This window comes from Stegodyphus dumicola, chromosome 11, assembly GCF_044657685.1.
Source record: "Stegodyphus dumicola isolate Sdum_Otavi_A_Nest chromosome 11, ASM4465768v1".
In the NCBI taxonomy this organism is placed as follows: domain Eukaryota; kingdom Metazoa; phylum Arthropoda; class Arachnida; order Araneae; family Eresidae; genus Stegodyphus; species Stegodyphus dumicola.
In genome coordinates this window covers 57124122-57196210 of record NC_140778.1, presented here as the reverse complement: position 1 = coordinate 57196210, position 72089 = coordinate 57124122, and the positions used below count along the sequence as shown (strand labels likewise).

The following is a 72089-nucleotide window of genomic DNA, read 5'->3' as shown; positions in this document are numbered from 1 at the left end:
CCTCTGCAAATTTTTATATTAGTTCAAAGACTTTCCTGTTCATCATGCTTTAGAATTTGTGAGAAATACTGCTTAAGATAATTCTAACTTTATAAGGTAATAAGCAAATGGTTATTTATAATTTATTCAGTGATTAATTTAGCAGTTTTAAAAAAACACATGAAGCGGTGTAGCAATAATTAAAATACTACATTTCCAAAGAAGACATACAAATATTACTTTCAAATCACTGCATAGTAGGTGCCACTTAATGTGATCATGTTTTTTCATATCTATTTTCATAATATTAGCAGAATAATAACATTAATTTTAAAAAAGCACTTCAGAATGAAAATGGAATTTAACTAATTTAATTAAAAAATATCAAGAACACAAATATTTTCACAGCATTTTAATTAGAAAATGCAAAAATGTGTTTGTGAACTGCTCATAATGTTCCTGGATATTATTTTACTGCTTCTGTACACGTAATCTTAAAATTAAAAATGCATCTTTTGTTTGAAGACTGCCAGTGTAAAATTAAGCAAAAATGCAACCATTATTTGCCATCAGTGTTTTCAGGATTTTTTTTGCGGGGGGGAGTGGCTTCTGAAAAAGAAAGGACTTATGTGTGATTGTTCTTAAAATCAATAGAGTTCCTCATAGGATACGTCAAACTAAAGTTGTTGTTTTTTTTAACCTGATTTTAAATAAATGACTAAAGTTGAAATCAAGGTGTTTGGAAACCTAATCTCGCACTTCGCAACATTTCCGTGTCACCTGACAATTTTTTAAAATCTATTTTAATCTAATTTGGCAATGTTAAATTTTAAAAATCCATTCTGTATGAATCTGGACATATTAACTAAATTGTTGATCACAATAAACAATATTAACTGAATCGTTGATCACGATAAACAAAGTATTTTCCAAGTTTTCATATACAAATGAGTGAGACTTCACCACATCGATGACAATATCCAATTAATAACATTAACCATGACCACAATAAGCAGCGTCTACTGTATTCTTTTAAGTTACATAATGCACATTTTTATCTCTCTATGCTTTGTATATAGCTATAAATTACATGTCTAAATACGTTGAAAAAAAAAACTTGAGAAGAAAATACAGAGCAGGATGCAATGTTAGCAAATACAGCATTCAGAATTTTTTTCACATGTAAATTTAAAAAAAAATAATAATAAACATTGTTATTGTCAAAATTTATTAGCATAACACAGCTCAATGCATAGTGGAACCTCAGGTTACAAATATGTTTCACGATGAACAAATTTCCTAACCAAAAAAAAGAACTGTCTCGAAAGACAAACATACAAGCTATCAATAAATGAATTTCCTACATGTTTTGAGGTCACTTCTAACAAAAATGAGCAGTTTTAATATTCTCTATTATTCAATTTTCATGGACAAAGCCTTGTAATACATAACTAATGAAACAATGAATTCAATCTAGAAGAAATTATTACCAGAGATTTTGAAGAAGTTGACAGTTAAGGATTTTTCTGTTTCTATATAATGCCTAAATCCTTTGATGCGCGGTGGTCGTGCCCTGAAACCACCAATTTTGGAATTTTTTTTTTCTTCTTTCCGAAATTTTTGAATGAAAATTGATTTATTACTGATCTTTTACCAGAGAGTTTTCTCTGACCTCAACACACTTGCTCCCCAAGCTAGTATTGTGATTTTATAAATTATTTCCTGTGGTTTAAATTTAATGTAAATATACTTTGCTATAATAAAAATTGAAATCGCTTAAAGTTTTATTTAAATTAAAAATATTTTCTGAATATTTTGGGATGAAATATGAATAAAATAAGTATAAATGGGAAACGAATGATCCGTACCAAAGCCAAAAAGACCAAGCCCTCCCCATTAACATAAAAAACCACAAACGTCATCTGATGAAAAGAAACTAAATAACACTGGACATATACCAGTGAAATTTAGATCCAGGCAGTGTATACTTTGTAGCACAAGGAAGAAACCTCATAGAAGATACATGTGTGAAACATGGAATGTGAGTCTATGCATGTACCAAAAAGACAAAACATGCTTTGAACAGTGTCACAAATTTTTTTTTTCTTTGAAATTTAACAACAAAAACACTGATTATTTTTTTAATTCTTATTTTACTGAGTTTTTTTACTCATTTAGCCAAATGTCCTTATTATGTAGGTACTTATATTTTCACTGCTACAGAAAAATTACATAAATGTTTATTTTTTAAATTTTTCTGACGATTTACCTTGTAAAATAATGTTAAAAAATTATATATAATGCAATTCTTACATATATTTTTTTTTAAATTCGTAATTTTCTATTAATTCAGGATATTTGTTAAGTTTGCGGGAGTATAATGGAAAAGTAACCCTTTTTTCTATCAGCAAGATTTATTTCTATTTCATTTTAAAGATTAATAACAATATTTCTTCCCTTTTCATTTCTCATTATCTTGTAATTATATCACCAACTCTTTTTAATACATGTATATTTCTCTACTACTGAACTAGTTTCTTTCTAGTTTAGATTTAATGATTTGCACTGGTTTTTCAATTGTAAACTGGTGCAAATGTTACCAATGCAAAAGTTTAAAATCTGCAATCATCTGAGGCGAAGGAATGAATCAATAATATATTTTACAGAAGTTCCTAAAGGAGAATTAGGTTTGGTTTACAAAGATTTCAGATGACCTCTAGGAACAAACTATATTCGTTAACTGAGGTTTCACTGTACTTACAGACAATTTGGATACTGAAGTTACATTTGAAGATACACACATAAATCCAAATTTCATATATATACATAAATAGAAATTTCATATATATACAGAGAGAGAGAGAATTAAATTACATGAACTTTTGTAAAATTCAACAAATTACATTACATTACAAAAACATTAAAATCCAACAAATAGTAATATAGCAAAAATACAAAATCAAAAACTTCTCACACATACTCCTTACATTAATATATTTTTCTTACAAATAATACATATAATATATACAAATAAGACTTTTTAGTGTAATTTAATAATTTCTTTCTTTCCTCTACATCTGTTTTTCAAGCTGTTATTTATACTTTTCAGCTTATAATATATCATAAGCTGAACATATGAACTGACAATATATTCCCACATTTTTACTGCATGATAATGGCATGTAAGCCATTCATGATCAATTAGTTTCAGTTGGGATATAATTTTGGATTTCACATCTTTTTGGCTACATATTTTATCAAACAAAGTTACAAATTTTTCACCCATCTCACAAACAGTAAATGTAAACTGTTGTGAGGGGTAACACAATCCATTTTTCACTACATCAAATTCTTTAAAATACAAAAAGTAAGTGTGTTCACCCAAAGATTTATCAACAAGAAGAATATTCTTACATAAAGTGCAAGGAAATTGCTTCAATGCCCTTCCAGCAATATATCCAGTAACATAAGCTGCTGAATTTTGTGAAAATACATCATATGATGTACTTGCAATACAAGCACTAGTATCAGAATTTTCATTTGCTACCAATAAGGGATCATCAAAGTCAATTTCCATATCATTTACATCACTGCCATTTCCAGGCTCAGTGTTATCGATAACTGTCAGCAACTCTGTAGGCATCAAAACTGTATCGTTATCAGGTTCACAGTTTGATAGCTTACTTGTGCTTATGATATTCTGTGCCATTAGTATTCTCATCCTCTGTTGAAAATCATATGCAGTTGGATGGTCATTATTTCCACCTCTGCGTCTAACAACAGAGAAAAAATTTTCCAAGGCATCTTGGGTGAAATGACACATTAATACAAATGGTACATCTTCCAACAGAACTGGAATTAACTGCTGAACTGCTGATAGTGTTAATTTCCAGCCAAATATACTTGGGAAAGATATTTTTTTTTCTGTTTGAAATTCAATGCCTTTGATGAAATCCATCTTTTCCTTCCAGGTTTTTAAGTGAATCGATAACTTGGTAACTCCTGCAAGAAAAGGATTAGAGTGCTTAAGTGTTCTACTGTTCAAACTGTCAAATAAAATATTTATGTTTGAACAGAAATCTGCTGTAAGACTAGCCGATGCAGGTAAGCCATTTAGTGCACTAAGGTAACACAGGCCTGAAGCCACAGAATGACTGAAGACCTGAGCTGCTAATTTTACACTCATAGCACTAAGGCAATCCACATTTACATGGCGGTCTGTTAATTTCGGAACACATCTGTGAGGCATTTTACGATCAAATTCCCACAAAGATACAATGTGGTTCCAACTAGCAATTTTGCCACCCTGAAATTTAACATCATACTTTCTAAAATTATTTCACAAGCACTTCAAAAGGTGAGGCACATCAAAAAGTGTGAATACCTTTTTGTCTTGACATATAATATATGGTCTTTCTTCTGTGACTTTCATAAATTTTTTGTAACAAACTACATTGTTTGCACCATCATCACAAACAACAGCCACAGGTATCAAACCACAATCAAATAATTTTGATAGGGCTTCCATGACCAAAGTACACAACATAAAACCTGGAGTAGTGCGAGAAGAAAAAAAATAGCCAATGACCTGTTTCCACTTTTTACACAGCCCACGGACCATAAAAACAAGACCATGAGTTGCATATTCGGGAAACGTTTTTAGTTCAGTGTAGGAACCATAGTTTTCAAATCCAACAATGTAATCACTTTTCTTATCATAAGATAAGCTTTGCTTTAAAGTGATTTCATCGAAGGATAAGATGCAATACCTGTCATGGATTTTCAGTTTGCTAGCAACTAATTTTATGGCATTGAGCACAGCAACTGAAAATCCAGGTTCCATTTTTATACCAGATACAGCTTTCAATAATGTAGGCTTGCTGGGCAAATGCAAAAAAGCCTTCAGTGTATTATATGATTTTGGACTACTAAGATAGATCTGAAGGCACAAATTTTTATCCATCAGTGACCATCTTCGTCCGTATTTTGACAAGCACACAATGTGATTTGTGATTTTATAAAAGTGAAAACTACAGAACTAACTAATGAGCTAATCAGCTGGAATGCCTTTTCGACTCCAGCTTTGTTTGCTTTCCTTTTTGCTGAATGTTTTCGTTTTAAATATGCCAGCTTATGACTTAACTGCCTTATTTTTAAAGATTTTGGTGTTAAATTTTTGTTGCATTTTAATCTTTTTGGCATCTCGGTGATATTATTTAGTTCTATGGAGTGCTGGTGTGAACCAAGTTCTAGAGAGCCAGAATCTGTTTCTGCCAAAAGACTTGAATTATCATCGATATTGATTGCATGCTGCTGCAATTTCGAGCACAACTTCATAGACAGCTAATGAACATTTACAACTCTGTCGTTTCTGGACAGCTCATCAGCTAGGAAGGAAAAAGAAAATTTATATATATATAACAAGACTAATGCATAATAATTCATAATATAATCATTATCAATTAATTATTTTATGAATATTTCATCTCTAAGCAAATAAATATTTAACTAACCTTTAACACGGTTTGACATTTAGTTTTAAGAAAAGAAGTTTTGGTTAATCTTCGGATTATGGTAACTTGGCGATTTTTTGGCGACCAACCCTGCTAAATGTGTTTTTTTTTTTTTTTTTTTTTTTGGACGCCATTTTGTTTTGACAAAGTAAAGGCTTTTTTTTTTTTTTTTTTTTTACTACTCAACATTTTTTTCCAACAATTTGCTAGCCGAATTACGCTTATGCTAGAACTTTTATGGAACAAAAGTGCTTAATCATCATCACGAAGATTAGGTGCGAAATTGGGAGAAAGTGCAGAATCGCCCACTGCTTGCAGCGTTAAGAATTGCACATACACGGTATCATCCATGTATACGTCGATCTATTTTGACTTAAAAAAACATCCCAGAATTGCACAAAAATGGCATTGCGTACACTCTTGACTTTATCCATTTACACTGCTAAAGTCCTAGCTAGTAAACTTTATCGCCTTACCAAAATGTCGCCAAACTACCAGTTACCATATTCCAAAGATTAGCCGAAGTTTTAATTTTATTTTTAATTATCGTTAATTTAATTTATCCTGAGTTTGTAAATCTGATTCAAAGCCTAAAATTATACTTTGCGTAAATATATTCTGCTATATCATATTCTAAGAACATTCTGCTATATCCATAAAGGATTTACTAAGGAAAATTTAATGGATTTTAAAAAAGGGTTACTTTACATTCTCTCATACCAAAATTGACTATGTAAGAAACAGCAGAAGAGTCCTTTCATAATAAATAAGTTATATTATTTATGTAAACAAATGAAATTCCTGTGGGAGATTAAACTAAATTATCCTTCAGAAAAAGATTTATCACTCTTTTTAAAGACAGCAGACTACTCTCTTTCTAAGATAACGTAGTAAGTTGTTGATCAGTACAATATATAAGAGGTTAAATTTTTAAAAATTTTTGAAATATATAAACTTGAAATTAATGCATACCTGTTTCACCAAATTTTGTTGGTTTAGCACTCGAATGCAAAAAATGCTTCTTAGTTGTGGAATATGCATTGTCTTCAAAATGTGTGGAACAAAGACGACTTCGATATAAAAGAGAAGGTGGCTTCTTTAATATTTCCTTGTCACGTCCAATCAAGTAAATTCTACATGCTTCAAGCCATTGTGCTGATCTATAAAAGTTAAAACAACATGAAATTTACACCTACTTTACACAGGGAACACTAGTTTTAAGCATTCATTTAAAATGTAACTTATTACTGTGCAAAACAAATACATATTTTAGTTTTTCCAGAAATTTGACATGTAGATAACATTTAAGTACTAATTTATGTACAAAAAAATTAATATTTATGCATTTTACTCAAACTAATGTTAAATTTTTAAGCATTCTGCTTATGAAAAAATTCATTTTAGCTGATGCATATATTCAACTAATGCTTCTACGATTTTGTAATATTTACATAAATATTTTATTACTATTGTATATATAATTAGGCTAAACAGATAAGGCAACATTGAATATCACACAAAGTATGTTAATGAATATAACGTTTTCATTTGAAAAGGAATAATTTTTTTAAATAACAGAAAGTTAAAAAAGTTTCTTCATCTGTCATACTGTACTTATTTTCATGCATTTTAAATACTTATAACTTAAAATAAAAATAAAATTTTTACCTCTCTGGATTTTTAGGAAACCGAAAGAATTTTCATTCAGGAAAATACCAAGAATTGGCATTACACACTACACAACGCACATAAGCCTTTGGTGAAGAATCATTTAACCTAAATGAATTATTATTATAACGATTTAAATCACATCAGTACAGAATATATAAAAATTGAATATAAAAATAAAATATGGATATTTAATAATTAATTTACAAAACACATTTAAGTTGCAAGGTTGAAATAAAATAAAAAAGAGCCAATGAATATCATGACACCAGAATTATGCAGCTAATTTACTTTAATAATTTTATTTTTAAAACTGGAAAAATTATTAAAAAATTAATTTAAAAAATAATTAAAAATTGGGATAATATTTCAGTTCTTAGTAGCAAAAAAATGATATCTGTGAATAGTTTATTATAAAGATTCTTTGATTATAAATAATGCTCAATGTATAGAATTAGAAAATATCATGAACTAAAAAATTGATACCTGGTTAAACGAAAATAGAAGAAGTTGCAATATACATTACATATAACTGCAGGAAAGATCGGATATGAAGAACTGAAATAATTTTCATTAGCAATCATAGTAAATCATCCATGACTGCTTGATTTTATCCTCGCAATTATATACAAATATACTAATTTTGCGTAAGAAGCTTTGATAGAGATTTTTCGAAATACTTCTGATTTCTTTAACAGTAGGAATTATAATTTTTCAATAAAATGTTCCAATGAAACTTTTAACTTTTTTAATGCCAACTTAATTAATAATCGTTCATTACATGATATTTGATTATCATCCTATGTTATGGAATGGATTTGAACATAACTCTGGTAATTAAAAAATAATTCTACTATGAAAAGGTATAAGAATTAAATATTTTTACGTACCTTTCACACACAGGATCACTAGAGCGTGTTTCATTATTTTTTTCCATTTCCAAATGTTCAAAATTGCTGAAATCCTCGTGCTTAGCGTTCAATATGGCGCGCTATGACGACTTCTACGATATTGTTGACAACCTCTCTGGCTCTAGCGCGCATGCGTGAATGAATTTCAGGGAACCTGAATTTACGCCTGTAAAGTTGTCAAAAAAGACACATTTTAGACTCAGTTTTTCTCCGTGGCGTTGCTGTGCAGTCGAAGCTTGACTTCTTACTATAGATTCTTTGTGTACACTGCTAGGACAACGGCTTGAATTTGGCCAATGACAGTCCAGATGAGGGTTTCATTAACTCCGCCCACATGAGTGACGTCATATTTATGACGTTTGTTTACATTCTACTGTTCAGAGTTACGAAGTGCGTTTTTTGAATGTACATTTAGTTTTTCGGAATAAAAGTGTATATATATGCGTATATATTTGTATTAAACCGATTTAATGTTTGTTTCGGAATATTAAGGATTATTCTACTGTTCCAATACAAAATTAGGTCTAGTCAGATAGAAGTTATTAATGGCTGGAAGATGCATGTAAAGTGTGGTTTACAAATTATTCTGCATATTGATAATCAGAAACTTTTAAGTGATAATGACTTAAATCATCTACTATATAAAATGTACCTGCGGGAATTAAACCAAGTGAAGTTAATGTTAAGTTAGTGAATCCAAGTGCTATTTTGTATCAGTAATTAATGCAGTAAATATTTTGAATCAAAATGCCACCAGTAACTATTGCAATGAATTGACATAGTGTGTGTCAAGAAATCCTTAAAATACATTTCACATATATCTATCTGAATATTTACAACATTCATTGTGCTTTGATTAAGAAATCAATATGCTTTACAGGATTCAATATGCTTTCTTAGAAATAAACTGCATTTCATTATTAGAATGTTGAGAGTATAAAAGATGAAAAATTGTGTCCACTCTAATGAACATATTGGAATGTAATTTAGCTGTGAAACTACTGAAGTTAAATGATGAACATGTTATTTAATAAGAACTGAATATATTTAAGATATGCTACCAGCTCTGATATTTCAAGACTGTTGGATATGCTTATCTATGAAGATTAAATCACTATTAACTGACAAATTATGGTTCTGGTAAAGCATATATCATATTTGGAATCATAGAAAGGAAGTTCATTGTTTTTCTGAAATGTAAAGAAAATAATACTGAATAACTGTAAGTGCTTAGTGTAATAGACCTACTGAAATCTAATTTAGCTATAAAACTGCAAATGCTAAATGATGCTGAACAAAATTTAGTAAGGTATACTACCATGGATTAGTAAGATATACTACCATGGAATAGTCTTAAATGATATTTCAAGACTATCGAAAATGCCTAACAATGAGGTATTATTATCTGTTCTAAAGTGTAACGCTGAATTGAATAAGTATACTTTTATTTCCAGGAAACATACCTTCAAGTGAATTGCTTGAATTAATCAAATTCAATTTAAAAAAATCACTATTAATTAACATTATAGTTCTGATAAAGCATATATAATATTTGGAATTTTCATTGTTCAGTATGCATTCTTAGAAAGGAAGTTCATTGTTTTGTTGAAATGTTAAGAAAATAATAGTGAATAACTGTAAGTGCTTAGTGTAATAGACCTACTGAAATCTAATTTAGTTATAAAACTGCAAATGCTAAATAATGCTGAACATAATTTAACAAGAACTGAATTTAGAAAGATATGTTATGCTATTTCAAGAGTATCGAAAATGCCTAACAATGAGGTATCATTACATGTTCTAAGGTGTAATGTTGAATTGATTTCAATAAGTATACTTTTATTTCCTGGAAACATACCTTCAAGTGAATTGTGTGAATGTGTGTTTACAGTTCTTTACATCTAGTTAAGTCAAAACTGAATGGATTAAAAAAAATAACTTAAAGTTGTATTTCAAATTTTACATTTTGTCATATTAAAGACTGATTACCTGGGTTTCCACTGATGGTTGGACTTGATAAAATATGTCTTGAACAGGCAAAAATTTTATTTTCTTTTGAGAAAAAGCATTTAATATTGATTTTCTTACATTAGTATGTATTTTTAACTGTGAAATTTGTGCATTTAAAAATTGTAATCACATGCAAATTATTATATTTTCATTTATTTCCAATTTCATTAAAAGTATTTTTTTACAATTTATTGCCTTATTTTATACATTACATGTATGAGTAATAAATAATTATTGTAAATATGCTATGTAACTTATATTGTGATCTTGATATTGAAACAACTTATATATTATATATGTACGAGTCATGCATTAACTCATGGCAATTGAAATTGAATTGTTAGTAAGAAATTAATGATAATAAGATGCATTGATGTATCTAATAAGATGTATTATTGATGACAGTACATAAAATTAATTAAAACTGTAAGATATATGGTTAAAAGGTACTATTTTATTTTCGGAACCAGATTTTGTATGGATGGATGGATGGATGTATTCATGTTACGTGTGTGTATGCACACACACTTATACACACGTGCATAGGCTCACCAGTGGCAGAGTGGTAAAATCTTTGAACGCTGAATTCGAATCCAGGCAAATTCTTTGGCTTCATGCGCGTTTTCATGGTTTTCTCCATTTGTAAAGTGTATACCAGCCAGTTTCCTTTAGAAAGTCCTCCACAAAGGCATCCCTTCCCACAGGCAGATAGACCTAGTGTACTTTGCCATACTAAACTAAAATGAAACCCAAACCACTCATGGATACATACATTACATGTCTGAATCCTGTCCCGATAACAGAAAAGTACCAGTTAAAATTGGGCTTTTAAAGATTTCGAAAAGAGTTTTGAATTAAAATCCAGACTATAATTTCATTATCTTGTAATAAATTTGGACTTAAGATTGCACTGTAACTATTTAATATGAGTTCCACTAAGCTGTCAATAATGCTTTACATTAAGTACTGAAATCAAGATCAGAATGTTATGAATTAGTATTATTGTTCGCATAAGTGCTTCACATTTATAAGTCCATTCTATTATCAATAATTTAATATCCATTCTTAATAAATAAGAACAATATGATACTAATTATTACATTTATTCATTTACAAGTTCTATGAATTGCAATAATTTCCTTTTCCAATATCTTCTTTTATAAAATACTTTCAGTCTATAATTCCTTTTTTAAATGTTAATTTCTCTTCATCATAAGTAAAATATATGCACACATTATTGATGTGATTATTGAAAAATTATTTAATTAAAATGTTCAAAGTATATGTTACAAAAAACAAACATATTGACATCTATAACATATTTATTAAAACTTATTTATTTACTACACAGAAATCGTGTAACATTTATTTTACATAAGAATGACTGTATATGTGTTACGGTGAAACACCAAAATCTGGAGAATGTCGACATTCACCAGTGAATGTCAACATAGTCGCTTGGTGTATGTCCGAAATATTTTGCAAATACTCTTATTCCTGACTTACACCGGTAAATGTCGACATTCACCATGTGCCAATGGTGAATGTTGAACATATAAGAATATTATATTTTCTTCCGTAATTCAGTCTCGAAAAAACGCACTTGAGACTTAAAATAAGAACTTAAAACACACAGTACGTTCAAAATGAGAAAGGAAAATAATAGAAGTTAAAAACTTTATAAATTATGTGATTCCAATCTTATTTATTGCAACAACATAAACTATTATTACCCTTTGAATTGCACAAGAGGTCCTTGCTTTTACAACTGCATTTATTTATGGAACACTTTCTTTTGCAATGACAGCATGTACATATACTCCTCTCTTTTTGACCTACACCAGAGCATATCTGTGATTGTCGACATATACCGGTGAGGGTCTGAAAGTACAAGAATGTAGTGCAATATTCGATCTTTCACCAACGCATTTGGTGAATGTTGACATTCTCCAATTTCGGTCTTTCAGGGTAACATATACATAATGATAACAAGTTATCTTTTATTCAGACATTTCATGCTAACCTGTTTTTATTGCATTTGAGTTTTAAAACTAAGTATTTTTAATGATTTTTCTACTACTGTTTCAAAATTCTGATTTTTATGCCAGTCAGAAATGATTTTCTTCGAGTATACAGAATTAAATTATTTATTTCTGGATTAGTCATCGAGTAATTTAAAATATAATACTTAGTACTATTACAAAATTTAAGAACTCCAACTTTTAACATGCTGCTTTTTATCACATAAAAAAATTAACCAAAATGTCAACTTGTAATATTGAAAAATTTCTCTCTTAAGTAAAATTATTGCCACTACATAATTTCAGCACAAACTAAATATTACAGTATATAAAAGAATACAGTGTATTGCCTGTAAAATTAATGATACTTACAGATTAACACAACCACCTTAGCTCAATTTGGATTTAACACATGAAAATGTAAAAATTATTCATTGGGTGCAAGTTGATGGTTTTCACAACTTTTCTTAAATAGATACCCAAATTATTGATATCTATCATAAGTTGGCTAAGATTATCAAATTATGAAAAGAAAACATACTTTAGAATTTGAAATATAAATTTTAATTATTAAATTAGGAAATAAAGCATGTTCATCTCCAAATCTTTCTGTAATTGGTTTGCCCTATTCTTTTCCCCAAGCGGTTTGTTTTTGCTTGGAAAAAAAATTAAATAATTTCTGAGACTCAGCATTACACAAACTTCAGCAGCATTGGCTATCTACCAAATGCATTTCCTTTTTCTTTCTTTTAGAAATTTTGTATTCCTGTAGAGTTTCCACTGTAGTTTTTTCCATTGTTGATAAATTCCAAAGAGCATATTTTAAAATTAAGGCAAAAAATATCACAATTTGTTCATAAAAAATGTTGAAACTTGAAATACAACACAAAGAATGTATACAAAAATGGCAACATTGTTCTATTAAAGGATTGTTATGAGCATGGTTGCTAGAGTTTGGCACATTTTAAAAATTTGACGAGTTCTACTGAGGTGGTTGCAAGTAATAAATTAATTGCATTGTAATATGTGCATTTTTACTGTTAAGAATATAAAATTTTTGCTTATAATAAATATCTGAATATGCTAATTATTTATTTGCCCTCTTATGTAATTTTGATAAATTAGACACTATTCATTTTACATCAGTAATCTTCAGACTAATTTTAAATTTAGTTTCAGTGTGAATTTCTTTTCTTCTCTGCTTTCTTATGTTTAAATTGACGTCATGTAAAGCAACATAAAAAATAAAACTATTAAAAAATATATGAAAAGCAAACAAATGAACAGATATGAAAATTTATCAGTTCAGTTTCATAGATATTCCATACAATAAATACCTAAGTTAATTAATAGGTGAAACTAATGAAATGTACAACTTCACATACAGGATCTGTCAGAAAAATACAAAGAAACTTTAATAGATGATATCTATATATTGGTTTCTAAGTTGAATTATCTTTATAATATGTAGTATGATATTTCCTTAACATGTTCATACTCTCGCATATATGTAATACATGACAGTGAATCAAAATGGATTTGCAGGACTCTGAGGGATGTTGTGTAGTACAAGAAATCAGTTAGGCTAGAGGTCCTTCATCAAAAAATTATGGCAGAATGTGCAGCAGTCGCCTCAGACACATCGACTAAACATTGTTCAAATAGCTGCTCAGTATTGTGCTATAACTCTAGCTGTTAATGGCTACCGCTGTGACTGAGCAATCTAAGTAACTGTACAGGTACATATTCATAAATATTTTTATTAAACCTAGCATAGCCTCTGATATGTATGATTTAATTATAATTAAGTTCAATACTAAAGCACAAAAATTTTTGGCTAATCTTTGGAATATGGTAACAGGTAGTTTGGCGACATTTTGGTAAGGTGATAAATGTTACTAGCTAGGACTTTAGCAGTGTACATGGATAAAGTCAATGCCATTTTTGTGTAATTCTGGGATGTTTTTTTAAGCGAAAATAGGTCGACGTGTACATGGATACCGTGTATGTGCAATTCTTAAAAACGCGGCAAGCGATTCTGCACTTTTTCCCAATTTCGCACCTAATCTTCGTCATGATTAAGCACTTTTGTTCCATAAAAGTTCTAGCATAAGCGTAATTCGGCTAGCAGATTGTTGGAAAAAAATGTTGAGTTAAAAAAAAAAAAAAAAAAAAAAGCATTTACTTTGTGAAAACGAAATGGCGTCCCCCCCCCAAAAAAAACTAGCAAGTTGCTGTAGCAGAGTTGGTCGCCAAATTTTCACCAAGTTACCATAATCCGAAGATTAACCGAATTTTCTTTTATTATTAAAGTGTGTGCATTTTTTTGATAAGCCGTTTATAAATATAGATGAATTTTAGTTTAATAGAACCGAGGCCAGACCACCAGCACCTGAGTGGTAAAGTCACTGAATACTAGATATTTAGCCCAGGGTTCCAATTTTGCCGAATGCATGGGTGCTTTCATGGTTTTCCTCAAGTGTAATGTGTTTAAGAGCCAGTTTCCCTTTGAAAGTCTTCCATACAAGCATCCCTCCTGTTAAAAGCAGATAACACTCGAATGCTTTGCATAATTAAATAAACCAAACCAAACCGAGGGCAAAAAAATCACTAAATCATGCTACTTGGCCGGTCAAAGGGATAATGTAAGAACCTAAAACAGTATTAAAATTAATACACTGCAATTTTGTGGATGCCAATTGCCTCATATTTAGCACACATTTCTAATTAGCATCTATGTTCCCCAAAGCCTTTTATCATTTGAGCAAAGGATCTTTTGTCAAACTTGTGACTATCATACATTTTTCTGTAAACTTTAATTTAAAACTGTGTAACTTCATGTTCCCTTAAGTCAAGGATGAATATTCCATAACATGTGAAGAAAACATATATTTATTTTCTCATATGTCGAACCTTTTTCAGTATTATACTCAAATATAAGACTTCATACTATATTTAAAGTTTATATATATATATCAATAAACCAGAGCCTGATCTTTACATTAAAAAAAAACCACATCACAGGAAACGAAATTTGAAATTAACACTACATGATATTCAAATTTATATAATTTTAATTTATTCAACATTATTCATTTCCTAGATTAAATCTTAACATGGACTATTTAGATATGTTATGTCCTACACTTCCTTCCCTACAAAAAAAGGGGCCCACCAGCGTCAAGCGGTTAAGTCGCTGAACACTGGTAGTTCGGTCTGAGGTTCGAATCCCGCGAACAGGCTAGCTGCATGCATGTTTTCATGGTTTTCCCCATGTATACAAGCCAGTTTCCCTTAGAAAGTCCTTCATGAAGGCATCCCTCTGCTTAGGCAGATAGCCCTCAAGCTATAAATTGCTATAAATCACACAAACCAAATCAAACCCTGAAAAAGGTTAGGAACAGATTATCATTTTAACACAATAAACTTTTTCTTTGTGATCACTTCTGAAACACTACTTCTCCTCAATATACAAATTCTGGTACTGAACATCTTCTTTTTGAAATGACAAGATTTACACAAAATTAAAATCATGTAGAACTGCTGGTGGTCATCGTAGAGAGGGTTCACTGTATTTATTAAAGGTCAGAAATGTATTCAACTATTTCTAAAAATGCAAATTAATCAACAAAATCTGGTATTAAGTACTTTGTAAGCATAATTAATAACAACTTCCGAGTTTAATTTAGTATGTATGATTACAGTTTATTACATTAACGAATGTCATTTGCTTGACAGATATGAAGAATTTCTTTTGAGGAGCTGTTTTTCTTGGAGGGTTGGTTTAGTTTGTTTGATTATGGAAAGCATACAAGGTCTATGTGGGAGGGATGTCTTTGTGGAGGATTTTCTAAGGAAATCTCTCATATCCATGTTACGCATAGGAAAACCAGGTAAGTGCTCATGTAGCCAGCCTGTCCAACTGAAATCAAACTATCAGCATTTCAGTCACTTTACCACTCAGCCGCTGTTGGGCTGTGTGGGGAGCGCCATGAAGGGTTAGGTTATTTAATTACGGGAAAGCCTCGAAGGCTAACTGCCAAAGGGGAGGGATGCCTTCGTGGAGGACTTTCTAAGGGAAACTGGCTCGTATACATGTTACACATGGGGAAAACCACAAAAACGCCCATGCTGCCAGCCCACTCACGGGATTCAAACCTTGGACCGAATTACCAATTTTCAGCGACTTTACCGCTCGTGCTGTTGGGCTCGAGGGCCATGAAGGAAAATAATTACATGCACTGAAAACTGAATTTTAAACTAAATGTATAAAGAAAGCAATGGAAATTCACTTATCAACAGTAGTTCTTATTAAATTAAAATACTGCTTAAAATAAATTTATAAAGCTATTGAATGAAAATTTTCTGTTAACATATATCAGACATGTGTAAGGAGTAACAGATTAATTATTTCTAATATTATTAAGTAATTTTCTTATAAAGGAATTAAAAAATAAAAACAAACAAACAAAAGCTTCTTTAGAGAAATTATTCTACTATTAAAAATCATATACTACTGGAATTAACATTTCACTTTATCGAAAATTAAATAAATTCATTTTTAATTGATAAATCAAGTTGTGCAGAAATATTAAATATGAATACATTAATCTTAATTATTTAAAAAACTGAATGTGAAGATGGGAAAAATTAAGAGAAAAGAGCTTTGTAGACTATTTGCTAGGAAATCTGACATTCTGAAAAATGAATACACGCATACACACACACTCACTCATATTTATATGCATAAAACACAAACATATTGATAGATATAATTCAGCATATGATTAATTATATATTGAAAATATATGTATGTAAGCATGCGTGTGTATACACACTCACGCATATAGTGAGAAATTTTGTAATGTTTGAGACATAAATTTATATTCTTTCTGGAACAGTAAGGAAATAATACTTTAAAGAAAATTTTAAAAATAGTGTCACTAGAACAAATTTACGTTGCAAAGTAAAAATGTTTTTCATTCAAACAACGCACTTCGTAACGCCGAACAACAGAATGCAAACGTAAGAAATGTGACATCACTCATGTGGACGGAGTTAATGGTGACCCTTATCTGGATTGTCATTGGCCAAACTTAAGCTGTTGTCCTAGCAGTGTACATTTTGCTTATATGCCTCCCGCTAATATTAACACGTGAACCAAATTCGCGCCAATTCTTCAGCTTGTGGAAAAACTTACGGAAAAAAAAATAACGCCAAATGCTCGCCAAGCTTTGTTGCCAACAGAGATATCAAAGGTACATATCCGGTAATGACGTAGAACACACTTCCGGGTCAATTATTTTCTGTATTTTCGGAAGTTACGGTTATAATTCATGCATTCAATATTTTCAATCGTTTGCTAATGATCATTTCCAATCGTTTGGTATCTTAATAATACATTTCTGAGAGATAATCCGTTGCGTTAAATGCTAACAATACCACAAAACACACAAAAGTAGATTTTAAACCTACCATTTCAACTCAGTTAAAATATAATTTAAGTTTTCTTTAAATACGAAGCTATAGCATACTTATAACTTCTTTTGAAGAAGAGGCGTAACCAATATTACGTCATAAAAAGGCGTGTCCAAGCATAAGACAAGTAAACACAGCATCGACTGATGCAGCCTATTCTGCGATTTAGCCGTGAACCATCTTAAAACTACTTTTACCGAAATTTCTATTAAGCATTCCGTTTTACATTACTTCAGAGGTTGAAATTCATCACAAGATATGTAGCAAGATATATTAAGAATGTCAGTTACAGTTATCAATATTCTGCAGAAATTGCATGTTCTAGGAGGAGGATGTTCTATGTTCATCTTCTGAAAGTACATGTTCTAGGAAGAGGATGTTCTAGATTCATGGTTTCCTACAATCTAACAAATCATTTTCAAGAGGTAATATTTAAAACACCACATGCGTATTCATACTGAACACAAACCTCATACGTATGAAATTTGTATGATGTCATTTAGTGGAAAACGTACTTTAAAGATGCATATGCTAATTCACATTGGAGAGAAAGCTCCTATATGTGAGGTATGTTCACATTTATTTAAAAGATTAATTCAGACACTCATCTGCTTATATCCACAGGAGAAAAACCTCGTTTGTGTGAAGTATTTAATGAATCATTAAGTCAGACGTTCAGTGTAAACATGCATGGGCCTACTCATGCAGGAAAGAAAACTTATATATGTGAAATATGTAAGAAGACATTTTGCCAGAAGAGTAATTTAAACATTCATATGCTTATTCACATACGAGAAAAACCTTATATGTGTGAAGTATGTGAGAAGTCATTTAGTAAGAAGTATGCTTTATACAACCATATGCTTATTCACACAGGAGAGAAACCTCATGTGTGTGAAGTATGTAAGAAGTTATTTAAACACAAGAGTAGTTTAAACAAGCATGTGCTTATTCATACAGGAGAGAAACCTCATGTGTGTGAAGTATGTAACAAGTCATTTAATTGGAAGAGAGCTTTAAAAAGCCATATGCTTATTCACACAGGAGAGAAACCTCATGTGTGTGAAGTCTGTAAGAAGGCATTTAGTTGGAAGTCTAATTTAAACAGACATATGCTTCTTCACACAGGAGAGAAACCTTATACGTGTGAAGTATGTAAGAAGGCATTTCCCGAAAAGAGTAAATTAAACATCCATATGCAAGTTCATGCTGCAAAAAAACGCTATATGTGTGAAGTATGTAAGAAGACATTTTGTTTGAAGTCAAATTTAAGCAGCCATATGCTTATTCACACAGGAAAGAAACCTCATGTGTGTGAAATATGTAAGAAGTCATTTAAATGCAAGAGTAATTTAAACAGCCATATGCTTATTCACACAGGAGAGAAACCTCATGTATGTGAAGTATGTAAGAAGACATTTTGTTTGAAGTCATATTTAAGCAGCCATATGCTTATTCACACAGGAAAGAAACCTCATGTGTGTGAAGTATGTAAGAAGTCATTTAAATACAAGAGAAATTTAAACAGCCATATGCTTATTCACACAGGAGAGAAACCTCATATATGTGAAGTATGTGAGAAGTCATTTACACAGAAGAATTACTTAAACATTCATCTCATGTATGTGAAATATGTAAGAAGGCATTTAGTCAGAAGTCTCATTTAAGTAGCCATATGCTTATTCACACAGGAAAGAAACCTCATGTGTGTGAAATATGTAAGAAGTCATTTAAACGCAAGAGTAATTTAAACAGCCATATGCTTATTCACACAGGAGAGAAACCTCATGTATGTGAAGTATGTAAGAAGACATTTTGTTTGAAGTCATATTTAAGCAGCCATATGCTTATTCACACAGGAAAGAAACCTCATGTGTGTGAAATATGTAAGAAGTCATTGAAACACAAGAGTAATTTAAACAGCCATATTCTTATTCACACAGGAGAGAAACCTCATGTATGTGAAGTATGTGAGAAGTCATTTACACAGAAGAATCAGTTAAACATTCATATGCTTATTCACACGGGAGAGAAATCTCATGTATGTGAAGTATGTAAAAAGGCATTTAGTCAGAAGTCTCATTTAAGCAGCCATATGCTTACTCACACAGGAAAGAAATCTCATGTGTGTGAAGTATGTAAGAAGTCATTTAAACACAAGAGTAATTTAAACAGCCATATGCTTATTCACACAGGAGAGAAATCTCATGTATGTGAAGTATGTAAAAAGGCATTTAGTCAGAAGTCTCATTTAAGCAGCCATATGCTTTCTCACACAGGAAAGAAACCTCATGCGTGTGAAAAATGTAAGAAGTCATTTAAACACAAGAGTAATTTAAACAGCCATATTCTTATTCACACAGGAGAGAAACCTCATGCATGTGAAGTATGTGAGAAGTCATTTATACAGAAGAATCATTTAAACAATCATATGCTTCTTCACACGGGAGAGAAACCTTATGTGTGTGTAGTATGTAAGAAGTCCTTTAGTCAGAAGATTTTAAACAGAAATACACTTATTCACAGAGAGAAACCTTATGTATGTGAAGTATGTAAAAACTGATTTAAACAAAAGAGTGATTTACGTAAACATATGCTTATTCACACAGAAGAGAAGTCATGTGTCTGAGGTATGTAAGAAGTCGTTTAGACACAAGAGTGCTTTAAACAGGCATATGCTTATTCACACAGGAGTGAAGCCTCATGTGTTGAAGTATGTAAGAAGTCATTTAAACAAAAGGTGCATTTAAACAAGCACATGCTTAGTCACACAGAGGATAAACTTTATGTGTGTGAATTATGTAAACAGTCATTTAAACAAAAGTGTGATTTAAGCAAGCATATGCGTAATCACAAGCGAGAGAAACTTCATGTGTATGAAATATTTAAGAAGTAATTTAGTGTGAAGGGTAATTTAAACACTCATGCATGTATTCACGCAAGAGAGAAACCTCATGTGTGTGTAAGAAGTAATTTAGTGTGAAGAATAATTTAAACACTCGTACACATATTCGCACAGGAGGGAACACTTGTGTGTAAAGTATTTTAAATTTAATGAAGATTTATTAAGATATGTATATCGAAGGAATAGAGAAGTATGTTGCGTATGTAAGAATTTGTTTGGACATTAGAATGTGAGTAAACATATGTAGATCTAAGCATGAAACAGAACTTCTGTCTTTTGAGGAGTTGTTAAATTAGTATCAACATTTATTTATCAGTGTAGCATTTTCATATGGATTTTTTAGATTTGTGAACGCAGCAAAGAAAACTCATTTTTTGCAGTCAAGCGAGTTTGAATCATAACAGTTGCCAGTATTAAGTGGTGGGAAAATTCTTGGTAAATAAGAGAAACACTCAGTGGTAGAATTTTAGATTTAAATGTATTATACTGGGTGCTATAAAACATACTGCTCATGCTGTGGTGAGGTTAACATTTGATATAAATAAATCTTAATCCAATTATTTCTTTCTAAAAAGCAAGGAACTACATTTATGCTTGTTGTATCTCACTTCATTTTTAACTAAATCTGCCTTGAAGCTATATTTGCTTATCTATCCTATCTAAAGAGTCTAAAGCTGCTTCACCTTGATTGAAAAGGCTTGCATTATTGCTCTTATTCAGAGTCTGTCATGATGTATTTTGTGTTTCTTCTGCCTTTTCCAAAATTTGAATTTTTGACACTGGATATAATTTTTCACGGATTTTTGTATAACTTTTATTCAGTGTTACATCTGTTACCTACCAAAATGCACTGTGATGATCATATGCTTGTTATCACTTTCACATATTTCTGAGATGCAGTTCTGGAGCAGTGCTAAATGTTTCATCCCATATGTGTACTGTACCTTGTATGTTCTTTGTGATTAACAATCTGTGTTTTGCTTACAAACGTTTCTATGTGCTATTGAATTAATGATAAAGATGTGTTTCTTTTACCTGTAATGAAATAATATATTATGTGATTTGTTTAATATGATAAAATACTAAAGATGTGTTTCTTGTACCTGTAATGAAATAATATATTAGGTGATTTGTTTATTGTGGTAAAATACTAAAGATCTGCAGAAAAATTACATAGTTCCATTTTTTTGTGTACTTTTTATCTAATTAAATCTATTATTAGCTTGTATTCCCAGTATGACTATAACTATCTACCTGCAATATCAAATATTTCCACAGTATAGCATTCAAAAAACCAGTATACGCTTATCACATATTATACTGATAAAGGGAAACAAGATGGTCTAAGTTAAATTCTTTCAAATCCTGAACATACCAAGTAGAGCAGCACCATCTGTGTAAAGTACATAAGAAGACATTTGAAAAAATGAATCAGTATGGCAGTATTATTTCTATGCAAGTAAGGAACTCAAATATAGTACATATGGTTAAAGTTTAGAATTGGGTGCCCCTTGTTTTTTTTTTTTTTTTTTTGTTTTGTTTTGTTTTGGCGATTCCTTTTTGATGCTAAGATCGGTGCCAGGAAGGCACAATTTCAAGATGGCTGCAGCAGAAAACCAAAATAAGAAGTCAAAGAATTGCACAAACTTGGTATCCATGATCACATTGATTTATTTTCACTTAAAAGAATATTGGAGAATTGTACAGACTAGGTACTGTGCACTGTTTTAACTTTGTCCATGCACACACCTGTTTTGACTTACAAAATATCAGGAAGTTAAAATATCATTTTAACCAGAAATGAGGTTTCATCCCCAAAACTGAACAAAATTTGTCGCTAATCCAAGGGCCACCCAATTCTACACTACATCCAAAAACAGTTCTATGTTTTTTATCCAGTGTTGAAAGAAACTTAATTTTTAATTTGCAAGGATGCATACTTTATAAGCATGAGCATCCATGTACCAAACAAAATCGGTACTTTTTCTGTTTTGCTGGCCAGGGGATGAAATTGCCAATAATGGTACTACTAATGACAAATGGAATTTCCTCGCTGGTAACCTTTGCAATGTTTCCAGATATTAGATTATCAGCCTAAATCTAATAGGAGGATATGTAGGAATTATAAAATTAAAAATATAAAATAGTGATTTATCAAATAATAAAGCATTTATGATCTAAAGTAGGTGTCTTCAACCTTTCACGCCTAGAGCCACATCAATAAATTCACGAAGATCCGTGTGCCACGTGTCTAAAAAAAATAGAGTAGTCAGAAAATTTATATAAAAAAGGGGAGGTTTGATTTTCAAGACTACAATTGATTGTAGGCGAATAGATAGTCTTACAGATTTGTATATGTATAAATCGGTTTCAAAAAGTCAGATGGAAATCGAATTAAAATGTTTTGCAACTTTTTTTAACTATGAAAAAAAAAGTATAATGATGACTGTACAGAATGAAGTTGCAAAGTGCATTTACAATAAAAAAAAATTTTAAAAAGTTGTATTACTGGCGGGAGATGGTAGTTACTTTAGTTTCAATGTGAAATTTGACATTGTTTTTGCTTGATTAAAGCTTCAATATCCGGTTTAATCTGTGTTGTTGCAGTTCATAAAATTTTCCTCCAAATATCTGTCTGTCAGCCATGTTCTTGTTTTTTATTTTAGGATTTTCATTTTACTAAAACGCTGTTCCCATATGTAGGCACGGCCAAAGATAGAAGACATGAAGAGTGCATGTTTACGAATTCCTGGATACTTGTCTTCTGTCACATATTCGAATAAAAATCAATTAATGTAGCACTATTTTCAAGAAACTTGCATATTACAGCAGTCCCACTGTAAATCTATAAATTCTAATTGAAGTTCAGATGGAACACATATTACATAAGATAAAGTGAAATTTTTGAAAAATTCGTCATTTTCTGAAAATTTTATCCCCGATAATAAAAGGCATGTCAGTAAAATGTTTTAAATATCAATAATAAGAGAAAAAAAATTATGACAAAAAGTTGATAAGGCAATTTTTCTTAAAATCAGAATTTCTTAAAAATTGTACAATTTTTCTTCAAATTCAAATGTGAGACCACTAAACCCTAATCTAAAGGGTATAAATATTTACAAAATAAAGCTTAATATTTATTTGTTTACTTCATCATATCTTTCAATGTAAGTGCTTTGTTTTTGAGCTAATGGGAAAAATATATTTCAGGGCCCAACTTGACAAAAGTATCGATTTTTGTTTATGTGCAGTGCTCTTTCAAGTAAAATGGCATCCAAAACATAATTAAAATAAGAAATTATAATCTAAATAAGCTGCATTTTAAATCAAAATAAAACATGGAAATACACATTATCTAATCTGGGCAGTACGAAAAGGAAATATCAACTTACTTTATTTAGATATTATGTCTTCGGAGTGTTTTGTGCAGAATTCCTTAACAGCATCTAAAAACTGTTTAAAATTATCTAAACTAGAATCTGTATTCTGCTGTCGCCACTTAAATTTACAAAAGTAAGAACAAAAATATCCTCCATAGTGCCGGACTGTCGGTGGCATTTCTTGTAAAAATCTCTTTTTATTGCAACCCCATACCTTCAATGGTGTTGATATGAGCTCTGCTTTCCGAATCCTTAAATGTGGCTTATTAATTTACTGAGAGGTTAATGAAGCCATTTATCAGAAAGACAATTGCAACACTTCCAGCAGTTGGATATGATCCCTGTTCCTGGCAAGATATTCCATTAAATTATAATTAAACTTTCATTTGCACACCAGTCAACCAATACTTTCTTTCCATTCGCTCTAAATCGAACAGAAATTTCAGGTTAATCTTACCACTTGCAGGTATCTAATGGTGTAAAGAACAAAATAAGCGAGGTATTTCCTAACCGATATCCAACACAGAAATAAGCCCTTAGAAATAGTCTTAATCTCAATTCTACAATTAAAATCAGCATGATATCATCAAGTCATACCTTAAATACAACTCATCAAGTCATACCTTAAATTATTCAGGTTATCATGAATGAAACAACAACTTGGCGATAATCCAAGGCATATCCCAAAATATATACATTTGCTAATACAGTCAAATACTGAAAATCTGCTGACCTGAAATCCACATTGCCTCTCAAAATGTAAACATTCAATCTATAGGTTCCGGAAACCGCAACATTGAGTATGAAATATAGAAGAAAAAATACTTACCGAATGAGTCATAATGGAAATGCCAAATTATTGACATCATGATAAAAGTTTTTTTCCCTCTATCTGCATTGAGGTAAGAAAGCAGACGATTCACTCTTCTTTCAAGAGTCACGTTGTATTTTCTGAGCTTTGTTATTTCAAGAGATTATTTAGTGCTGCCTTTTTTTAATCCGGATATTTTGTGGATAAGTTAAGAATATCTTAAATTTCAGCTCTTTTTAACACAATTACAGATAAAAAAACACTCATGATTTTACTGCTTGCAACGTTGAAAAACGTAAACACGTTGCATTGACGGTAATACAAAAAGTGCAAATTCTGCACAAGATGGAGACAGGTGCATTTTATAGCAGAATCGTATGGAATTGCGATACGATTGTGTATGATATAGGAAGAAATAAAGGGAAAATGTTGAAATTTTATAGCAACAGTGATTCTAACACTGGAATCCTTGAATGAGAAAATCTTTGCATGAGGCAAAATTGGCAAACCTCGATGCTGTGTATATATAATACAATGAATAATATAATCAATTTATATATGTAATAATAATTTAATGCATATAATAAGTTATTATTATAATGTATATAATAATTTAATTAAATGTATCTAATAGGCCTTATTTATTTTGCACTTTTAGTCTGAATATTATGATTTATCTTTTCTGTCCTGAAATCCGCAAAGTCCTAAAATTCACACTACCGTTGGTCCCAAGCTTTGCGGATTTCTGGACTTCTACTGTACTTTCTCTTTTATCTACACAGACATAATTTCTTATTGAATCAAACACAGTTTTCGCTGTCGATTAATGTATCGATGATTGAAGCATTGCCATTGCAATCAGAAACTTCTTTTATGATCATTTTTCCAATTTTTTTACAAATCCATAAATTGGGAAATTTCACCCTTCGTTTGCGATATCCATAAACCTTAAAATTTTCAAAATCATCTTCACTAGGAAATATTGTGGCTGGCTATAAATTATGCCAAGTATTTTTAAATGTTTCTGAATACACATCCTCTCACGACCTTGCGATGCTCCATCCAGTAGATTTTTTGCTGAAATATTTCGCATATTCTTGAATAGTCTTGCCATTATTGAAGAAATTTACCATGGGTTTAAAAATGCTTCTTTATACTTGCATTTCAGCTCACACACTATATCCATGTCCTTAAGCTGAATAATGGACATACAATTTGGTGGATAGATTAATACTAAAACTTTAAGTGGAACATGAGCTGAGTAGTTGTCTACAACCAGGACAATTTTTGCGTCATCAGGTAAACCAACTAAATTCAAATGTTGCTAAGCTACGGGTATGAAATGATTTTCAAACCAATCATTCATTAATGTGGATAAGGTTTGGAGAACAGCCTTGGTTGTGCTAACTTTTCTTCTTGAAAGATATGCGCGACATTTCATTATGCCAACGGAAGTAAATATCATGTGAGGAATAGGTGCTAGGGAGAAAAGGAAAATATATAGGGAAAAAAGGGATTAAGATGTGTTAATATTTGTATGGTATCTGATTGCTAATTTGGCTTTTATATTGATAGCTAAATTAGCATTAAAAGTCGACTAATGTGCGTTTATTGCAAAAGAGCAGGGTAATTACTTTGATCTGATTTCATATATTTAATATATCACATTCCTGCTCATATGATCTACATGTGTATCAGATAGCTAGCTACTTCTGACACTTATTTCTGGATGTGTATTATTTTACAACTTTATCTGCTTTGAAAACCCAAATATTGAAACATTATGTGTATGCTTGCGAAATATTATTTCAGATATTGTTGTATAACTAACTATACTATAATCTCATATTATTCAGTTCTCATATAACTAGAATAGAAATATGCTTTTTTTATTTAATTTAAAAATGCAGTATTTGATAGCCTTCCGTATAGTAGCCATTCTAGAATTAGTTCTGTAATGTTATATAATGTTTATTAAATTGTCTTATGCATTATTTTGTCTAAATATTCATTTTCTTAAAGAGTATGTAATCAATGTAGAGAATGCGAGTTCAATATATTTTAAAGACAGAGATAATAAACAAAAAATAAAAGGAAGACTACACATGCAACCAGATAAAAGTAACCATATTCTAAAGAAAGTTAATAAACTCAAAATGATGTGAAAGCATAGCCCAGCCACAAAATTTGCTCAAGTATAAATAAAATCTGTTATTAGTGGCTGATGAAAAAGTAAGAAAACAATTTTTATGGATAGAAATTTATGTAGCTGAGTATTGAAAGTCTGATACTTCACCGACACTGAAATAGCAATTTATATATTTTACGAAAGTAAATAAAACATGTTATTTTTAAAAAATTTCAAAAATCTGAATAATTTTCAGAATGTATTCTTAAAACAAATTAAGAATATACTGTTTCTTAGAAGTTATTTTTTTATAATTATATGCCATATTACCTTATGTACAGATCAAGCATGGCCAAACTGAGACTCGGAATTCATAATTTATTTACATTGTGTTCATAATTTAATCACATAATAAACAACTCAAGTTTTTTTTTGCTTTTGAAACATAATTGTCATTTGAAACAGAATTTGTGTGATGTCTTTTTAATAATTATTAATTTAATTTTTTGAAATCGCATTGTGTTAATAATAATAATTTCAAACTATGCTTTATTTACTTATCTCTGATAAGTAAAAACAAATCAAATAGTGCTATATCTGTACTTAACATGTTGATATTACACTTCAAATGTGTAGTGGTCATCATCGTAGCAGAAAAGATAAATGTTTTATATCCTGGTAACACCTGCATTCATAATGTATGTCAAATCGTACTGAATGTCCTATAGATATCTGTACTGTGATTTGCATTAGGAAAAACAAAACATATCTAATGATCCAAATTTCCTACGAATTAGTTCTTGTGTGATGCAGTAGTGAGGTTTGATTCCTATACTGCCCCTGAAGTGGCCTGAAGACCCACGTAACAAAAAAAACTAGCTATACTTTTCCATAACCCCAATAGTTTGACAGCTTACGGTGTCATTCCTCCCTTTTTCCATGCTTTTTACCATTACCATGAGGAGATTGTATTTATTAAGCATAGAGCAAAAATCCATAGTTCTATGTTTTCAAATTACTACTTTATTTTTACATTATTGTAAATAGCAGTACGTTGCTTGTTTTATTTTCAGTTTACTGCTATTTAAATCTGCTTTTAACTATAACCAAAAAAGAAAAATTGAAAATCTGAAGGAGAAGCTTTATTTCTTAGTTTTAAAATGTAAAATATAGAAAGGTTTACAATGTGTATATCCAAGGAATATGCTGCCTTGGTTACTGAGCAAAAGCAGTTGCAGTTATTTTGGTACTGTTCTGTTATCAGGACTGGATTCAGAAATGTATGAATGTGTGTTGGTGTGTATGTGCTCATATGTGTATTTGTATGCACACATATATTTGTATTAATGAATACAATGAACACATATGTGCATACATAAACACATGCATACATTTCTGAACCCAATCCCGATAACAGAACAGTACCACCATTTCTTTATTCTTATAGGTAAGCATTATTGTTGAAATAAGATTGCATGCAGTTCATGTTTGAAATAACATGCAGTTCTTACTGACATGATGTCTAATGACTTTGAAACAGAATTAGCTAATACAGGAATCTAATTGCCTAAACAAATATTCTTAAATCTTTGTGAAATTTGTCCAGTCTTTATGAACCAGCATGTGTAAAATAAACACTAAACTAAAACACTAAAAGGTGGTTTCTGGAGTTGGTTGCATAGTACGATTTTTACTGTTTCCAACTCTTCTTAATTTTTAGTATCTACTCAACATTCTGTGAACTTATAAGTTCTGCGCAATAAAACATTTGTGAATTTATTTTGCTTTTTAGTCAAACTAAAGTCGTGACTTAGAAAATGATAATACAGTGCACAGGTTTTAAGAACATAAATGTTACAGTAGCATGACTAATCTGAGAATGCAAAGGAAGGACAGTACTTTATGGACTTTCTTTTTCTTTCCCTTCCACAAAAAAACACAACAATTCTTCCTACGTACACATTTTAGATGAATATTTATAATGGTAATGTGTTTTTGAATGGAGATTAAAAGGATATTACTTTGATTCATCAATTATAAAAGTATTTCAAAGGCATGGCTTTAGTTATAATAAATGCTATAACATAGATGTATTAAAAATAGTAAAACAACCTATTCTGCCCCATGCATCTCTTTTGACATTGCTAGAAAATCCTTCCCCCTTCTCCAGCTCTTGAAAAATGCATATACATTTATTTAGATTCAGACTATGTTTCAAATTGTTATATAAATTAAACAACAGATGTGTAGAAAATGTTGGTAAGTGCCAAAACTTGAACCAAGGTAGATTTTGATATTCATGAACTAAAACTAAATACTTAACATATAAATAAAAGGCTGACCATGGTCTTTTCCCTGAAGACCCCTTGGTTGAAAATCCCTGTTGTAGAAGATATATCAAGAAAGGAGAGGAAAGAAAATTTTTTAAAAAGTAAAATATTTTTAAAATCAAGTGGAATGTTTACCTCACAAAAGCATTCTAGGAATGGCTGCTATGAAATATATAAATGGCTAAAGGGTTTTTTCTAAGGATTATTAATATGTATATATGTTAATTTTTTTTTGCCACTGGGAAGTGAATGTTTTATCAAGTGAAGTATATTTTGAAAAATATTTTAGCTAATGGAGATCAGTTTCATAAAATATTTAGAAAGTGTCTCAATTAAGCATTAGCAGTTGTTACCTGTTATATACAATGATGAAATTATATTACTGGATGTTCAGTAATGATTATTAACTTGTTTAATTATGAGTACACATTCATTGTATGTGACACCATAAATACTGGATCAAAGTATCTCTAATAACAATCATGGTAATACAGTGAATTTTAACTTCCATTGAAATTAGTAATCTATATTTGTAACATGTAATACACTGTAGCATTTAATGGTGTTAAAATTAACCAGCTCTATTTTCTAAGTATAATGATGTTGGTACCATTATAAAGGACTCGATTTAAAATATTGAAGGCCATCTGATGTTTTGAATGTGGCAGATGTCACTAATGTATGTTAATGATATTATTCATGTAAATAATGTACAGTACATTCGCATATAAAGTATTTTGTGAAATAGTCCTACAGTATTAAACAATTTTAATTTGTTGTTATTTAAAGAAAAAAATGTCATATTTTTGAATGTTTTGTTTTTATGGTTTCAGTTTATTATCTACTGTATTAAATATAAACTTACACATTTTTAACGCCGTTTTTTTTTTTTTTTTTATCTGAAAGAAACAGAAAATGTGAAGTACTTTAAAATACATACTGAATTTGTGCTAAACTTCTATCAAGTTACAGATATGTGACAGTTTAATGTAATTAAATTGTTTATCAATTCAACAATAAAGTCTGAATAAAATATAAAATTAAAAAAACTTTTTTTCTTCCAACTGGGAAAGAAATAATTTGGTCTAATGAATCTTCCTTTGGTATTTATATATTAAAACCATCTTAAAAATTAATTTTGAATTGTTTAAGAAATCTTGTTTTTTTGCTCTTCATAATTTATTATATAAAAGTTTAAATAAAGAAAATGGCAGTTTTTTATGTTTTATATCTCTATAATTAAATAATCATCAATTAAAATTTAAAAAATGCCTCAGTAAATAGGATATTTTAACAAAAATGGTCAGTTGAAAAAGGGACATTGATATAGTTTTGATTATAGTCTTTATTCAAAAATATCACTGCCCTGCAAGAGTACGAGAAAATATAGAAATGCTGATAAAAAGCTGAAATACAAATTTTGACATTTTGTACCTACTTCTTGTAGTTTTTCTAAGCAACCCACCAGCGACCAAGTGAATAAAAAAGCTGAATATTGTTAGTTTGAAACACTCATGCAGTCAGCCAATGAGCAGGCTGATTGCATGAGTGTTTGGATAGACTTTCCATATCAAACATAAATACAAACCAGATTCCTCTAGACAATCCTCCACGAAGATATATTTCTCCTTGAGCAGATAGTCTCATGTGTTTTGCTTTAATAAATTAATCTGACCTAACCCTGATTATCAGTATACCCCTATAGAGACTGAAATCTCAAGCATACCTGAATTCTGTGGATGTTTGTGTCTTCCATACTATAAACAAACATCCACCAGTGGTGAAATCCCTAAATATGGGTGCTTCAAATCCTTGTAAATGGGCTGGCTGCATAAGAGTTTTTGTGGTTTTGAACATGTTTAACATAATACAAGCCAGCTCTCCTTAAGAAAGTTCTACACGAACAGTGGCGTAGCAAGGGGGTGTATGATGCCCCGGGCGCCGCTCGCAGAGGGGCGCCAAATGGTCTTCAAACAAGGTTTTCATCATATCACTGTTTTTTTTTCCGGGGAAGGGGGCGCCAGTTATGCTCGCTACTCCATTGTATACAAAAGTACCCCCCCTTCTGCAGATAACCCTCATGTGCTGTGCAATTTAAATAATCTAACCTAATTTAGTAAAAAAATATCTATTATAACAACAGTTTTGCCAAATAACTGTGGCTCAAGTCTATGGTACTAATAAGAAATTATCACCTATTTTTCTTTTAGAATTAAAACTATTCTGCCTCTTTTAACTATTGCCTGTATGTGTGCGTGTGTCATGCCTTCAGACATATAACATGAACATTTTGATTTTGTATCCTATCACATGCAGAAAAACAAAGTTCTTTAATATTATCAAAATACATTGAAAATCTTGTGTCATTACCAAACTAAATTTAGTGACAGTTTTCACACAAATTGAAAAATTTTTGTTATTACCAGATAGATTCTTTAAACAATCTCTGAAAACAATACATTGTCACTTGTGAAATGTGGTGTTACGTAGTTTACTGTCATATGATTTTTTTTTTTTTCTTTAATCTTGAATTTTGTATAATCTTTGCTTTATTTTCTCATATAACAGCATTAGTGCTATGTATTAAACAATTTTTATTGCTTGCATTTTGAAATTTTGCTTTCATGTTTGAAATCATACACATTGGAAAGGAATGGAACATAGGAAACACACTGAGATGGCATAAAATCCATAAATGGGATTAACAAATGTATCTGTAATATATACAGCCTACCATGGAATCTGGTGGTTAAGACTGCTGATTATTGATAGTTAGACAAATTCCAGATTCTCATGAACAAATTCGCTCCGTGGATGCTTCCGTGGTTTTGACTATATATAACATGAACAGAGGCAGTTCTTCTTAGAAAGTTATACATGAAGGCATCTTTTTTTCCTTCACAGCCCAGCAGGTAAGACAGCTGAGCACTGATAGTTCAGACCAAGTTCAAATCCCAGCGAAAAGAATGGCTGCATGCACGTTTTCATACATTCCTCCCTTGCATAACATGAGTACAAGACAGTTTCCGTCAGAAAGCTCTCCTTAACACTATTATTCCATCAAGGAATATTTACTAGCATACTTTTCCATAACTTATAAATCCAAATCTTTTTAGGCAGACAGTTCGTGTCTGAAATCTGAACTATAGATATTACTTTCTCCACATATATATTTAAAAAATACCTCAGAAAATAGAATATTAATTTTTTAATGTTCCTTTTATATTGTTAAGCATATATCTAGAGATTCATAGATAAAAGCTATGCAAATCAAAATTCTAATTTAAATTTGTTTTGCCCTTAACTCATTATTTTCATTTAGGTATTTTCAGTTTCTGTACTAAAAATAGTAACTGCTTATAATAAACCTCTCTGGACTGCATCATTCCTCTATTAATCCATGTCAAGTGACTTCCTACATACATATTTCTAGTAATGTCTGTCTGCATAATGCTGATGATGTTTATGTATATCTCACTAGGTTTCCGTTAATAATCATTTTTATTATTATGCGAGGACTATTATGTTTATAAACACTCTTTAATTTTATGGAAATAAATCTTTTCACATAATCTATCATATAGAAGTTTCATTCATAACATTCCAACTGGAAAAGGCAGTTGTAGGTTAAGTTAATTGGTAAGCACCCGTCCATTCCCGAAAGTACAAAGTGTATTGCTGAGTATTGTTAACTAGTAAGCTACGCCTCAGTTTTTAATGGAAGGTGGCCCTGCGGGTGTTTCGAGAGTCTCCCAACTTTTATTCCTCTACTATCAGCTTCTGGAGAGAATTTCGGCTGGCCTTGTATTTTGCGTTTTCTCTTGCTTCAAGTGAAAGCATGGATGATTGTAAATTTATAATAGCTTCATATTATAAGCTGACAAACATCCATGCACGTGGTGGATTATAATATGAAGATATTATAAATTTACCAATAGGTACACCTTCTCCGGGATTCGAACCCAGACACTTCACTACGGCATTGAGCGTCATTAACCATTCATTATACCGTCTCTACAGCCCTATACATATCAACAGCATAGATACACCAAATTTATACATAATCAAGTGTTTGAATTTAATATACACTATAGGTCGAACTAGGGATATGGTGGCCTTTTTTCATGCATGCACTGTGCAAACAGAACTGGACCTGAATATGAGATAGATTCTCATATAAATATGTAAATATCGACTGTTTAAAAAATTAGATTGTAGTACAGATTCATAGGAAGATAACAAAATACGTTGCTGTTCACTAAAATTTCTATACCAGGAAGCAAAGCAAATAACAGAATCATATTTATCGTATGTATTGTCTTTATTAATATAATGAGAGGAAGATATGATTAAATTAACAACTCGTTTGGGGTTCATAACATGTGGAATTCAATACACAAAGCGGGCACATCTGGCAGCAGTAACATCTGTAATCCGGCTGAACATCTAATTGAATTAAGCTGATACAGGTACTTCATTTTACGCAGCTTTAGTTCGATTTTCTGGCGAGTGATGGCATGGAAATCTCCCGGCAACCCATGATAAGATGTTCTCAATAAGTGAGAGTCCTGGAGAATGTGCTGATCAGGGCAACACCCGAAAACATTCTCTCTTAAGGAACCTCAGGGCAGCATAAGTTCGTGCATCATCTTGTTGAAAGATGGTGTCAAGCAGGCCTTGAAGACAGGGCACGGGCATTAACACATCACAAATGTAAGGACATTTGCCCACATTACGGGTAGAGCTACTAGAGATACAAGCTGACTCGTCAGCCATTTTGAATCTAAGCTTTAGGGTTGCAATTTAGGTGTGGAGCGGCAACTTTGGCTCTTTAGCGCTGTCTGCTAAAATTTAACATTCTAGAGAATCCGAATTTCAGCTTTTTTCTGCAATCCTATAAAGATGTGTGGCTTTCTCCCCTTCTTTTGTCTGCAGTACAGATTCTTTCTCATATTTTTTTTTTTTTTTTTTTTAAATTGCCAAATTTCTCGTATGATTCAAGTTATTTTAAAAGTTTCTAAAACAATTTCACATATTATATTTCAAATTTGTATTTTTAGTTAAAAATGCTTTCTTTTTGAATTCCTTTATTGAATTTTCAATTTTTTCTTTTAAATACACGCATAATGTTATTTATCTCAAAATGTATTTTTTGACAAGAGCTTTCCCTCAACCACATTCTTAATATGGTTGAGGGAAATCCCTCAACCTCCATTAATTTAGGATAAGGTTTAATCTTTAATTTTTGTTTTTTATTTTTAATATGTTATTTGAATTTTGCTCACATGGAATCAAATGTCTATTACTGTAGCAAATTTGTTAAAAATGTTATTTTGTGTGTGTTTCCAGAAAAAGCTGCTAAACACTTTATGATTTTAAATACTGATTCAAGATATACACCTTTAAATTATAATGCTTTTAGAATGAAGTGCAGAATGCTATAAAAATTACTTCAATGCTCAGATGACCGTGGGATTCATAGATTTAATAGAGTAAAAAATTCCATTAAATTTTTTTTTTTTGTTCTTTATTTAGCTATAAACAATATTAAAATAATACACACACAAATAAATAAAAATAATACCTTTACATACAGAATTTACAGATACTATTTACTTATAAGTTTATTTGTTGTTGATGGTTACTTTTTATTATACTTGGAAAAATTATACTTACATACATATGCTCTTAATATTACACGTATCTGAATATTTAAATGATAATTCCATAACATAATAAGATTCAATCTATATCACAGCAAAGACAATACTTAAATCACAGTTCTTTTTATTAATTAATTTGCATAAGTAAAAACATAAAAATATTATTTAGCTTCAAATCTATAAAATAAGTCCTCTAGTAACAAACATATGACAAACACATATAGTGAAAATAAAGATAAATAAATAAAAATGTTTTGCTTTTTGGTCTAATGTAGTGCAATTAGTCTATTATATTCAAATTTTATTAAAACATACTGCAGTAATTGAATTTTTTCCATTATACATCAAACAGCTTTATATAGAATGATATTATATTAGTTTTACTTTTAAAATTAATATAATATAATTAATTCTCATTTATACGCGGAAATGTTTGAATAAATGCAAAAAACCATCTGAATAAATTTTAGCCAACACTATTCACATAGTATTCTTGTTTTCAAGGTATATCATTTTTATTTTGTTCTTTTTCCATTAAAGAAGCTAACCTAAGACCACAAAGGTTCGATAATATTCAGGTCTGGTGGCTGTGGTGGCCAGGGGAGATGGGACAACTCATCCTCGTGCTCAGAAAACCAGTCCTGGACAATGTGAGCTGTGTGAACAGGGGCTTTGTTGTCTTGGAAGACACCATCACCATCGGGGAACAAAGTTTGTACCATGGGATGAACTTGATCGGCCAAAATGTTCACATAAGTCTTGGCAGTCATGTGTCCTGACACAGTTCATTTGGGGCTAGCAGAGAACCACAATATGGCTGCCCAAACCAGAACAGAACCCCCGCCATGTTTCACTCTTGGCAACAAACAGTCTGTATTATAGGCTTGAGATGGCGTTCTCCAGACGTAAACTCGGCAAGAAGTGGGAAACAATGTGAAAGAAGACTCGTCAGACCATATTACTCGCTTCCACTGCTCTATAGTCCAGGCTTTATGACTTAAACACCACCTTTTCCTGTTACGGGCATTAGTGTCACTGATGAGTGGCTTCTCAATTGCAGCACGGCCAGCAATTCCCTGTTTATGAAGCTCCCTTCTCATTGTTTTGGTACTCACAGGGTTCGGTAACACAACATTCATTTCAGCAGTAACTTTTGCAGCTGTGGTCTTCTTATTTTTCGTCACAATTGCCCTTAATGATCGTCTGTCACGATCACTCAGGACACACTTTCGTCCACCCTGTGATTTAGCAGATGATGTTTTTCCGCTTTTCAAATATGCGGAATAAATCTTCGATACAGTACCTCTTGAAACACTAAACACCTCGGCTACCTTGCTTACGGAAGCACCTACCATATGTGCTCCAACAATTTGCCCACGTTCGAAGTCTGTTAACTCTGACATAATGCAATGACAACCTCACATAACAGTACTCCGACAACATGAACTGTTTAGCACATTTACGAAGTTGTATAGGTGGCATCAGTAGTCAAAAACGCCAGCACCACGTACATTTCATTAAAATCAATCTTTCTTTTCAAACATGCATTTCACAAGGTGTTTCCATATTTTTGTCCATCCACTGTATCTCATTGATATATTATAAATATAGCTTAAACATGTTTTATGTGCATACCCAAAGGGGGTGGGAAGTAAGCCTTGATTCAAAATCTGTTTTAAAGCAATAAGTAAATAAATAAAATATACTGGTTCTATTAGAATGTCAAAAAATACTGTTATGTATTCTATAAACAAATCCAAATTATCACATCATACTATATAACCCTGGTACAAAAGAAGAAATGTCTGATTAGGAACATACTCTATTCATTTGGTAAAAAAGAAGAGTAAAACATATGCAACATCCCATTATGAAAAATCCTGCAAGCCATTACAATACTATAAGACATTGATTAGTAAGGTAAACATCAGTTGATCATTCTTTCACAACAGCAATAAATGTTTCATTTAAAATTCCTAATAACATGCCAAAACAGATTCACAATTGATGCCTCATTTAAGGTCACACAAAAGTAAATCCGATTTAGCTGATTATGAGATCTTCTATTGTAGAGGACTTTCTAAGGAGAACTGGCTTGTATTCACATTACACATGGGGAAAAACCACAAAAAAACCAACCATGCAGCCAGCCTGTTCGGAAATAGAACAGAAGATGGAACTCCCAGCATTCAGTAACTTTAACCATTCAGCTGTTGGTGGGCCTAATTATTATTCGAAGAGACAAACAGCAATTTTTCAGTGACAACTACTCTACTTTTTTACAGACAGAACTGAACAGCAAAAACTTCTTAAACTCTTGATTAGATTCTAGTTTACTTTCTTCCTTTTAAAAGCAGGAGATGCAAAACTTTGCCGCTGCTGCCTTTTATTTTGAAGAAGCTTCTTGAGACCAATTCCACGGGCAGTCAAATAATATTTTATTATCTTTGTTTTGATATTGCAACAGGAGGGAATATTTACCTCGCCTGCTTTCTTACAAATCATATTAACAAATTCCACATCCATAGTTACATTTCCATGTATTATTTCGTCTCGAAAATTTTGAATTATTTTTTCACACAGAAGGCACAATTTAAAAATTTCTGGAGAAGGACATTTAAGCCCACCTAAATTTGCAAAATTAATTATGTACTGCTTATTTTCATCAATGGAAGGAGTATTTTGCTCACAAACTAAGAGAAACTGTGAGCATGAATTACAAGCATTTTTCAAAACAGAATTTATTGCAGCTCCTGCAATATAACAGACGTTATTTTCCTCACTAAGGGTGAGATTCTGTAGAGATACATCAGAAACTTCTGGTATGGTAACAGGCTCTAAAGCTTTTTTCTCCTTTAGAAATTCAAATTCATCTTTCGCATAGTTTAATAAGTAAATATCTGAATCAGCAGCATAACTGGAGTTCTTAATGTCAAATATAAACTGAGATAAACAGATAAGCTTTAATGCTTTCACATCTTGCAAAGCACTTGGCTTCAAACCAGCTTTTCTGCGTATCTGAGAAAATACATTTTCTAGAGCATCTTGTGTCAATCTGCTCGTGAAAATAAACTGAAAATCATTCAGAAAACATGCCTCTGCTAACTGTATGGCTGATAAAGCAGAAAGAATCAAACCAGTATGTAATGGTTTCCACCCTTTACCAATTTATATAAGCTGTATAACATTAATAAATTCAAAAAGTAACTCAATTTTTTTGCTTTTATTTGTCACAGAAATTGAGTTCTTTCTACATCTAGAGGATAGCATTTGAAACCACTGACATATAAATCTTATCCACCATGCTGTTGTAAGAGCATTAGGGCTTATCTCTTTTAAAGCTACTGCCTTCTCCAATCCCACAGCTGTTTTAATTGGAAAAAACCTCACAGCAGAAGCAACATTCATTTTACCAAAATGTGAGGGGAAGAGGTCTTCTTTGCTGAGATGATGCATAGTTCTCAAACCACAATTTTGGTTTGTTTCAGTAATCCAGATATCTTTTATAAATCCTGCAGATACATGCAAAGTAACCAAATTTTCTTTATTGCAAACATAACTGGGCAGTTTTATACTATGATTAAGAGTTGCAGACCAGAGATTTTTTAAAAGATGTGGCAAATACATAAATCTGCAAATACATAAGTAATTTTGCCCTTAATTTCAGTAGTGAAATTATTTCTTTGGTTTCAAGAAACAGATATTCCCAAAGAATTCCACAGGCTTCTATTTACTGCTGCCATATCGCTAACAATACCAACAACATTAAATCCAACAGAATTGACAGCTTCGATAACACTGACAACAAGTTGTTTGAGCTGGCATCCTGTTACCTGTCCAGTTATCTCATGGGCAACCACTTGCTTCCATTTCAGCTTCAAACCTCTTAGTAAAATAACTAAATAGTGATTTCCTGCACCCTTTTGATTTCCTAATGTACATTTACCAATAAATTTCCGTTTTGAAATATCAAAATCAGGATTGCCAGAAATCTCCATTTCATCCAATGATAAAATACAGTCTTTATCACTAGCATTCATTTTTTCTCCTTTAATTTTCAAAGGTTCAATCATCTCATTGATGACTCCAAAATTCATTTCAAGACCTCGAAGTCTTTTATTTAAAGTGCTGTATGAAGGCACGGAAAACCTATTCTGTGCAAGTAATTATAACCATCCTTTCCCAAGGCAAATCTAACTTTGAGGCCTTTTATTATTCCCTCGTTAAACCATTTTGCAATGCTTCTACGAGGAATTTTCAACATTGCTATTTGTTCATCTGAAAGAAATGTTTTCACTCCTTTCAGCAATTCCTCATGCTGTACTTGAAGGTCATGAAGTTGAATTTCAGTCCTATGCCATTTTTTTTAAACATTAATTTCATTTTTTTTGGTTGCTGTAAGTTCTTTCAGTAATATTTTGTTCTGGCATTGCAGAAGCGAGATCAATTCAGTCTGCTGTTTTATAAAATTCCTTAAAAGAACATCCTGGAATAAAGACAAAATCTATATGAATAATCATCAAAGAAGGGGGGGGAACACAACAAACAAACAAAAAAGATCTGAAAGGTTTCAGATTTTAAATTACACCCAAAGGGGCCTTTTTTTAACATTTTGTGTTTTACCTTTATTTATTAAATATCAAGTTTTTCACACTTGAACTATAAATTTCAGTTCAACAGCAATATTGCAAGATAATTTTAAAATGAACATATCTTCAGAATTCCCGATTCATTGTCTCACACGCTGGAGATAAAAGTGTCTTTTCAACATTGCCATTGCTCGCTTTGAAATCCTCAAGTTTGTTAATCAAAAATTCGTTAAAGTTTTACAACATATAAAATATATATTAAAACAAATTCCGAATTTCAAATTCGGTCTTCCAGATGTCCATATTCACAGTAGAATTAAGTCATTCAAAATTTGATGGCTCTAGGTACCGTTGTTTTATCAGAATGCAAAAAACATACATGCATTTATGCAGATTCTTCACTATATAATTTCTTTAAATATAGTACAGGGTGATAATATTTGGTGGCAACAATTTGAAAAGTGATGCAGCCGTTTATAGTGTTTCAATACAAAACGAAAACAATAGTCCTTCAGGGACAAAGCCCCTTTGGATTAAATGTCAAACTTAAACAGATAATAAATCCACAAAATAAAAATGCAAGTTCCAGGTCTCTTTTCCTATACTGTGGTGGGTTTTTAAATTTGACTCTATTGTTTTCAGCATTTTCTAGATTATTTTTGTTTTATTTTCTAATATTTAAAATTTATTTCACTTAAAAATAGATTTTTAAAATTTATTTCAGCTTTTCAAGGGATCGATTATCTCCATAATCATGAGCAATTTAATAACACAAATTATCAACTTATTTCACAGCCTTCACAAATGCTGATGAAATTAATTAAAATTAATTACAATTTGGTTGCAAGATGAATCTAAAGGTTGTTTTTGCAAACAAAACTGAAATTTACATAGAGAATTTGCAACTATTGATGAAATTAATTACATTCCTTTTACCAAAAAATTACTTTATAGAACATTTTAAATGCATATAAGGAAGTAATTTAATTATACATTAGTTATCAACTTACATCAGAGCCTTCACAAATAGATGGTATTTCATTGCAAAATGAGGCTAAAGGCTGTTCTTGCAAACAAACCTGAAATGTACACAAAGAATTTGTAAATGCTGATGAAATTAATTACATTCCTTTTACCCCCCCCCAAAAAAAAAGTTAATAGAAACGTTTTGTATAAGCAAGCAATTTAATAATACACTAATTATCTTACATGAGATCCTTCACAAATAGATGGCATTTTATCACAAGATGAAGTTGAAGCTTGTTCTTGCAAACAAACCTGAAATATATATATAAGAAATTTAGAAATACAGATAATATAAACTACATTCATTTTAAGAAATAATTATTTTACATAACATTTTATAATTCATAAATAGATAATAAATTGTTAACACTCAAAATTCAAAAATAATTCCATAGCACAACAGCCAGATATAGTACAGCTGTTTAGCAACCATAAGACAAACAATTTCATATTTCAGAAATCGTATAAAAATTCATTAATATATGTAAAACATATGACATTTAATATCTGCTCAAATGAAAACATAGAATAGATTCTTTACTAGCAGCTGTTATTTAATCAGAAGGTAATGCTAAATGTTGTTGCAAACACACCTGAGATGTACTGTAATGTACACATTTGCAACCACTGGTGAAATGAAATAAAGTGCATGATTATGAAGATGGAAACATTTAAAAAAACATAGTACAGTTTACGAATAGATGTTAAAAAACTATTAAAATTTTTTAGAAGTGCAAAATGGCAATTTACATCAGATACTTCGGCAGCAAAATTTATTTCTCCAAAATATGAAGCTGAAGGTTGTGGCAAATGAACCTAAAAGATATTATAATATATGAAATATGTGGAAGTGAAAGAAATTATAAACTCTGATCGGATGAAAATAAATACAAATAATCATAACCATTTTCAAAGTAACTCAACTTATAAAAAAGCATGAATACATTGGACTGTTCATAGCATTCATACTTCTTAAACATAAGTAAATATTACGTTAATATATTTTTTAATTTTAGAAACAGTGTTAATACTTTTTAGAAAAAGTTTATAATACTAAATATTTAATAACTGTTCAAATGAAGACTTACAACAGATGGTTCAGCAACAGAAATCGCTTCAGTTGATAAAGGTAAACCGTGCAGCAAGCCACTCTGAAGATGCAAAAATTATGAAACACATATAAGTAAGGATACCTGAAAATGCTGATAAATAAAATATACTTAATGTAATTTTAATAATAAATAATATAAATAATCCTAATAAGTTTTGTAAATCTTTAAACAAAAAATAACAACATTCAGACAAGACATATAAGACATTAAAATATACATTTAAATCAATGTATTATAACTATATTATTGTATTACTCAAGATTAAAGTTATTAATTTCAATATTATTTCTTTTACTTACTCCATACATATTTCTCTCTATTTATCTGGAATTTAAAATTAAGCAAAAAAGTAACTTTAATACAAATTTTGATTTAAACTCTTTTGACTTTGAAGGCAATCAGATACCGGTTTCTTTCTTTTAGGAGCAAATTTGAAGAAACCAGACCCATGTATGACCGTCCTCGAAAAACTACAAAAACTTTATCCAAAAACTACATCAAATTGAGGTTTTATGCTTAATTTTCAATATATGATTATAATAACAAAGTACATACTTAATTATATATATAACAACAGCAAAATTTTAATTTTTTAATCTAATCTTAGGGACTGTAATTACAGCTTTATCACATAATGCCTTAATTTCAATATTTTGATTCTTTTATAAAGCAATTTAGTCCATTTGTAATAAAAACATATTTTTTTATGAAAAACCATAAAAATAAAAAACACATACATTACAAAAATTGGATGTAACTGAACGGTGCTTTGGTAAACCAACGCCTTTTAGACGCTGTGGGGTCAACAGTTGTGGGGGATTAGGCACAGTGAAAAGAGTTGGCACAGCATTGGGCTTGAGTTTTTTAGGCCCATCTTGCCTAGAGCATTCAAATTTATTTTCTTCAAAATGTACCTGCATATTTAACAAAAGCATGCATGAAATTTAACATTAAAATCAAAAGCACTAGTATTAAATTACAGTTACATATATTATAATAATTTAAGAATGTAATTTTCTGATATATTAAAATTTTTTTATGAAAATAGAACAAAATTTTTAAAAAATAATCATGTTTGTAAAACTACTTAAAACATATTTCCTGCTCACACACTAAAAATAAATTTAAAGTACCTATAGTTAAAAATACAACATTAAGATTTACTACTACAATAAAGGATAATAATAGGATCAAAACGATTCATCGAATATTTAAATTAATATTTAACTTCTTAAAAATGTCTAAAAATACAGAATATATTTATCTTACTATAAAGAAAAAACAAAATCATTTATTATTTGGATCATACCATCCAGTTTTTAACATTGGCGCCAACTATCCGATTTGGCGACAATACATCAGAATCAAAACATAGAATGCTACTTTAAATCACCAATCGTACAGTAAAATTAAAGAAAAGAAAAAGGCACATCACATTTCTAACTGAGCACAAAGTTTACATGAAATGTATGATACAAATTTTACAAACGGTATAAACTTTTCACGATAACAAAAGAAACAACGATATTTTACTGCACAAACACATACACATTCCGCAGTTGATTTTGTACTTATAAAATCAGTTGATCGTCAATAAGTGACAGTTAAATGAAAATAAATATTTTAAAGTACCAAGAAGAGTAATTTTTCTAACATTCTATGGAAAAATACGAAGCTGAACTTACCTCACAAAGATACGCTCCTGGGCCCGGGATCCATTGATCTCGACGAGAATTAACTATCCATTTTCTTCGTCTTTCTTCATTTCTAGGGAAACGAAACATCCTAAAGTTATTTTTAGATTGATTCGCACAATTTGGTGCAGCACAACCACCCATTTTTCTGAAAATTAGGTCGAAATCGATCCACAAATATGTCAAGAAATCAGTGCTAATCCAATAGCGAATACCAACAAGTTAGCTTCAAAATGGATGATGATTCAGCTCCCCTTTATAGTAGCCTTAATTACGGGTTATGGGAACAAAAGGTGACCAGGATGAAGGTGAAATGGCACCTCATGCCAACACGCCAGGTGCTGAGCCCGTATGACTTTCATGAATGCAAGCTGGCAACATTCATTCTCTGTGCCTCCACACACGGATGAGTTCGTTTTCATGCTGTACGCAGAATAGGTTTCATTTGAATCATGAATTCTGTGCCCAGTGTCGTCGATGACGACAAGCGTCTAGCCCCTCAGATGCTAGTTTCCTCCTGATTCCTCCCTGATCATTTGCGCAGATTCACGCGCAGCGTGTTTATGTCAGGGACCTCGGCATGCAGAAAGGAATCAGCTGGCCAAACAATGTCAAGTTACGAAAGTGCTGTGCATTACTCAGTGCAAATTAATTTCTTTTTTTAGTTTTTCTACAGTGTTTTTCTTTTTAAGTCGGATACATATTTTCATGTTTGATATTGATTTTTGGTTATTTCTCATTTTCTATCAAATAATATATTATTTTGATTTGTGTATAAAAGAATTCCTGATATTTATTCATTCATTCATCTATACATCATTGCCCAAAGCTATTACAGATGCAGATATCAAAAGCTAGGAACTCATTTCTTGTCTACTGAAGGCGTCATTTAAGAAGAGATTTTTAAAAATTCGGCACCCAATGGGGGAAGGGCAAAATTTTTTTTTTACGTTTTTTGATATAAGGAAGAAACAGATGTACACAAGAGTCTTGCTTTAAAATATATGGAACATGACTACTTAAAAACCAGTTTCAGAAGTTCGACCCCCCCAAGGACCCCTACCCGTGAGAATTCGGCCCCCGAGGGGGTAGGGGCTGTAGTAATACAATTTCTATTAAGGTAGTACAATAATTGAGACAGATCGTAATAATCATAACAATGGAATAGAATAAATATTATTTTGTCTTTTATTGTTATGGGTTACCTGACTGGCAGCATTGTAATAGGCAAGTCGCCACAGGGGCAAAACATGTTTTCACATATTTTTTCACACTTTAGATATCAGTAAGATCCAGTGGTGGATAAGGCTGGTGGGGTTATGGGCTGATCAAGAAATTCGAACAATTGAATTGACATAGATGACTCAGCGAGACAGCCCTGCAAATCTTCCAATGGTATACAAAATGCACAGATAACGACAAATGGCAAAATCTATTCTGGATAAAATATCAACTTTTAGAATAATTTTGTCTGCTCTTGTATATTTGAAAATATTTCAATATACTGAGCCAGTAATGAAATATTAGCAGACTAAAGGATTAGATTACATCCTAGCATATAATATAGTTAGGGAGGCTGCAAGCTCTTTAAAAGCCATTTCTAGAAACTTCAATTTAACATTTAATGCATCAAAATTGTTTGCAACGGATTACAATAATAAACTAGAAAGGCTGGGGTGTGATATAAAAGAAGAGCTACCTGTTAGAAGATACCAAAAGTGAAACAATTAGACGATGAAGAATCGGCTGACTATAATTTAAATTGCTCTATCAAACAAGTTATTGTCTTTACTTTTATATTGGATAACGCCATTTAATCGATGAATAGTAGGTTTAAAGGGCATAGGAAGTTGTATGAAGACATATCACTTATCGATCCCCAAAACGTTTCGAAGCCATTTACCTTTTTCAAATGGCGCGTCACAATTTCCACAGTGTTTCACAGTAATGGTCAGCGTTTACTGTTTCACCACGTGGAAGGAACTCAATGAGCAGAATGTCCTTCTTGTCCCAGAACACTGTGCACATCACTTTGTGTACCGATAGCATCTGTTTGAATTTCGTCCCGACTGGAGATCCACTATGCTGCCAATGCATTAACTGCTGCTTGGTTTCCGCGGTGAAGTGCAGAATCCAAGTCTGATTGCCTGTGACGATCCCATTGAGGAACTTGTCGCCGTCATCGTCATACCGTTACAGAAATGTCAGTGCTGCTCCTAAGCGTTCAATTTTGTGTTCAGATGTCGGATTTTTCGGCACTCACCTGGCACACAATTTTTTGAACAGCAAGTGCTGAGTGACAATCTCTTGCAACAAGGATTGTGATATCTGCAGAAAATGGCTGCTCAGCTTCGTAATCGTGAAGCGACGGTTCTCCATCACGAGCTGCCGCACAAGCTCAACAAGATCATCATTGATGAGGGACTGTCTGCCACTGCACTCTTCATTATGAGCACTTTGATGACCTTCTGAAAACTGCCTACACCAACGATGCATCATCTGCTTTACTCATGATGTTTGTCCCATAGACCTGACAATTAATTTCAATTGGTGCAGTACTTGCATTCAAGAACTTATCACTGACCCAACCTCGCAGGCGGCAGGAGAAGGAATAAGAGCTTCCATCTCGGACGACTGCAACCACGCTACTGGCACGAGGCACAAGCGTCCCTCAGATGCTAGTTTCCTCCTGATTGCTCCCTGATTATTTCCGCAGATTCACGCGCAGCGTGTTTACTCTAAAAAGCTTGGAGTGGTCAAAGGAGTTTTTTTTAAAACGACACGCGTTTAAAACGTTGCAAACTTGGTGCGCATTACTGAGTGTAAATTAATCTCTTTTATTAGTTTATCTGAAATAGTTTTCTTTTTAATTGGTATACATATTTATTTGTTCAGATGTTTTATTATAAATCCATACATAAAGGAAGAATTCCTGATTTATTCACCTACAGATCATCGCCCAAAGCTATTAGAGATATCAAAACTTAGGAGCTTATTCCTTTTGTACCGAAGATGTTATTTAAGAAGCGATTTTTAAGATTCGGCGGGCAAAACGTGTGTTTATGTTTTTCATATAAGGAAGAAACAGATGTACATAAAATTCTTGCTTTAAAATGTATGGAATATGAATACCTAAAACCCAATTTCAAACGTTTTCAAAATTCAGCCCCGAAGGGGGGGACGTGTTCTTTGATTGACAAGCTATGTAGTTCCAGCGGAGCATCCAGATGAAATGAATAGCTGTATCAGCACCTCTACACTCCACTGCTCTGCCAACTAAGCTATGGACGGATGGTACATAAAACGGAAGACATTCCACTGATAATGCATAACTTCCATGCGAGTATAGGTTCGTCGATCTACGTGGACTGTATCAATTTCTCGTAGACGGGTTCGTAAAAAGTATGAGCAGATGTCACCATTTAAGAATAAAGGAATGAGGGTGGCCGCAGGATAGCTAGATATTTGGATCCGAGCGATGCGACCATTCTATGACGTTGACAGGAATGGGTGAACCATGGTTGTAGAGAGCGCCAAGAATGTAACGGTCTAGCGAAAGCGACGGCAGAACGCAAGTACTAAGTGATCGTCCGAATACGCTCACAACCTCAGCCTCCGATGCTTTAATACGACGTGTAGCCGGAACATTATTGCAATGACAAGTGATAATGAAACTCTGGGAACAAGGCCTGGTGTCACTGCGCCGGCTATCCATCGTCATTGCACACCGTTAAGCATGCATGCAGCGGTGCCGAAAGTATTCGACCTGGGATCTAAAAGATTGGAATATAATTGCTTTCAGTGATGAGTCCTGCTTCGAAGTGAGTTCCGACGAATAGCGACGTTCAGAACAGCAGTGCATACTCACCTGGATACTGTCATCGACACAACCAGGAGCTATGGTATGGGGAGCCTGGCACTCTTATAGCACGGCAGCACTTCGATGAGATTCTAGCCCTTTATTTTTGCCCTTCCTTTTACGGATCTCTGGGCTTAAATTTCAGCAGGGTAAGGCTCGGGCGACACGGCATGCCTTTCTACTAATTGTTTCCGTGCGTTTCCAACACTTCCCTGGCAGGCGCGATCGCCAGATCTCTCCCCAACTGAGCACGTTTGGGCTCTGGGAAGCCATGTCCGACCCTCCCTGGATCTCGCCGATCTAACTTGCCGGTTTGAAAGTATATGATAAGGAATCCTACAGGAGGACATCCGCCAACTCTACGAGTCAATGCCTAACCGGATTTGAGCTTGCATTAGGGCTAAAGGTGGGCAATTGCATTATTTATTTATTAATTTTGCTTTTGTAGCTGTATTTCCTGAATAAAAAATTAAATTCCAATCATACTAGTTTCGTTTTCAATCCATCTACACATTTTCGTCTCATTCAGATAACTTCTTTCTGGTGTGTCGTTTTAGATGTTACAGAAATGCAACTGAAATTGTAGTTTAAGTGAATTGAATATGGCGATGTTTACAAGGGGTATCTGCTTAAGAGGAACGATGCTTTCATGGAGGACTTATTAGAAGAAGTAAGGGTTCCCCGAGGCAAATGTGGATCCGTCAGACCGAAGAGACACATTATGTATATACCTGAAGCTTATTTTAAAGGGGCAATCCATCCCAAAGTTATCCACCCTCTGTACCTCACTGCGCATGTGCGAAATAACATCAGAAGGAAACAAAACAGCATGCCGTCGGCCATATTAGCAATCTTTTACCACATTGTTCGAAAAGGTTCTTTGTTGTAGTCAGAGGTACTTGGTTCTAGTTATCTGAAATTCTTTAAAAGACGTTTTAAATGTAATGCTGTAAGTGAAATGGTTTTGGTTCCAAACTTTGCTCTTGGTTTTCATAATGGTCTTTCCAAATAATTGTTTTAAAAGTTTGATGGTAATTTTTTTAAGTTGTTTTCGGATAATTATAATGTATTTCAGTGTTTCTAATTTATTTAGGGGTGCCTTTAATTGTCTTTAATTATTTTTTCTGTTTCAGTTGGTTATTGCAAATTTTGCTTTTAAAATTTCACTGTAAAATTTTAACTATGGAATTCATAAAAATTTATTACGTATTGTGTGGTGCGTTCCCCCTTTTAAGTTTACAGAACTAAATTTGTTGAATAATTTAGGATTAAATAGATTTTTTGCAAAATTAAAATTATGAAAAATCTAAGCATACAGCAATTTTACAATTATTAGTTGTATAGCGAAGGTGGAAAATAGTCATTTTTGTAATTTTTATTAAAAAAAATTTATTCCTAATTATGTAATTTGAAATAATTTTTGTCCCAATGACTACAATATTTGTTTGATATAACAATATTTATTTGAATCAGTAAATTATTTACAAAATTTCTTCCCAGGTTTTAATAATGATAGGTTTGATTTTCAAGTTAAGTAATTAATCTTGTATTAATAAATGTAAGAAGTATTGAATACTTCTTACATTATGAAGGAAAAAGGAATATGAAGAAAAAGGAATATGAATTTTATGAAGGAAAAAGGAATGAAATCAGTTATTTTAATAATTTATTCGATATTGTTTAAAAGACCTTTTAAGTGTAACTTTGTATTTGTTAATTTAAATTATATGCTTTTGGCTCTCGGCTGCAAACATTGCTCATGGTTTTCATAATGGACTATCCAAATAATTTTCTAAAAAATTCCTTGGTATTTGTTAAGATGCTTAAAATTATTTTGCATACGTATATTCTGAAACTTGAGAAATGTCAATAAATAGCATTGTTTTAATTAAAATGAGTTATTCTTTATTTTAATATTTAATAATATGCTTGATATGAAAAGAATTACAAAATAGCGTTATTTATTTAATTTATTGCAGATTTGTTAGAAATTTAACATTACAGCCGTAGTTAATTTTGTTTTCAATTAATTCTGATGTTAGTTATAAATTAATGCTGGATATTATATCAAATAAAAAACAATTATGTGGATTTACAGAAAGAAGAGTTAAGGGGGGGGGAATAAGGCATATAAAAATAATAAAATTTATTAATTTTTTTAAATTCATTTTGCAATTAAACTTTAGGCTGTTCCATGCGAAATAATTAAAGATAAGAACATAAAAGATCAACTTCACAATTTATCTAAAGTAAAAGTCTCTGAATCCTGTTAAGTATTAAGAAATTTATTTCATTTAAATTTTGTCTTCGTATGGCTCGCTGTTCAAATTGAAAGTAAAAATTGGACAGGATTTCTATAATTCGCCTAAAATTCCAACTATCATCATTTTGCTCATAAAACTCCAGAATTGTATGAAAATAAAACACTTAATTTCAAAGTAAAAAATTTACTATCTCCTCGAACTACGCTATTTAGATTCCACCCTGCGCTGGTGTTTCACTGCATAGCCTCTTTGGTACAGCGCGCAGAGGCGAAACAGGTTTACATTGCGTCTATGGAAGCTTTCACTCTTCTCCTTAGAGATTCTTTGACCATACTTAGCTATGAGAACTCTTAAACAATTGTCTATTGATGAAGGTCCACAATTTCCATTAGCTGCGCCAGTCTTACTTAAAACATTTTACATGGATGTTGTGCTTAGTGGAGCGGAATCTTTGAGTACAGCTAAGGAGCTTAAACCTCAGTTAACTGCAATATTGAAGAGTGCAGGAATGACATTGCACAAGTGGTGCAGTAATCATGCTCAACTTGCGGAAGAATATCACACCTATCTCTTTCCTAATGAAGAAGAATCTACAACACTCGGAGAGTCCTGGAAGTCTAGGAGAGACTGTTTCTGTTTTAGAGTGAAACTCGATGATGACATAGTTGTTACCAAACGACAGATATTATCCACAATTGCAAGATTGTTTAAAGCGATTGGTTTGCTAGGGCCAATCGTAAGTAAAGCCAAAATATTCCTCCGACGGTTGTGGTTGTTAAAGTTGAATTGGATGAACCACTTGCAAAAAGGAAGCTGATGAATGGAACATGTTCTCTACTGAATTGGAAGTTATAAGTAAAACAGAAATTGAAAGGTTTATTCTTATTGCAGAAGTAGACCATATGGAACTTCATGGATTTGCAGATGCGTCTGAGGTAGCATACGGAGAAGCCATATATCTTACATAGACTGCTATATATCTTATAGCTAGAATAGAGCATTTTCATAGACTGATTTCATAAATATAAATGTTATCGAAATAATGTTAGAATTATGCTTAATGAATTTTTTTTCCTACATTAAATAATTCCTTCACTACCTAAATGCTTAACTTTCCTCTTATTATTCATTAAATACCAGAGACACTATCAGGTTCAATGTTTCTTCTAACCTTCTTCGGAAACATACAATGACCTGACTAGAACAGAGAGCTTACTAAAGCTATGTTCACTAATTGTAGTAAGTAGACAGGATACAGACGAAGGGTATACAAAACCCTTTATTTTTTTCTTTATATACAATGACTTCCGTACTTCGGAATACAATGACCCTCCACTCGGGGTCTAACTTAAAAGATATCAAAATAAAACTAAACTCTAATTTAACTTTAGAATAAGATTGGCCTTATAATAACAGAAAGCGTATGTAGCACAGAGACTGTGAACACTACAATACGTTTAATTTATCAAGAGGATTAAAACCTCTGGCCTGGAAGGCAAAGTAGCAACTGCGTAACTTCTAAGGTAAGCGGCCTGCTTCGAACTCACGGCTTCCTCTCTTTTGCTTGGCAAAAAGGCCACACTTAAATACTTGGCGTTCGCCAGACAACTTTGCATAAACTCCTTCACGCTTATAATTCTGGCCGGAAGTAGAAAATAAGAAGTGATAGTAAAGATTTAAAATAAAATAAACGTTAGTAAAACTTAAGATCCTTACATACTTCCCGCCAGAGTTAATTAGTTTGAAACTGAGGTCTAAAACGACCTTGTTGAAAACTTTTAGCTCTAGAAACTAACGCGAGGCCAAACTTTTACAATCGTAACTTAGCTAGAAACTAGAAAATTTTAAAAGAAAGAAATTTGTTACAATAGCAGCTCCCGGAATATACAACAATCTTTTTTCTTTTTCATCTGTACTGCATCAAAACAGGAGCTTTATTCAATTCTGGTTCCTTCCAGAAATCTGGAAGGAAAACTAGTTTAATGAAATGTTACAGAATGACATTGTAAATAACATATAGAATATACTTTTCTTAACATTCTTATTTCATTCATGACTATTTTAATTATCTCTCCCCGTGCTCTCTGACATGTGTTGTAAAAACACCAAACACGAATGTGTTTCTGTCTATGTGTTCAACACTTCCTCCTACAATCAAAACACTAACGTGTTAAAATTCAACATACGAGACCTCTTAACACACCCTAATTTCAACTCTAGACCCTGAGGTACTATTCTGAAAGTGGCTAACTCTAAAGTGTAGCGTCAGAGAGCCTAACTACATCATTCAACCTTTAACACATATTCACCATGATTTAATCTTTACAGTCACACGAATAACAAATTTTTTAACATTACTTTCACTTTTACCATATCACGTTATTTCTAAACATTCAAAATAACAGTTCACATGTATACAAGAACATATCAAGATGCCGTTAATTTTACACATTTGAAAACATACATTAGTAGTACATTGTTAACTTCTATTCTTTTCAAAGCAAGTGCCAATTCTTTCTACATTGAAATAATACTACATTTCAAAAAGTCTTTCAGACTAAAACTTCTTTCTTGTTAGAATGTTTTAAATAAAATTTATACAATAACTTTTTACAATATTTAAGTCTTTATACAACGCTATTATACATCAACTTTAGTTTTACGCGCGAGTAATTGAAAAACATAATAAGAAAATCGGTCACAACTCATTTCTCGCCCTTTTGGCGATAAAGGTAGACCTCGCATGAGGTAAAACTTCTTCAAATCTGCCACTTGCAGTAAGAATGAAAGATTAACTTAAGTTTGTAAAGTAACACAAAATTTTACTTATCTTTGTAATATTCAGACATCCTTTTCTGGGCCCAGTCTTTAAAGGTGCTGCAGACCGTAGCTTGGTTGATCCTCCTTCTTGTACGGGCTCGCCCTTCAGTGCTTTCCTCTGGAAGCTTCCGTTTTTCACCACTACGGCCACCCTTGAACATCTTCCTTCTGTCCTCTGCTTGTGGTCTTGGCCGTTTGAAGGCAGCTGGTCTTGGTGGAACCGGGAAACTTCTGTCGTGATCCTGCTTGGACCTCGTTGTTGGCCGTTCAAATTTTTCTTGTACTTTTTCCTCCGCCGCTGATGGCCCTTCCGCAGTTCGGCGACTTTTGCTGCGGAGAGTTCTGTCGGATGAGTCAATCTTCCGTTTCACAGCCGGGTTATAGTTGCCGTCCTTTCTCCCGGTCTTTTCCACATACGTCGTCCTTCTCCCTTCTTCATTCTGGGGGTGTTCGTGAACTCTGTTTTTTGGACGGTGGAACGGCTTCTTTTTCTTTGTACCTTCAATTTTTCCGCGGGGCAATTTTCTTTTCACTTGCTTCTGTCTCTCATTGGCTTGCCCTTGTACTTGTCGTTTTCCCACCTCTGGAACTTGTACCTGCGGTGTCTGCCGTACCGGATCCTGCAAAAGATCTGAAAAGATTTGCATTTTATTACGGTCATAGAATGGTTTTATCTGGTCAATGTTTGCGGAACAGGTTTCACCATTTCTTGCCTTTAATACTACAACAGCGTGAGTTATTTTTTCTATAACATATGGTCCTTCAAAGCGTGGGAAAAATTTGGCAGTTTTATCTTCTGGTGCTGAAGAAAGTGAATGCTTAATTTTTAGTACTTCATCCCCTACTTTATAAGTTACTCCCCGTCGTTTCAAGTCATAATACAATTTTTGTTTTCTTTGTGCTACTTCCGTATTCTTTTTTGCTTCTTTTATTAGTTTTTCTATATCACCCATTTTAAATTCTGGGGCTCTTTGTTGCACATAAAATAGTTTATCTAACGGTGTTATAACCTTTCTGCCTAGAAATAACTCAGCAGGAGTTTTGCCCGTTGTATCATGTTTTGCGGTCCTAAGGGCGAAAGCAAATTCATTGACATAGTTATCCCAGCTTTTATGAAAATTTTTAACATAACTACGGATAATTTTCACTATATTTCTGTTGACCCGTTCCGCTATATTTGATTGCGGCCGATACGGGACCATTTTTAAATGACGTATGCCCAGTTTTTGGCACATGTCTTCAAATATATTACTTACAAATTGAGGACCATTATCCGATATAACTTTTAGGGGCGCCCCGTATCTTAAAATATATTTATTTAAAATAGAATCGGTAACTAATTTCGCGGAGGCTCGTTTTAAGGGAACAATTTCGGTCCATTTACTAAAATGATCAACTATAACAAGGAGATAGCGACTTTTGTTTAACTGACTTTTTGGGAAAGGGCCCAATAAATCGATGCCGATTATTTCATTTGGAAATTCGGATTTAATACTATTTAGAAACCCGGCCGGGCGGAAATTAATATAATTAACGGCTTGACATGTTGGGCAGGACTGGACATACGCCCTTGTTAACTTTTGCAGTTCAGGAAAGTAGACTGCCTCGCGTACGCGTTGAGTAGTTTTTCGAATACCAGCATGAGAAGCTAAAGGGCTGTCATGGAGCTCTTGCAGGATATTTAATCTAAGACTAGCTGGGATAACAGGTCGAAATTCGTTGTTGGAATTCGTAGTTTTTGTATAAAATAATAGACCATCTATTAGTTCGTAATGGGCCGCCCTATTTCTTATCGCCACAATATCTTGGTGGCTAAAATTTTCAGGATCCTTCAAATACTCATAAATACTTCCAAACTCAGGATCCTTACCCAGTTCGGTTATTACAGTTTCTCGGGAATTTATTGTACACGCTGTCAGCATTGCAACTTTTACGGTATTACCCTGTTCGTCTAATTTAATTCGTGACAGGGCATCTGCTACGATATTTTCCTTTCCGGGGGTATGCTTGATTACCAGATTATATTCTTGCAGCTTGAGTGCCCATCTTATTAACCTTGGGGATAAATTTTTTCCCGAGTACAATCTAGTTACCGCCGCATGATCAGAATATACTGTTATCGGCGCCTTTCCAAAATAGACTCGGAACTTTTGCACTGCTAACAGAACTGCAAGTGCCTCTCTCTCGGTCGCGGAATAGTTTCTTTGTGTTTGATTTAAAGTTCGGCTAAAAAATGCTACTGGCTGCTGATTTTGCGAAAGTACCGCTCCTACCGCATAATCCGAAGCATCCGCTGAAATTTCTAAATTTTCATCCTTTTCAGGAAATTTCAACACAGGGGCTTGCGTTAATGCTTGTTTTAATTTTTCGAAAGCACTATTGGCTTCGGCCGTCCACGAGAATCTTGCCTTTTTCCTTTTTAATTTTAACAACGGCTCAGCGATAGCCGCAAAATCTTTTATAAAGGACCTATAATATGAACAAAGTCCTAGAAAAGAAGAGAGCTTCTTTGCCGTGTTTGGAGTCGGATACTTTTGTACAGCGATTATTTTTGATTCATCTGTCTCGATCCCTTTTTGCGATATTTTGTAACCTAAATATTTTAATTCAGGGGCTGCAAATTTGCATTTTTCGACATTAACTTTTAGACCGGCCTCATTTAATAAAGAAAACACCTGTCTTAAATCCTGTACATGTTGGTCTAGATTATCACTAGTAATAATGATATCGTCTAAATAGATAAATGTGGACTTTCCGAGAACAGGTCTTAACACAATGTCCATGCATCGCTGAAATGTTGCTGGGGCGCCTGAAAGGCCAAACGGCATTCGCAAAAATGCATAAGTGCCAGACTTGGTTATAAAAGCAGTCTTAGGCACGTCCTCAGGCCTGATCCCTATTTGAAAATAACCATTCGTTAAGTCTAAAGTTGTCATAAATTTGGTTGATTTTATGTTCCTTAAAATTTCTTCTATAATCGGTAACGGATATACCGGATATTTCGTTATGGAATTTAATTTACGGTAATCAATAGCGAATCTCCACCTTTTTGGATGCTCCAAAGGATAATCATTATTTTTCTTACATAAAACCACCGGACTAGCATAACTACTTGAGATAGGCGTTACGATCTTTTTACGTAGCATATCGGTAATATGCCATTCTATAATTTTTTCCTTATTCTTATCATACCGGTATGGTTTTTGACGAACCGGCAATGCATCTCCGGTGTCAATACTATGGTTAGTAACCTGTGTAAATCCTGGAATATCACTAAATAAGGAAGCAAATTCACTTACCACTTGTCGGATTCTATCTTGCTCGTCATTAGGCAGGTGGTCGAGATTTACCCTTGGCGGTTCAACCTTTTCTACACGCACTGGTTTCATCGTCAGCTTAAGAGACGCTTCATTAAAATCCAGTGTAGCTTGTGCGTCTGAAAGAAAGTCTATTCCTAGTATTAAGTGTGCTTGCAAATTCTTTACTATAAAAAACATCACCTTTACTTGTTCGTCCTTGATACGGATGTACAAAGGTACTTTACCTACGCACTTACATTGTTCTCCTTGCGCCGCTAATACTGTTGTATTATCCGCATTATATATGCGGTATTTGCGAAAATACTTTCTAAAAAAGACTTCTGCCACACAGGAACACTGCGCGCCGGTATCCAGGAGTGCGGTGGCCGGGATATTATTTACCAAGACTTCAATCTTCGGAAGAGTTAAATTTTTCACCATTACTGTATTTAACTTGTAGGAAGAGGGGTTTTCGTGGCCTTCGGATTTCCGCACCCTCTCGTCAGCAGAAATCCGTTTTAGTTTAAATTATTTTTTCTTTCGGTGCTTTCCTTCTTTCTCCACTGGCCTTGAGACTTTTTTCCTGGGTTGCTATTGAACTGTCGACGTTCGCCGGCTGTTTTTGAATGCTCGGGTTTCCTTGCCCACTGATTCGCTTTTTCTCCGTAGCCATGTGCTTGAGTTTGCTGTAGTCTTGGCGTACCAAATTGGTTTCGCTGTTGATATTGGCGTCTTCTTTCGACGTCCGCCGTTCTTCTACTTTCAAACTGGATTGCTAGCTCAAATAATTTTTCCAGTGTAGTCGGATTTCTCAATTCAATAAAGTCTTGCACTTGGGGTAGTAACCTCGGCAAAATCACTTGAATTATTTCAGGATCCGGACGGTTTCCATACAAGAGCTTGAAAACGTGAATTTTTCTTAAAATAAACCTGGAGATGTTTTCCATTCTTTGTTGATATATACTGAAAAGTTCTGTTTCTAATTTCGCACGATCCCTTACAACAGGGAAGGCTTTTAGTAGGGCAGTCTTGAAATTTTCGTAGGTATAGGTGGGACTTCCTGCTTGACCCAAGAGACTTCTGCCGATACATTTGAACCAGTTAAGCGCTTGGCCCCTCAAAGCGCTGGTAGCTAAGGTAACTTTTTGAAACTCGTGCACGGGGTAGAGCATGAAGTGGTCATCCAATTTTTCCAAAAAACTGGTTACCTGTGAGTTTCCATTAAACGTTGCTTCTGGTTTCATCGAAGCGCGCATGGTCTGGACAATATACCCAAATCCTTCCAGGGCGGCAGCTGGCATTTCTGGATTCTGAGCTGTTTCCGCAGGCAGCACAGGTTCTTCTTGAAACTCGGCCATGGTTATTCTTCGTCGGGCGCCACTATCAGGTTCAATGTTTCTTCTAACCTTCTTCGGAAACATACAATGACCTGACTAGAACAGAGAGCTTACTAAAGCTATGTTCACTAATTGTAGGAAGTAGACAGGATACAGACGAAGGGTATACAAAACCCTTTATTTTTTTCTTTATATACAATGACTTCCGTACTTCGGAATACAATGACCCTCCACTCGGGGTCTAACTTAAAAGATATCAAAATAAAACTAAACTCTAATTTAACTTTAGAATAAGATTGGCCTTATAATAACAGAAAGCGTATGTAGCACAGAGACTGTGAACACTACAATACGTTTAATTTATCAAGAGGATTAAAACCTCTGGCCTGGAAGGCAAAGTAGCAACTGCGTAACTTCTAAGGTAAGCGGCCTGCTTCGAACTCACGGCTTCCTCTCTTTTGCTTGGCAAAAAGGCCACACTTAAATACTTGGCGTTCGCCAGACAACTTTGCATAAACTCCTTCACGCTTATAATTCTGGCCGGAAGTAGAAAATAAGAAGTGATAGTAAAGATTTAAAATAAAATAAACGTTAGTAAAACTTAAGATCCTTACAACACAAGTGCAATTTCTCCCATATTAAGACAGATCCTTTTTTCAGTGTCCTTCAGCTGTTTATGAAAATTACTTTAGCTATATATAGTCTATCTTCTTTTTGTAATAAAGATTATTTAGAATATTTTTCTTATTTGCTATAACACTTCAGTTTTGCATTGATAAGCCAATCAAATTAACGTCTTTTGCAGTTCTTGATAAAGATGCCTGTAAATCTGAAAGTGAGGCATTAAATTATTTTACATTTTACATACTGTGCATGTAAGTAATTTTAGAAAAAGTTATATAATTTTATCTTTAAGTCTATGGAAGGTTTAAAGATGCTTTCAACTGAATTGCTACCATAGTTTTGGTGCTAAGAAGCATTTTGTTCTAGGCAGATAGAACTTGAAATGAATATGCTTAATAAAACATTAAACCACATGGTCAATAACTTGTAATGTTGCCCGCTTCCAACCTGCACGCAACAATAGTGGTGACTGCTAATTACTGGAAAGTACACAAAGTCTTGAGAAGGGTTTAAATCCCTTTTCATTCAACTTTAGAAATTACAGATGCGTGCTCTTGACGCTCACAAACTACGCCGACCCGGCGGTAAAATAAAAATGAGAAACTAAAAATGAATAATAACAAGTGACTACCTACGAGGCTCTCTAAACGTAACTAACCTAACCTCGTTCTAAGATACCGCTGATAATTTAGCAAACTTCTGAATATTACGTTGGAAGATTTAACTATCTGCCGAGGCAAGCACACAGGCCGAAACGCGTGGTTCTTCAATTTCTAACTACCAACCTCCACGCTCGTGAAGCAAGAAAGCACACTTTCGAACTCGTTTCCCTTCTATTTAAATCAGAATACTTCCGCTGACTATTTTGAATACTTTGCGTGCTCTACTAAAATTTACATACTCTGGCATTGGCAATTCCAGGGGAAAGTAACGCTTGACAGGAAAGATAGTTTAAACTTAAAATAAATGTTAGTTAAAATAAATATAAACCGTACAAACTGAACCTTTTTGCTTTTAACATATTCAGCAGGAAAAAATCAGTGTAAAACTTCTCATCCTTTTGTAGACTGTTTTTCAAGACTGACATGTAAAGTTGAAAGTCATGTGAACTTTCTTCTTCTTGTTGCTTTATTTATACAAGATAATCTATACTATACAATGGTTCTATCTATAAAGCATTTTATTTTAGACTTTCATTCCCTTCTCTATATAACATTGTAATTTGTAATTTACTACTCTTGGTATTCTGAATAAGTATTTACAAGAATTAGTATAAAAATTTCTAAAACTATTAATCTCAATGCTTTTGAAAAAGCTAGATTTTTCCCCTCCTGGAATTCTGCATTTACGGTAAGAGAAGTTTAAATGCGAGTTTAATGCAAGACATACAAAAGTCTCATTAATTATGATAAAGCAGAATTTATTTTACTCAGTGTAAATGACAGCACATGTCTTATAACTCACAGGTAACCAGTGGCTGAGTGGTAAAAAAAATCACTGAATAATGGCAGTTCCTATTCGATTTCCGAAGAATGGGATTGGTTGCATGGGTGTTTTCATGGTTTTCCCTACCTGTACCAAGTATACGAGGTAGTTTCCCCGAGAAAGTCCTTCACAAAGGCATCCTCCCCTTAGAAAGAGAACACTAGTGTGCTTTGCAATAATCAACTAAACCAAACCAATTGTGATTCACAGTTCAAAATACCTCTAATAGTATATTAAAAATTAACCAAGTTTATAAAAATGAATTTAGTTACGTAATGTGAATGTGCTAATTTCTTATTAACAGTTTCAGATATATACATACCTTAAAATTTATGATATACTGAGATTTATAATAGCCTAAGATATCTCAATCATTACTTTTGTAAAAGTTAAGTAAGTTTAATTAATAACTTGATCATTAAAATTTTGAAATACTATATTAAATACAATATTTTAAAATAATAAATGATAATTACATAATAATTAAGTAAGTAATAAGTGAAGGTCACATTTTGACAAACGTGCTCTGTAATGAAAATATATTTGAAAGGATAAGATTGTGTATGCAAAATAAAGTGCAACTTATTAGCCAGTGGTCTTGTATTTACCTTTTTCTATTACCGGCTGCTCTAGGAAACTTTTGCTTCAGCAGAATTCAAATGCCCTTATGCCAGAAAGAATATGACATTCACGACTTCTCCGAGATTTGATACATGAAACTGAACTAGGTTGAGGTAACAAATTCTGTTTGACTATTAGGATTATCTGGGTTACTTGTACAAGGCTGACTGCTAGCTTGGGGTTTAAATGAATTAAGATGAGACCCTTTTTTTACTAGTTATATATTTAGTAGTATTTTTTGGAAGTTTTCTTCAGGCAATTTTAGGAAACCTTTTGGAATACCTTCAGATTTTCTTCATTACTACCAGGAAAGGTATCTGGTTTCCTTTTAAGATGCAAGATTTCATTACTTTGTGTACTTAATTTATCAATTGTATGGAAGTGTAGCCTGCTATAGAAATAAAAACACATTCATTCATTGCATAACTTTAAGAGTTCTCCCCTTTTTTGCTAAATATTTTTGGTAGTTTTCAAAGGTAAATTTATGCAAAGATGGATTAGATTTGGATTACTATGGAGTAGATTAGTCGAGCCATGCATAGTATCCTTTCGATTAATGATTCATACTCTGATCCAACTCTTGTACTACCATTTTGATAGTTTCAATATCTATATAATTCAGTAGTATTCTTCAGTAAATGAAGTATCTATTTTTTTATGAAGTATTCACGCACAGGCTCATTCCAATCAATCTTTCCAAATGGAACAACATCACTCGCTGGCCTTCTAAGGCTGAAACTTGAATGTATGATATATACAAGGTATGTCTTATGAATGTGTACAATTATGATTTTTATGAACGGTACACTTTTAAACTGAATACTTTGCATATAAGCATTGAGCAAGTTTTTAATTACACAAGTATTATTTGGGGCACATGTATGAATACAAGTCATTTGCAAAATGACACCACAATAGTCTCAATATCGCAGCTTGAAAATAAATCCATAACTGTTTCAAAGAAAAATGTAAAAGTACAATGGGAAAATTTATTCCATCATAACAAAAATGTGCCCACCAGTGCTTGAGCAGTAAAGTTGCTCAAGCCTGGTAGTTTGACCTGAGTACAATTCCAGGTAAACAGATTGGCTGCATGTGAAATGAGGATACGGGTGAGTGTGTTTTAGAAAGTCCTCTATAAAAGCGTGCTTCTGCTTATGCAAATAGCTCTCACATACTTTGCCATAAACAAATCACGCAGACCAAGCCAAATCAAATTAAAATAAAAATCACAATAAAATAAGTCAAACTATTACTAAATAAGCAAATTAAAAAGTATTTAATTTGAGTTTAGCTGTAATTCTGTAAAATGTCTTATGCATTATATGTTTTTTTCAAGAAGGGGGCAATTAGCTAATTTAGAGTCAATATTATTGTTAAACATATTAGTTGAATAACTGTATTGCTCTTACATGAGTAACAGATGTTACATGTTTCATTATTTACATGCCTACAGATTTCATATGCCTCATTATTTACATAGCTTACAGGTGTTAAATGCTTTATTTTGTTTTTATTTGGTAAAAAGAGGGACAATAAATTTCATTGCAAAACATTTTGATGGGTAGTTATGTATAGGACTTATGATATGAACTCAATATTCAACTATCATATAAATACTATTCCTAATATACATAAAATTTAATTTTTATTTGCCTCTATAGTCAACCCTCTAAGGTATAATATAGCATGGCTTAGGTAACAATTTTCGCAATACAATGTATTGTGGAATGTGAAACATGAATACAGAAACATATTTAGTGCAAAGAACATAGAGAATAAAATGCCATTTTAATCATAGATATTTAAAAGAAATAATGCTTGATATTTATCAGAATGTTCAGATGAACTGTTTACTAACTGCAATACATGCATCGCAATGACAAAGAAGTGATTGGCATATACTTTGAAAGCTGTTCAGCAAGTCTCTGCTGCAGTGATGCTAATTGGCTGACAAGATCTGCACTAGAATCAATCTCTGTTTCGTAAACAAGATCCACTGTCATTGTAATGCATGAAGTTTGCATTATCCATTTGTACAATTCATTTATAATAATTCTCAAATATCTTGCTGTAATCATAAACAATTACCAAGGACTTCGGTTTATTTAATTAAATTAAATAAATCATGAAGGAAATACTGTAAAATTTTTACTATCACATTCTGTAAGTTGGAAATGATTTATATTTATGACAATTAAAATAAAAAATTAAATTATTTTTAGTTTAATTCTTATAGCATTTTAATCCACATTTATTAACTGCATACAGCATTATTTTATGACATCAAGAAATATTATTTTATTAAAATTTATTGAGACTTCTCAGTTCATAATGCATTATATATATAAAATACTATAAACATAAGGATGAGGAAATGTTTAATGCAAATTACCCTTTCCATTACATTATGCAGGTAACTAAATATGTGTTTAAATACTACAAAATATGTATCCTTCTAGAAGGTTTAATGAAATTTTTATATTTATACTTCAGTTAAAAAAATAAAATACTGTAACATTTCATTTTGTGGAATTTTGAACAATTAAGACTTGAGAGCATTACCATGTCTAACACTACACAAATTTATCGCATACGTATTTCTAAAAAGTTATTATTATTTCTAATTCGTACAATAAGTACTAAAAATATTAAATGTGCTATGAACTAAATAATAGACTGAGGCTACAAATGTCCCAGAACAAATATACTGCAAATATGTTTAGTCTGAGAACTTAGGTCTGTTTAAGCCAGATATTTCCTGCAGCTGTGAAGTAAAACTGCAACCCTATATTCAAATTTAAAGTTGCTCTGAATTCAGATTACTGTACATAACTATGAATATGATATGAAAGCAGACATTGACTTGTTTTATTGCACTACGATATGAAAGCACACATTGCAAGAAAAATAGTACAAGAAAATGCTTATAGATTACTTGTAATCAATGCACATAAAACAAATACTAAAAAAAAAAAAGCTATAGAATAAACCATGTTTGAACATCGCTGAGTACAGGGAAGCATAACAAAGCAAATGAAAACAGAAAATAAAGCATTAAATAAATATTTACAGGTTCAAGACACTTATTTTTACATATATTATCAATATTTTATTCAATTACGTGCTATTTCTAATTTAATACTCTTTGCTTGATAAGCAAACAGCAAACGTAATAATATTTTGCGAATACGTATCCCGATCTGCTGCTACGGATAATCCCTTAGCAGGGAAAAAGTATCACTCTGTCCTCCTAGAGGAAGTACGTCATCGGGGATCTTAAAAGAAATAGACCAACCCAAACGGGTTTTCTCCCCCGTCTGAGGCGTTGTCGGCTGTCGCCTTGATCACATCCGGAGGAGTAGGGACGACCTGCAAAAATTTAACATTGGTTGCCTATTGCAGCGTGTATAATTGTCAAGAAAAAGCTGGTTCTAGCGCCTCATTTCATAAATTAGAATTACTACATATTTTTATTTTTGAAATTGAGATTGATTTTTAAAAATTTAGCATATTTATCGAGCATTAATTAACGTTCCAAATAATTATGAAGCTATTGCATGCTTTCAGAACTGGATATTTTTTTAGCTTTTCCTATGCTGTAAGGAAATTTGTAACTACTTCTTTTAGAAAATAATATTTTAAATCTGAACTAATAGAAAATTTCAAACAAGCAATTTTCTCTTGCAATTTTTATGCTTTTTATTGGTGTAAATGAGTAAAAAATACCAAAATATTCAAAAACGAATTTTTGAAAGTTTTGTTTAAAATTCTAAATAGTGCTGCTTTTTTAAAATTATAGATGAGTATTATAGCACAATTTCTATAAAGGAGTTTTATTTCAATTATATTTCATAATACATCATAGTGATAAAGACTTTTGACTTCTTAAAAAATTTACACATTTGATTCTAATGTTAAAATTGTATTTAACCGTAATGATTAATTTTGCTTGTATTTTATAGTGATTATTTTTTAAAATTTATTTTTAGTTCTGCATAAGATTTTTTTTATTTACTGTTAATTTAATTTATTAGCCCAAAGGGGCGGTAGCCTAGAAAGGCTGTTGGTTTCGAAGCGGCAGTTTGCGCTGTTTTACTATAAATGTCCGTGTCTCCTTGCAAATTGTTGTTACCAAATATTATCGCCCTGTATTATATAAATGAAGAATCTGCATGAATACATGTATGTTTCTCGCACTGTGACAAAAACGACAGTATCTAGAGCCATCAAATTTTAAATAACGTAATCCTCCACCCGAACATAGGCATCTGGACGGCAGAATTTCGAATTTGTTTTAATCTATTTCATATTTTGTAAAACTTTAACGAATTTTCGATTAACAAACTCAACGAGTTCAGAGCGAGCACTGTATGGAAAATAACAGTTTTATCTCCAGTGCGGAAATTCTAAAGATATACTGTTTTCAAATGTATGTGGTTTACGATTGAAGAACATGATACTCAATAAATATAGGTAGCACACAAAACTTTAAAAAAAGAGTGCATTTAGATTTTATTTTATCTTTTTTTTCCTTCATTACGCTCAGAAAATTTTATGCTCCAAATTTTATGAATTATTAAAATAACTAATCCACTTTAATGTTAATAATTTAATGATCATATAATCAAATAAATATGATCGTTTTGTAATGTTATTATAGTTTAGAAAATCACTGCCTGAAAATGATCATTAAATTAAAAAAAAAATTCAGATCATTTTTAATTATACTTATTTATTTCAAACCATCGCGTACTATCAATCTTATTAATTTTAATTTATTTGTACTCGAAATTAAGTTCATAAATTTTGTGCTTAGAGTTTTTACCGTTTTACCAAAGTACAGATGTGTGTACAAGAATTACACAAGAAAAAAAATGCGCGAAATGCAGTAAAAAGTGCTTTAATGAGATATATTAAAACCTATTTGGAAGAAACTGTGGGTTTCATAATCGCATCACTATACAACGTATCACATTTAATAATTAAAAAGAGTTATGTGATACAAACACCATAGGTTTCAGTGTTAAAGTAAACCATATCGTCCCTACACTTTCTTGCCGACATGTCGGTGACGAGAGCCCCGCCCACTGGGTTGGTCTATCTTTTATAAGGTCCACGATGACAACCATAACGTGGTCTACCATAATAAGCTGTTTCTTCCCTTTTTGGCGTTAAGGCTGTTCTCCATAACTTATCTCTGGTTAGGACATACAGGTATTTTATAAGGCTACTTAAAATGAGACAGTGGTGATTCTGCGTTTTGATTATAATTTATTATCAAAAACATTTTTAAAAAACATTTATCATCAAACACAACGTTTATAATCAAACATTTATAATATATAATAATAATATAACAAACGTTTATATTCAAAAAGCAAAATCGCCACTTTTGATATTAATTTATAATGAAAAGATGGGAGGATGTTAATAATACACTATTTATTTTAATGTTTATTGTTGTGCATTTTAAATTTCCTGGCTCATTAGCAAGCCTCACTTAAATTTTGCTAGTATAGTTTATTAATTTGTGCATGGCAATAATGATAGATATTCAAGTTTAAAGACATTAAACCACAGTAAATTGATAATAAGGTTTGTTTACGTTGAAACTGTTTTTATTATTTGAATAATTACCGCAATTATAGTTATTTAGTGAAAGTGGCTGTTTTAAAACTATGATGTGAGTGTTTAATTAAAGTTTACTTCATGCTCAAGTGTGATTAATACTTTTAAGTATTCAAATCTTGAAAAGCCGATTACATTTTCCGTATAAGTTTTAACAGTTGTTACTAAATTTCGAACGTGACATGTAACTTCTTCAAGCTATAGATCATTGACTAGCTACTATACAAAAATTTCATGTAGTCGTAACGTACCATGTGACCATTTTTAAAAATTCCTGTTTAAACTTGTTACTACGATCACGCAGGAAGCTTTACTTTAGTGAACTATAAGAAACTAATTTCAGTGAAACATGAAGGTATTCTAATAGCAAGTAGCTGATACGTCATATGAATAATTTATGTTGATTCTTTTACGAAGAAAAGGACGCGTATTTACATGACACATGAATTGCTAGAGTGAACCGTCTTAAAACTACTTTTACCGAAATTTCTGTTAAGAAGCCCGTTTTACATTCCTTCAGAGGATGAACTTCATCACGAGATATGTAGCAAGTCATATTATATTAAGACTGCCAGTTACAGTTATCAATATTGTGCAGAAATTGCATGTTCTAGAAAGAGGATGTTCTATGTTCGTGTTCTGAAATTACGTGTTCTATTAGGAGGATGTTCTAGGTTCATGGTCTATTACAAGGTAACTAATCATTTTCTAGAGGTAATATTTAAAACACTACATCCATGCTGAACATAAATCTCATATGCATGAAATTTGTATGATGTCATTTAGTCAAAAATGTACTTTAAAGACGTATATGCTAATTTACATTGGAGAGAAAGCTCTTATACGTGAGTTATGTACACATTTATTTAAAAAGTTAATTCAGACAGTCGTCTGCTTGTTCACACAGGGGAAAAAGCTCATGTGTGTGAAGTATTCAAGAAATCATTAAGTTCAGTTTAAATATGCATGTGCCTACTCACGCAGGAGAGAAACCTTATATATGTGAAATATGTAACAAGACATTTCGCAATAAGAGTAATTTAAATATCCATATGCGTATTCACACACGAGAAAAAACTTATATGTGTGAAGTATGTAACAAGTCCTTTAGTCAAAAGTCTTCTTTAAACAGCCATATGCTTATTCACACAGGAGCGAAACGTCATGTATGTGAAGTATGTAAAAACTCATTTAGTCACAAGGGTGGTTTGATCAGCCATATGCTTATTCACACGGGAGAGAAACCTCATGTGTGTGAAGTATGTAAGAATTCCTTTAGTCGGAAGTATACTTTAAACAGCCATATGCTTATTCACACAGAAGAGAAGTCGTATGTGTGTGAAGTATGTAAGAAGTCATTTAAACACAAGAGTGCTTTAAACAGGCATATGCTTATTCACACAGGAGAGAAACCTCATGTGTGTGAAGTATGTAAGAAGTCCTTTAAACACAAGGGGTCTTTAAATAGGCATTTGCTTATTCACACACGAGAAAAACCTTATATTTGTGAAGAATGTAACTCGTCCTTTAATCAAAAGTCTTCTTTAAACAGCCATATGCTTATTCACACAGGAGTGAAACGTCATGTATGTGAAGTATGTAAGAACTCATTTAGTCACAAGGGTGGTTTGCTCAGCCGTATGCTAATTCACACGGGAGAGAAACCTCATGTGTGTGAGGTATGCAAGAATTCCTTAAGTCAGAACTCTATTTTAAGCAGCCATATGCTTATTCACACAGGGGAGAAGTCTCATGTGTGTGAAGTATGTAAGAAGTCATTTAAACACAAGGGGTCTTTAAATAGGCATATGCTTATTCACACACGAGAAAAACCTTATATTTGTGATGTATGTAACAAGTCTTTTAGTCAAAAGTCTTCTTTAAACAGCCATATGCTTATTCACACAGGAGAGAAACCTCATGTATGTGAAGAATGTAAGAAGTCATTTACTCAGAAGGGCGGTTTGAACAGCCATATGCTTATACACACTGGAGAGAAATCTTATGTGTGTGAGATATGTAAAAAGTCTTTTAGTCAGAAGTCCACTTTGAAGAGACACATGCTTATTCACACAGAAGAGAAGTCTCATGTGTGTGAAGTATGTAAGAAGTCATTTAAACACAAGAGTGCTTTAAACAGGCATATGCTTATTCACACAGGAGAGAAACCTCATGTATGTGAAGAATCTAAGAAGTCATTTAAATACAAGTGGGTTTAAACACCCATATGCTTAATCACACGGGAGGGAAACGTCATATTTGTGAAGTATGTAAGAAGTCATTTAAATACAAGTGGGTTTAAACACCCATATGCTTAATCACACGGGAGGGAAACGTCATATTTGTGAAGTATGTAAGAAGTCCTTTAGTCAGAAGAATAGTTGAAATACTCATGCGCGTAATCACACGAGAGATAAACCTCATGTGTGTGAAATATGAAGTCATTTAGTGCGAAGGATAGTTTGAACAGACATATGCTTATTCACACGGGAGAGAAACCTTATGCGTGTGAAGTATGTAAGAAGTCCTTTAGTCTGAACTCTACTTTAAGCAACCATATGCTTATTCACAGAGGAGAGCAGCCTCATATGTGTGAAATATGGAAGAAGTCATTTAAACAGGAGGGTGCATTAAACGGCCATATTCTTGGTCACACACGAGAGAAACCTCATGTGTGTGAAATATGTAAGAAGTCATTTCGTTGGAAGGGTAGTATAAAAGCTCATATGCTTATTCACACAGGGTGAAAGACTTGTGTATAAATTATGGAAAATTTCACTTTTGATAAGGGATTATTAAGATATGTATATCGACAGGAGAGAGGAATCTGTCATGTGTGTAAGAATTCGTTTGGACACTAGAATAGTGTGAAAAGATATGTGTTGATCTAAGCAGAAGAGAAGCCTTCTGTCTTTTGAGGAGATGTTAAATTGGTATCAACATTTATTTATCAGTGTAGTAAAGATTTGTGTGTGCAGCAAAGAAAGCTCAATTTTTGCGGTCAAGTCTGAATCACCCCAATTGTCAGTATTAAGTGGTGGGAAAACTCTTGTTAATAAGAGAGGCATTGACTGACAGAATTTTAGAATTAAAGGTATTGTACCGGGTGCTATAAAACGTACTGTTGACGCTTTGATGAGGTTTTTGAATTGTCATTTGATACAAATAAATCATAATCTAATTATTTCTTTCAGAAAACGAAAAAACTATATATGCAAGTTATATCTCAGTTGAATTTTCAACTAATGCCGACTTGAAGCTACATTTGCTTATCTATCCTGTCCTAAAGAGTTTAAAGCTGCTTATACCGACCCGCTTGGATTGTTACTCTTATTCAGCGTCTGGCATCATGTGTTCTGTGTTTCCTCCGTCTTATCCGAAATTTGACCCTGGATATCAGTTTTCACAGATTTTCGTATCACTCATATTCAGTGTTACATCTGTTACCTACCAAAATGCCATGTGGTGATCATATGCTTGCTACCACTTTGACAAACTTTTGAGATGCAATTCTGTATCAAGGCCAAATGTTTTATTCCATATGTGTACTGTAACTTGTATGTTCTTTGCATTAAAAACGTTTCTGAGTTTAACAATCAAAATTATTGAATTAATGATAGAGATGCATTTCTTGAACCTGTAATGAAATAATATATTAGGTGATTTCTGTATTGTGATAAAATACTAAAGACGTGCAGCAAATTACATAGTTTTATTTTATTTACATACTTTGCATCTAATTAAATCGGCAGGCGCGCAATGAACTGGAAGTTGATCTGTCAGCACTATCGTTATTATCAGGGCAGATGCTTTTATTTTATTCGGCTTATAATTCCTTACTAAATGTAGTATTTCATCTCGATGTACTCCGTCTTTGATATGATTTAAATCAAATTCCTCGTCATTATAAATATCACGAATACACATCAAATAGTTTTCTGGTTGCAATTTTTTAATTTCGACTTTGCGTAATGTATGCTTTAGGCATGCGCGTGTTGAAAAAAATGTTTACGAATAGTACCGTTTTTTGTTATTAGTAGTTTTCTTTAATCTTAAATACTGATATTTTGTTACCATTTCAGGGTATTATTATTTATTATAATTAATTTTATTTTACCATTTTATTTTAACATTTAATATAGTTTTTTATTATTCATTTTGATCTTATTCAACTTATTATTGTATTATTTATATATTATTTATTCTTTATTTAGTTATAATTCATTATATTTCATTTTACAGATATTTTGCTATTAGAAAAATTATATTACATATTTATTTTAATTTTACATTCTTTTACTTATTGTATTTTCATACATTATTCTAAGTGTAATTTTATATTAAAAACTATTTAAAGAAATATATATATTGTAGTAATATAAGTAAACAAATAAATATTATTATTATTATTTTTTTTTTTTTTTTTTTTTTTTTTTTTTTATTTTGTAAATTTTCATACACTTTAGATCATAATTGCTCTTTATTTCATAAAAAAAAGTTTCATATTTTTAATTTTATAATTTATGCGTGCCATCCTAGCAGATTTAAACTGATGATCTATAATCCGGAATCACAGAAGTCCCGACGAGTCCGGATTAAAGACTCTTGACTGTAATCATAAATGCTTTTTTTATAATTTATTTATAGTCTAAAGGATGAAATGGGTAAAAAATATTGAAATTATCAACATATTAAGATTAAAAAAATGTTTAATATAAATATTTTATACTTTAAATGTTTTTAAGGCTAAACTTGCATATAACCCCATTTTCTCAGCAACACTATTCTTACTCGCCAAGTGGCAGATAATGCGCCACTTATCGTAGCCGTGCCAGAAACGCTACAGAAGACCGGAAAGAGAATCTACTTCTTTACGTAGTGCGTGTGCCAAACTCTTCTTGTTTTTTTGGGTACTATTCGGTTTTGAGGGCCGTAAAAAATCGCCAAACTATTGTTGATGCCGTTGCTGCCAAAAATAATTGCGGCAACTCTAACGCAAGTAAGGAAGTATTGTAATAGTAAATAACTAGTTAAGATTGATGTTTTAATTTAGATGAAAGGTTAATTTCATATAATACTTTTTTATTATTATAATTTATATGAAAAAGGCTAAACATGACTGAATGGAAGCCTAAGAGTAAATAACTATTTCAGATCACTATTATAATTTATAGAAAAATTGCTAAACATAACTGAATGGAAGTCTGCATCGCTATTTCGCTACCGACTTATCGCTAAAGCATAATTTCATCTCGTTGGTTGTTCAGACGTAATTTTCTATAATGAATGATGCCTTTTCTTTGAAAATATTTTCGGTAAAGTGCAGAATCGCTCACTTATTTGTTTGCCGCTTTTTACAAGGTTAAAAACAACTGAATTTTTGTCAATTTTCTTTGACTTTTTAAGTGAAAATAGGTCGATGTGTACATAGGTAAAGTCAAGGGTGTGCGCAGTGCCGTTTTTGTTCAATTCTAGGATTTTTTTTTTAAAGTGACAATAGGTCGATGTGCACATGGATACCGAGTATGTGCAATTCTTAAAAACGCGTCAAGCAGTGGGTGATTCTGCACTTTATCCAAAATTCTATTGTCCACTTTTCGTCATGGGCATTTCTCAAATTGTTAAATCCATAGGATAACAAAAAAGGATTTAAAATCAAAAAATGAATAAAAAATTAAACTAGTATTTCCATGGCGTCTTAAGAAATATAGAACTATATAAACTTACGCAATCTGAAATCAGCGCGTACGCTAAATTTGGCGCGCTGTTAAATGGGCGCGTTTGCTAGATTTTGCGCTTTTGCGCATAAATTTTCGCTGCAATTTTTTTACGGTCCTCGAAACCGAATAGTACCGTTTTTTGTTATTAGTAGTTTTCTTTAATCTTAAATACTGATATTTTGTTACCATTTCAGGGTATTATTATTTATTATAATTAATTTTATTTTACCATTTTATTTTAACATTTAATATAGTTTTTTATTATTCATTTTGATCTTATTCAACTTATTATTGTATTATTTATATATTATTTTTTCTTTATTTAGTTATAATTCATTATATTTCATTTTACAGATATTTTGCTATTAGAAAAATTATATTACATATTTATTTTAATTTTACATTCTTTTACTTATTGTATTTTCATACATTATTCTAAGTGTAATTTTATATTAAAAACTATTTAAAGAAATATATATATTGTAGTAATATGGCACCACTAAAGAGTATAATAGAAAAATATCAAAGCATTATAGCCAGTTCTTGTCAGCTGCCATCCATTGGTAATTGTTTGGGGAAAAATGGTATCCCCACTAGGCTGTTCTCACTGTTTCTGTGCACAAAACAAGACATTTTGCTCGAACTTTTAAAGAAGGCTGAGCTAAATCATAGTAGTATGTTGTGTCCTAAATGCAACTGTTCGATGGTTCTAAAAAATGATCGCAAACTCTCAGATGGCATAACATGGTACTGCTGTGGCGTAGCAAGGGGGGGGCAAGGGGGTGTATGATGCTCCCTGGCGCCGCTCGCAGAGGGGCGCCAAATGGTCTCCAAACAAGATTTTCCGAAAAATTTCAGTTTTTATTTTGATCGATTTCTGAAAACATATTTAAAATTAATAATTATTGCTATATAGTTAGTTATTTATTTTCTTGGTTTGTCTGATAAAATGTGTAATAAAATGTTTCCAGTACATCAACCAAATATCTCCGCATACAAAACGTTCTTTCTAACTGCTTTATTTCTCTAAATTAAAGATATAGGTGTTTTTTTTTTTTTTTAACGAAATGCGCATTTAGCTCCCGCTTTTTATTTTAAAACGATAGCACGACCTTGTCCCGAATTTCTCAAACATATCCAGTTTCGAAAAACGATTACATAGTCTGAAAATGACATTTTCGGAAACACCTAACACTTTCGCTACAATGGAT

General features: G+C 32.2%; 2 protein-coding genes across 3 annotated transcripts; one reads left to right on the top strand and one right to left on the bottom strand.

The window, feature by feature from the left end:
- Positions 1-39155: 39155 nt before the first annotated feature.
- LOC146994029 (uncharacterized) lies at positions 39156-41861 on the bottom strand. Of its 2 annotated transcripts, XM_085826454.1 has the most exons (5): positions 41501-41861; positions 41163-41228; positions 40596-40664; positions 40397-40465; positions 39156-39283 (listed from the first exon to the last, which is right to left on the bottom strand). In XM_085826454.1, the coding sequence occupies exons 3-5, from the start codon at positions 40620-40622 to the stop codon at positions 39164-39166; spliced, it is 216 nt and encodes a 71-aa protein (XP_085682580.1). In that variant the 5' UTR covers positions 40623-40664; positions 41163-41228; positions 41501-41861; the 3' UTR covers positions 39156-39163. The 2 variants fall into 2 exon arrangements, with proteins under 2 accessions (XP_085682580.1, XP_085682579.1); XM_085826453.1 differs by having other exon boundaries at positions 40596-41228.
- A 23085-nt stretch (positions 41862-64946) lies between these two features.
- Positions 64947-68869, top strand: LOC146994028 (uncharacterized). Its single transcript, XM_085826452.1, has one exon. It carries the CDS (start codon positions 66121-66123, stop codon positions 67375-67377), a length of 1257 nt encoding a protein of 418 aa, XP_085682578.1. The 5' UTR covers positions 64947-66120; the 3' UTR covers positions 67378-68869.
- Positions 68870-72089: the final 3220 nt, after the last annotated feature.

Bases quoted from the DNA above. Each gene is read 5' to 3' on its own strand.
- LOC146994028 (XM_085826452.1), top strand. From the start codon at position 66,121: ATGCATGTGCCTACTCACGCAGGAGAGAAACCTTATATATGTGAAATA.
- LOC146994029 (XM_085826453.1), bottom strand. From the start codon at position 40,718: ATGAATGTAGTTTATATTATCTGTATTTCTAAATTTCTTATATATATA. The intron at 40,466-40,595 runs GTAAGATAATTA...TGTACATTTCAG, and splicing joins CTATTTGTGAAGGATCTCAT to GTTTGTTTGCAAGAACAGCC. The intron at 39,284-40,396 runs GTAAGTTGATAA...TCTTTATTCCAG, and splicing joins CTATTTGTGAAGGCTCTGAT to GATGTTCTTTTAAGGAATTT.